Source organism: Artemia franciscana, chromosome 18 (assembly GCF_032884065.1).
Source record: "Artemia franciscana chromosome 18, ASM3288406v1, whole genome shotgun sequence".
Classification (NCBI taxonomy): domain Eukaryota; kingdom Metazoa; phylum Arthropoda; class Branchiopoda; order Anostraca; family Artemiidae; genus Artemia; species Artemia franciscana.
In genome coordinates, this window is record NC_088880.1 from 23,134,244 (window position 1) to 23,190,113 (window position 55,870).

General features: G+C 35.6%; 1 protein-coding gene across 1 annotated transcript; it reads left to right on the plus strand.

Moving 5' to 3' along the window:
* Window positions 1–7,358: 7,358 nt before the first annotated feature.
* On the plus strand, window positions 7,359–52,025 carry LOC136038767 (dnaJ homolog subfamily B member 14-like). Its single transcript, XM_065722141.1, has 9 exons — window positions 7,359–7,605; window positions 25,899–26,000; window positions 28,655–28,745; window positions 32,455–32,600; window positions 39,318–39,464; window positions 42,714–42,847; window positions 45,911–46,026; window positions 48,674–48,840; window positions 51,812–52,025. Exons 1-9 carry the CDS (start codon window positions 7,473–7,475, stop codon window positions 51,928–51,930), a joined length of 1,155 nt encoding a protein of 384 aa, XP_065578213.1. The 5' UTR covers window positions 7,359–7,472; the 3' UTR covers window positions 51,931–52,025.
* The last annotated feature ends 3,845 nt before the right edge of the window (window positions 52,026–55,870 follow it).

The following is a 55,870-nucleotide window of genomic DNA, read 5'->3' on the forward strand; positions in this document are numbered from 1 at the left end:
GTTTTTCATCGCATGGCGCTTTCGGCAACTCCTCACTTTTCATAGAATTTGGCTTGCAGCATGATTCTGGATAATTGGTTTCAAAAAATACTTCACTTATTTTCCAGAAAGGAAGGAAACCATTTTCTGGTTTTGCAGCTGGATAATCCAGCCCACAGCATTCCAAAGACGTGTGTATAGTATCAACAATTGCGTTATAGGGCATTAAAGTAAATGGAAAAGTTAAATTCCGATCATAGTTAATCAGAGCCTCCTTGTATACAAGGTTGAAAACTGATTCTCGTGTCTCTGAGCTGATTATAAGTGTCAAAGACAGAATTCCTGATGCAGTTATGAGACTGCTAACAAACAAGAGGCTACCTGTTTTGTTCAAGAATAAAATGCCAAACATTAAGAATAAAAGAAACACCAGCAAAATTATACTGGGTATGGCCGGACTTATTTTGGCCTGCCAGGAAAAATATATATATGTGATTGCAATAACAATAACTGGAATACAGCTAAAAATACAGCATAAGTACCTCCCAATTTCATTCAAACTTGAATTCATTGTTAAATCTATACAATGTTAGATTGAATCGTTTTAAAGGCCAAATTGGATCCCTAAAGCTTTACATCTGTCGAAAATTAGTGTTCTCAAAAATAATATGATTGTGACAGGATTCTCTTTGCGAGTTTGATAAGCTTTCTTTTGCTCTTAAGAATTTTTCTTGTCAAAAATCAGACAAGCGTTTAGATAAAGATTCACAAATAAATCAGTTCACAATTATAGGGTGTTTTGGAATAGTTTTGATGCCGTCACTGAAATGGCTTTCATTAATTTTAGGCTAAATCATGATTTTTTTTTTTTTTAAAGGGAGGTACCTTGTGATTTTAGGAGAATTTTCATTAAGCCCCTTTATAAGGAAGGTGATAACAGCGAGCGTGGTAATAAGAGATGCATTACATTGCTTCTGGTGGAAGCAAATTGCTTAGTGTGAAGATACCACATTAACTTAGAGATTCTGTAGATAAAACCTTAAGAGGAGGTATGTCGACCAAAGTTTCACTAAAAAAAACTCCTTCCAAGAAAAGTGATAAGAGTGAATAGATATATGCTTAATGGATATATGAGTCAACTTCTTCCTAAAGTTAATATAGTCAGAGCATCCAAATAGGAAGGAATCATCCGAGATGTGCTCCTGGGACTAAAATACGAAACCGCATCGGTTATCATATCTTGACTTTCATTGTGAAAGTTAAAGCCTGTTCTAGATATAATTTCCATAAATCGCACCATTGCTCTTGCTCTGATTATTTATCTTGTCATTGATGAAAAGTTCAAGTATCACTCCAGCACAGAAGTTTAAAGTGGTGGCTTTAACCGGGACTTGATTTTCACTACCCACAGGTTCGATCCCAGTTTCAGAAAAGTTGATTTTTTACTGACATAATATTCCTAATAGAGAAAAGAGATAGATTCTTTTTTTGAGGAGCTCGTCAATCAAATTGCCAGGAAATGAAAATTTTCCAAGAATAAGTTCTGTTCGACAATCAGAAGCATGATTAGATGACTATGCCATAATGTCGTCCAAAAACACAGTTTCTACTGCATGTTATAAGCAATAAGTGCCTTGAAATTGATGAAGTGAATAAGAATATATGGCTAAAACTAAAACTATGGCTCGATCCTGCTAGATAGAATTACAATAAACAAAACGTTGAGATGGCAAGGACATATCCTGTGGATTAATTTCGAAGAGTTTTTCACAAAATAAGTTTTTCAGTGAAAAATAAAGAACTCCCTCAAACAAAAAATGGGAAGAATTAGAATCGAATAATCTACCAAGCGTAAAACTACCAAAAATCACCATCAATACCCCAAAAACGAACAAAAACTACAGTGAATGACCGAGTCAAACTCTTGCTTTCGCCTTATTTGTTTTTCTCTAATACACTCACATATGCTTATATTATTCGAATATTTGGCTTTCTACTTTGCCATCAATCATAATACTAATAAAAGTTCCACAAAATCCTACAGTAAGGATTTTAGCCGGCATATCTTCATGTAAGCCTTTTTGAGCGCTTAAGTCGTTACGTGCCATACTAGTTACGCGCCATTGTAGTTGTGTCCCTGTGTCCCACCTGTGAATATAGATAGATATATATATATATGTTTTTAACTACGTAAAACTTGCGAATATACAACATTCTTGGCTGTCCCATTGTCTGTGTATATAAATAAACTGTCAGGTTTACCGACTCTTGAACATGCAACATATAATTGTCCATGGGAAAAACAATCTGTATTCAGATCTATACCTCATTATTCTAATGATTGCCCTTGAGCTTTGTTGATGGTGATTGCTAATCGACATTTATATATCCCTCTGTGCCCCCCGGCGTCCCCGTTGTTGTTGTGTCCCTGTGTCCCGGTCGTCATTTATATTCCAAGTGTCCCGGTCGTCATTTGTGTCCCGATGTCCTGGTCTGTAATTTCGTCAGTCGACAAACATGACGTCAGTCGACACACAAACATGACGTCACTCGACAGACCCACAGACAACTTATTTTTGTATATATAGATATGAGCATCTGGAACAATATAAATTTTTACAGCCAAATCAATTCGTTTTCAGGAAAGGTAGAATAACAGAATTGGCAGTTTTGTTTATTACTTCGTTAATTAATGAAACGCTTGATAAGAAGCTTAGGGAAGATGGTGTGTTCTTGAATCTCGCATTTGACCCTGTTGATCAACGTATATTATTAAGAAAATGTGAATTTTACCGAGTAAGGGGTGCAACGTTAAGTTGCTTCGTAACTGTCTTCAGAATAGACAGCAGTATGTTCATTTACATGGAATTTGGTCTAGTAAAAATTATCTCAATTGTGGGTTTCCCCAAGGCTCCGTATTGGGTCCTACTCTATTTTTAACTTTATCAATGATCTGCCTGATTTTGTTAGTGCCATACCCAGAATTACAAATTTTGTTGACGATGGTCCTAGTAAAACACAGGTCACTGCTCCCTTATTTGCGGATGACGCAACGCTGATGCGTGTTGCTCCTACGGAACAACTGCTTATGTCAACATCAAATGCAGCAATGACCAAACTATGCATATGGCTAAAAATTAATTACCTTGGCCTGAATATAGGTAAGTCAGATTTTTTTATTTTTCTAGATCTCTGAATTTTTATCCTTGGATCACTGAATTGATATCAGAGCAGGGAACGGTCAAGCGTACATGTTTCACAAAGTACCTTGGAATTAACGTTGATGAAACCCTATCATTCAAGGACCATGTGAAGTAGATCTTTAAAATACTGTAGCTTAATCTAGGTATGAGGCGAAAATTAAAACATATTTTCCCCCAAAATATTTTACGGTTGTTTTATTTTTCTCTAATTCACCCTTATATTTTGTATTGTTCCTTGGTATGGTGCTTTCCCCTCGTTACTTCGTCCAATCCGTGTGATCCAGAATAACGCTATCCAAGTTTTTGTGGTGTGGGGAACCGGGAGTCCATGAAGTCGGTCTACAGTGAAATAAATATAATGCCTGCAGCTGGATAGCGTGATTTTTAAAATTTGATTTTTATCTATAAATATCATAATGAGGGTCTTGTGGTGGCGCAGTGGATTTGACCTTAGCTTGTTAATACGGGACCTAGAGATCGAATCACGCTGCAAGAATGCACTGCAAGGCCAACGCAGGGACCTTAGTAGTCAAGAAGCGTCGTTAATTCTTAAATAAATAATAAATAATATCATAATGAAGGCCATCCAGATTGTTTTGCAGGTATATTTTGTGAGAGGTCAGATGTTCACCAACACGATACTCGAATGTGAAGAAACATTGAGGCTCCTCGACTTGCTTCTAGTAGGTCTTCTTTTTCTCTTTTTTTTTAGAGCTTCCAAGCTTTGAAACAAACTTAGTAAGGATATTAAGGATAATGGTAATTTTAACCAGTTTAAATCTGATTTACTTGTAGAGTTGCTCAGTAGGTATACTTTCGACAGACTAACTATATTTTCAGTGGGCTATTTTTCTGTATTTTTTAAAGTGTTTTTTTGAGGTTTTATATTGTAGTGTTTCGTTATTTATTTTTATGTTGGCTTCGGTAAATGGTCTCATGCTCCATACTCTTTTTCCTTTCTTTTTTATTTTAGCACATCCTCGCAAGCTCCACTTTTTTTGTGCTATTATGTAAAAATGATTATTTTCAATAATATTGTTCTACTACTACTACTAGTACTACTTTGGAACGCTGTGGGATGGATCATCCTAGCGCATTACTCGAAAATGCTTTCCTTCCTTTCTGAAAAATAAATGAAGTATTTAATTAAACCAATTATCCATAATCATGGTACAAACCAAATTTTATAAAAAGCGAGGAGTCGTTGAAAGAGCCATGCACTGCAAAGCACCATTACACAAAAGGAAAACCCTCACCATTGTCAAAACCCCTTGTAAGTAAATTATAATCCATCTTTTGAGCGATGAGGAAAATTACTTTTTCGCTTGGTAATCGGTGAAATATCTTCTTATTTAGTTTTTCCCCCTTTTCCATTGGTGGGACACTGAAATACCATGGAGAAGTGTTTCAATGTAAATTTTGAAGGTACTTTGCATGTATAGTGTCTTCTATAAGTAACAAAGGATACTATTAAAATAAAATTTGCTTATCGACAAAACTATATTTCTATATACAAAGTGAGAAAATACACGTATTTTTTGTTGGTAAAAAAAAATAACACATCTTTTGAAAAGATTCTTGTCTGGGTTATGATATCATATTTGAGTATATTTGCTGCCATATTCTCTGTGGGTCGCTCTTTACTACGCTCTAGCTATGAAATAACCGAAGGGATTTTCTCTGTATGATATAAATTGACCAAAGCAACTAATATTTCCCATTTAGAAGAGATCCAATTTATCACTTTGATCAACAAGAAAAATAAATTTTACATGAGAAGCCTCTGTGTCTTTTTCTTATCATTATTGGGAAGAATATGGAGACGTTTTCACATATCTTATTACCAAAATTGAATTCTGGGCCCTGTTTTGGTATCATTTTTTTGGGATGGAGCATACGGCTATCACTGTAATATTAAATTGATAAATCCAGCCGCTAACAAAGAAATGGATAAGAAATGCAGCGCATTGAAGTATTATGGCTAAAGAATAATAATTCGTCTGAATCAAGAGAATTATATTTTAAAATGCCGTCATTTGGTTCACAAATACATCATTGATATGTATGCAAAGATTGAATCAGAATGTTTGCTCTTTATCCGTCTGAATCAGACCAATCCCCACTGTGAACAATACATTTATTTGCGAGATGCAGTTGTAAATGACGGTAATACCACTAACATTGGAAGAGTAACGATTTTACCTTCGTCATATACTGGTAGTCCGCGTCATATGCATGAGTATGATTAAGATACCATTGCGTATATTCGTCTCTATGGTCGTCCAGATCTATTTATTACATTTACATGTAATCCATCTTGGGACGAGATGCAGCAACTTTTACTTCCTGGACAATCACCGGCTCATAGACATGACATTGCGGCCCGTGTCTTCCGGCAAAAGTTGGAATCACTGAGGAATTTCATAGTAAAACTTAAATTGTTTGGGCCAGCGCGATGCTGGCTTTACTCTGTGGAATGGCAAAATTCATTTGTGGAATTGGAAAAATGGCATTTTTATTTTTGACTTGCTCACATACTTGGTGTCGCATGTCTTTTAACTGCATGTGTCTGCTCTTCTTTTTTATTTTTGATCGCTCAAAGGTCAGAGTAGCGTGTCTTCTAATCGCCCATGTCTTTGCTCTTGATTTTCATTTTTGACGTGCCACTGCATTCCTTCTAACCATGTGTGGCTTTGCTCTTCATTTTGATTTTTGACACGCTCTAGTTGTCACTATCGCATATCTTCTAACCGCCCGTATCTTTGCTCTTCGTTTTCATTTGGCCGCTGGGTTCCGACACTCGGCAAGCGGCCGGGTGTCGGCCACTTCAATATATGGATTCTCGCTGTCGCCTGTCTTCTAAATGCGGACTGTTTGAGCCTTTTTCTTGACTATACGTCCAAATGGGGCTTAAGTTAGAAGTGGTGCCTTTGCAAAGGTATATATTTTTTTAATTGACATTTAATTTTTGCTTGAGCTTGTCTTTAATAATCTGCTTAAGGAGAGGCATTCGGGAATTCGAATTACCTAGTTGAAAACTACTCACATGAAATTTTACTCCACAATGATTTACTCGCTAATCTCAAACTGTAATTTTTAATAGAAATTGCGGTACCTAGCGTAAATCTTTATCGGTCGCTAATCCTACAATGGCACCAAAAAGGGCACACCGGAGGAAATACCAGAGCAACGCAAAACCAGGCTTGTGGCTAAAAGAGAATGGGCCAGATTAGGAATGTCCAATTTACGTCAAAGAAGGCGTGTCAAGGAATCACCAGAACAACGTGAAACCGAGCTTGCAGCTCAAAGAAAAAGTACCAAAAGAAGGCGTGTCGACGTATCACAAGAGCAACTCGTATATAATTGCCTGGCATTCTGGTACTGCCCATCCGATGATTATAGCTTAAGTCGAGATGTTCATATTGGGACTACGTCTGAATTTTGTCCTTATTGCAAGGCCTTGAAATTTAATGGCGAGACAATGGAAACGTGTTACGCCTCAGGAAAAGTTAAACTTCCTCAAATTGCTGCATCACCAGAGCCTTTGCGAACTTTGCTTACTGGATATGCGTCTGAATCGAAGCGTTTTTTTTTTTTTTTTTTTTTTTTTTTTTTTTTTTTTTTTTTTTTTTTATCAAACATCAGGAAATATAACTCATGTTTCCAAATGACTTTGTTTGGTGCCCAAATCGAATATCAAGGTCATTTTATGCTTACTTTCAAAGTGAAAGGGCAGACCTATCATAGAGCAGGCTCCCTTCTACCATTCTCAGGTGAGCATCACAAATTTTTACAACTGTGCTTCATCAGTGATAGTTCCCAATTTTCAAAGTAAAATGTTTGATTAGTCAGACATTATTTGAAAACATGATAATTTAATTGGCTTGAACTATCCATACATAACCATAAAGTAGTTTAAGGACAGTTTCAAGCACCATTCTTCTAAAAAAGGAATATTGGTTACTTGTGTGTGCGTCACTGAATGTACTTCCGCAGAAAAACACTAATAAGGACGCACCCTAAATTTGTAATTGTACATGAATACATGATTCACTAATTGCAAATACAGTTTAATTAGAAAAATTTATCACGAAGTATTTTATTTTTTATAATTTAAATTTTAATTTTAGGCTACTTGCTTGAGTGAAATTATAACATGTTAATCTGTAAAATCAGTAGCTTACGAAATTTACATCACAATGAATCAATAGGGAATTTAGAAATTTATTGTTTAGAAGTCTATAGGTCTAACCTAGTATACAGCCACTTCTTGCACCGAATGTGTGCTAAATGGAGTCAAACAGGGATGATGCTTTCAAGTGTATCAGAATAGCTGAAGAGGCTATCAGAGTTGGTAATTTGGAAAAGGCTGAAAAGTTTCTTGAGAAAGCAGAAAGACTTTATCCTCTTAAAAAAGCAAAAGGTAATAGTCTAGGTTAGGTTTATATTTTTTCTCAAAGCCGAGCAGATTTCCACAGATGTAGTTTACATGTTAAATGTGCAGAGGTCAATTAGCCTGATTTGCTAAAAGATGAACACATCACTCAATGCTCTAGCTACAGAGTATTTGAGCAGCCCCCTAGCACGAAATGTGTCAATAGAAGTAGTACCATTGCATTTTTTATTTTTCCCTCTAATCAAAGATCATAGCCTATTTGTGTTTATGACAATGTACCCCAACCATTTATACCTTTGTGTTGTAAAAATGAAACTAAATGGTTGCTTATAGGCTAAATATGAAACTCTATGAAATTTATAGCATATGATTGATGGGCAGATCTAATCAATCTTGAAGATGTGGCTTCCTATTGTTTTTTGAGTTTCCATTTTAAAACTACAGCAAATAGGCCTATCAAGGACTTGGTCACTTTGCTCAAAAAGAAAACCCATTTATGGTACCCCAACCATTTATACCTTTGTGTTGTAAAAATGAAACCAAATGCTTGCTTATAAATATGAAACTCAATGAAATTTATAGCATATGATTGATGGGCAGATCTAATCAATCTTGAAGATGTGGCTTCCTATTGTTTTTTGAGTTTCCATTTTAAAACTACAGCAAATAGGCCTATCAAGGACTTGGTCACTTTGCTCAAAAAGAAAAATCTTGGATAAAATTCTAGTTAATTGACTTCTTGCTACCTCAGAAAGGGTTTAGGTTAGGAAAATGAAACTTTCAGGGATGGGTCTACAGGCTAAAGTATGTCCCAGGAAGGTATTTTAAATTACCCACCTCCACTCCTTCTCCCTCTAGAGGGCCCTGAAATTTGCCTACATGACCTATTGAAATTTTGACAAAATAACATTTAACTTTAATTTTCAGTTACTAGTTGCTTTTTCTCTGCCTTTAGTTCTGAAAATGCAATTCTTGTTATTTGAATAGAATTTTGAGCCATATCAATGTTTTTTTTTCTTCAAAATTTAGGAAATGTATTTACATATCTTCAGAACTTTATAAAATGGAATTGAGCAAAGTTATGAAGCTGAAAACAATTTTGTTGTACTTCAAATAAGCAGAAGATCTATTTTGCTGTTTCTCTTTAATAACACACATATTTTTAAAGGTCATCAAAGGTCAGGGCCCTCTAGAGGGGGAAGGAGTAGAGGTAGTTGCTTCAAAATACCTTCCCAGGACATACTTTAGCCTGTAGACCCATCCCTGAAAGTTTCATTTTCCTAACCTAAACCCATTCTGAGATAGCAAGAAGTCAATTAACTAGAATTTTACCAAATTGTGTCTGCTTCTGCAGTTAATTAAAAGTTTATGAAGCTTTTGGAATGATCTTGCATTTTTGTGGATTTGTTAGATGAGTAAAGAGTTTCTTTTGGGGTTGATTAACATATTTTTATGTCTGTTGCATGTTGCAGCACCTTTGCTAGAAGGTCAAAACTAGTAGCTTTGGGGTAGATAGGCTCTCACTATTTGGTTTCTTGCCAAATTCAGAGATACACCTGGTGGCCATACTTTGAATATTTTCAGCCTGCTATATGTATCATTTCTATAAGAGGGGCCAGTAAGGTTGGCTTCAAAGTTTAAGGCAGGTCTGACTAGTTGGTACTAGTTATTTTAATAAGTCCTAGGTTGAGTTTGCTTTTGAAATAGTGTTTATGTTCTGTGGAACATCAGGAGGTTGTCTACTTTGATACCCAGGCCTTTACCACTGGTGCAAATTGGGAGTAGAATAGGGGAGGATGTGTAGTTTTCATTCACCATGTATTTGTGCTGTGAATTTTTGTGGCCAAAATTAATGGTGACACATTTGAATATATTAAAAGAAAAGCTGCCTTCTGCCCATACCTGTATATGATGGAGGTCAGATTGTATAGATGATTTGTCAGATACACCAAATAGTGTTGAATAATCAATGTAGAGGGTTAGGTGGTCATTAACTCCAGGTAGCATGTCATCAATATAAATGAAAACATTGTTGGTCTAAGAAAATTTCCCTGAAAAGTTCCACTTAGGATTCTGCAGGGTTGCAAGTGGGTACATTTGCCATCAACTGTGAAAAATCATACCATCTAAAACTCCCTGGTCAGGAGGACCATTAGCTAATCTGCTGATTCTTGCTGCTGTTAACTTTGAACAAACCAGATCATATGGACAGGCTTTCCAAATCAGCAGGAAGGCTTTTGTCAAGTAGTTGTGTAATCTGTTTATAAGTGTTCAAAAGATTTGTTTCTACAGATTTCCCTGTGGGAAAGCCATGATGCTTGTTGGAAATGATAGCATTGTTAACAAGGTGTTGAAGAAGCATGTTGTTAACTATCCTCTCTATAACTTTCACTGCAGCTGTTAGGTGTATAGTTTTCTTCTTTGGCTCTATCCTCCTTTCTAAAGATAGAGGTTATATAAGCTAGTTTTTTTTTTGGTTGGTACTTTCTTGTGACTAAGAGAGTATAGGATATGTATAGCTAGTGCTGTAACAATTTCACTTGTAGCTTCTGTTAGCAGGTAGAGATAAATATTTTCAGGACCAGCAGTCTTATTGGTGTTTAGGCTTTTTATTGTTTTTTGACTCTAGATATTGTAACAGTAATGCTATTCATTTGCTTTGAGACATTGGGCTTTATTTTTAGAGGGAAAGTATTGCAGGGTTTGTTCACAAAGACTGATGTAAGTTGTCTATTTAGGAGATTAGCTATACTTTGGTTGCCTGTGACTTCATTTCCTTCTGCTAAAATTAGGCATTTTATGGATCTCTGGCTGTAATCTCTGCTAGATACACAGTTAAAGAATTTCTTGGGAATCATATTACTTTGTTGTTTTATTCTTGTCTCAAAATTATGGTACAGTTGTTTAGTGAGATTCCTTAATTTGTTTCAAGTTTTGGCATATTTTCTAGTTACCTGGTGTAGCATTCGACTATTTATAGTTTATTATAAACCCAAGCACCTAGAACAAATACAAAATATAAGCACAAGCAAGCAATGTTATAAATATAAGCACAAGCAAGCAATGTATAAGCACAAGCAATATAAGCATAAACAAGTGGGTTAGTCCATAATGCTGCATCTCTCTTCTTTTCATGAAAGGCGGTCTGCCTACAAATCTGGCCTTTTAGGTGGCCTAACCACTCTGCAACTGTGGGTGTGCGGCATCACCTTTGACGTAGTGGTAGGGGATTTAGTCCCTGTGGCTGGGCAGTCGGGAGTGACATTTTCAGGCGTAGGAACGATGGTTGGTGCGACAAGGGGTGGGTCAGAAGGTTCATCTTCTTCTCTTGGTAACAGAACATTTCTTGGCGAGGTTTCGATGTCTGTGCGGATTGGCTGGGGTGATTCGGTTAAGATGGGATGGGATATATCATTGCTTTTGTCCTGTGTGGTGGGCTGGATTCTGACCTCTTCCTTGGCTACGGGAAAGGAATGGCGGGAGATATGGACTCTATTTTGTTGCAGCCTGGAACCGTCTTCTGTCTCCACTACGTATGATCTGGGGTTCTCATGGCATGATATGATTTTCGCTTTGGTCCAGGGGCTGTTTGTTTTCTTCTGGATAAAAACTTGGTCTTCCAGTTGAGGTTCACGTAGCGGTTTCGCAGTCTTATCGTGATAGCGTTTCTGTCTTTCCTGTTCCATCAATCTGTGTTGTAGGAAGGTCTGAAGGAAGGCGACTCTTGGTTTTAGCTGGTTGTATGTTGATGGTAGGACTGACCATAGCTGGCGGCTCAGGAGGAGCTGAGCAGGTGAGGCATGGCCATCAACTGGGCTGTTTCTATATTCTAGAAGTGCAATATGTGGGTCGTTTCCACTTTCTTTCGCTTTGGTTAGTATCCGTTTGCAGGTTTGTACTGATTTCTACACCAGACTGTTTGATCTTGGATAGATGGGGCTGGAGGTTTTCAGACTGATTCCCCACTCTTGCGCAAAATCTCGGAACTCTTGTGAGAAAAGTTGTGAGCCGTTTTCTGAAGTTATCAGCTGAGGGATTCCGAAACGTGCGAAGTTGGCTTTCAGTTTGTCAATGATTGCAGTTGATGTCTGACTTGACATTTTGTCTATTTCAAAGTATCTGCTATAATAGTCGGCAGTGATGAGATAGCAGGTCTTGTTCCAGTCGAAAAGGTCAATGACAATGTGTTGCCATGGGAGTGAGGGCAGCTGGTTGCTAATCAACGGTTCCTTTTGATTATTTGCTGCAAATTTAGCACATGTTTCACATTTTTGGATGAAGGACTCAATGTCAGCATTCATCCCTGGCCAGTACACAATCATCCAGGCGCGCTGTTTGGTTTTGTCGATCCCAAGGTGTGCTGAGTGTAGCTGATGAATTATGTTGGTTCTGAGAGGATGGGGTACGATGATTCGTTGACCTTTCAAAACTAACCCATCGTGGATTGCTAGTTTGTCTTTGATATTCCAGAATCAAACGGCATCTGTTGGGCACGACTGGCGTGTACCGGGCCATCCTTTGAGTATGAGTTCTTTGACTGCCTTGAGTTGAGTGTCTTTTTCTGTCTTGCGGCGTATTTCGTCTAGTTTGGAGTCGCTCACTGGCAAGGATTTCATCACTGTATGCACATAAACTTCAATGTCATTCTGCATTTTGGTATCAACGTCTGGCAGGTGTAGTCGAGAGAGTGCATCTGGGACTGGGATATCTGACCCCGGGCTATAGTGTACTTCGATGTCGTATGGCTGGATCTGAATCATCATTCACTGTAGTCGTGCTGGTGCTGTATGGAGTGGTCTTGATAAGATGGTCTCTAATGGGTGATGATCTGTTGTCACGATGGTTTTTCTTCCATAGATGTAGTGATGGAAGTGTTTGCACCCAAACACGATCGCATACAGTTCCTTCTCTAGTTGAGAATAGTTCTGTTCAGCCGTGCTAAGGGCCCTAGATGCAAATCCTACGATCTTCCCATTTGAGGAGAGCTCAGCTCCAAGTCCATGCTTTGAAGCGTCAACCTTGAGTTCAGCTACTTTGCATTTATGGTCGAAGAAAGCTAGATTTTCTGAAATGCAGCTCTTGATCTCTTTCATACTTGCTTCGTGATCGGTTTCCCATCTGAAATTGGTGGCTTTAGTAAGATCTCTCAGTGGCTTATTTTTCGAGGATAGGTTGGGTATGTATTTCGATAGGAAGTTGAGCATTCCTAATAGTGTCTGTAGCTCTTCTTTAGACTGTGGGCTTGGCATGTCTTGTATAGCCCTAATCTTTTCTGGGTCTGGTTTTATCCCGTCTCTGCTAATGATATGTCCAAAGTACTTGACTTTGTCTTTGGAAAATTCGCATTTTTCACTGTTGAAGCGGATTCCTTTTTTTCTGGCTCTTCTAAGAACGGCGGATAGTCTCTGGTCGTGCTCCTCGCGGTTCTTTCCATATACCAGAATATCATCTACAAGTATTCTGATACCTTCCAATCCTTCAAACGCCTCTTCCATTTTTCTCTGGAACTCGTCTTGCGCAGACACTAGGCCGAATGGGTATCTCTTCCATCTGTATCGGCCGTAGATAGTGCTGAAGGTTGTATAGTAGGAGGATCGCGTGGAAAGTGGGAGTATCCAGTAGCCTGAGCGGGCATCAAGCCTGCTGAATACTGCCGCTCCATCCAGTTCAGCAACGGCATCGTCGAAAGATGGGACCGGATAGTAGGGGCGTTTTATCGCCTTGTTCAGGTCAACAGGATCGATGCATAGTCTCACACCACCATCTTTTTTCTCCACCATGACCATGGCATTAACCCAGTCTGTTGGCTCACTGACCTTTTTGATGATATCGAGACTTTCTAGGCGCTCCAACTCGGTCTTGAGCTTCTGCTTTAAGGCTAGCGGTATTTTCCTAGTTGGATGTACTGTGGGTGTTGCATTGTCTTTTAAGTATATTTCACACTCTGTTTCGAGTTTGCCTATACCCTTGAAAACATCCATATATTCGCTGACTGGTGATTTTTCAATGTTCAGAACAAGCTTGATCAGGTTCATGTCTTTGCTTGCTTTAAACCCAATTATAGGTGTGGTGTTTGACTCAACCACATAAAAGGTGAGTTGCTGTGTAGGCCCATTTTTGTAGTGACAAGGAATATTGCAGACTCCTACATAGGGTATTGTCGATCCACAGTAGCTGGTGAGGCGTTGCGTGGCTTTCAGCAGCTTTGGCTTTGGCGACAGCTTGTCCAGGTACTGTGAAGGCAGGATGTTGACCTGAGCACCCGTATCGATCTTGAAATCAATGTGGATCTGCCCACAAACAGAAATCTCAGCAAAGATTTCATCCTTGCTGGAGTCCTTGTTGATGGCATACAGGAACACCTCTGTTTCTTCCTGGTTGTACAGGTCACTGGTGAATGCTGGAGTGTTTGTGGCCTAATTTCCAACGATATTCACCGCCTTACTTTTGCAGACTTTTGCAAAATGGTTTTGTTTTTTACACTTGGCACATGTTTTCCCTTTTGCAGGACACACATGCTGGGGTGAGTAATTTCCGCCACAAAAGTAGCACTCTGTCTTTTTAAGTGAGAAGCTGGAGCAACTCTTTGCAACAGCATCCACTTCTTGTTTTATTTCCTTTTGTTTGAATGTCTTTAGTTGTGCTTGGGTTGACTTGTGAGCTCGACATATTGTGACAGCTTGGGCCAGAGTAAGGCTGTCACCAACGGCTAATAGTTTTTCACGTAGTTTAGGATTTCTGACTCCACTAACTATTTTGTCTCTTACCATCTCACTTTCACTTAAGTATCCGCATGGTTTAACTAGAATCTTGAGCTCTGTTATGTATTTGTCAGTACTTTCTGTGTTGTTCTGGTCTCTTTTCTGAAAAACATAGCGGGAGAACACTTGATTCTTTTTGGGGGCAGCATAGTCTCTAAACTTCTTGAAGTAGATCTCGATTTTGTCCTTCTCTTCATCCGCAAGCTCAAAAGTGCTGAAGATTTCTCTGCCTTGTGCACCAACCCAGATTAAGAGGTAGGCACATGCTACTTTCTCAGACTTGTCAGCAAGGGGGCCTTGGCACATAAGCTTTGCGTGGTTTTCGAATGTGGTCCATTCTGAGTCGAGGTTGTCTGCATTCCAGTTTATTGACGGGTGGGTGATCTCCATGACGTCTGACACCATGTAGCATTCGACTATTTATAGTTTATTATAAACCCAAGCACCTAGAACAAATACAAAATATAAGCACAAGCAAGCAATGTTATAAATATAAGCACAAGCAATATAAGCATAAACAAGCGGGTTAGTCCATAATGCTGCACCTGGCTTTTCCTTCTTTTTTTTTTCAGTGGTTTTCCTTAAAGTTTTTTGTTGTCTTGTGCTTACCTTGGATCCTCCAGAGCCAAAGGTGGCATACAGTGCATCTGCAAAACCTTGCCAGACATCTCAGAGCTGAGCTGCAGTCATGACATCCTCCCACTGTGGTTGAAGACATCCCCACATTTACTCAGGTTTCAGTTGTACTGTTGTTGTAAGGTGTGTCTTGGTTGACCTCTTTTTTGTCTCCCCTTGGGGCACCACTCATATACTGTATTTGGGAGTTAATCTTCTGGCATACAGAGGATGTGGCCAAGTTATGTCCATCTCTTACATTTCAGAAGGTCAGTAACTAATGGCTGACTGGTTCATCAGCGAACTTCTATGTTGGTGACCTTTTCCTGCCATGATATTTTCAGGATTCTCCTAAGGCACATGTTTTCGAAGGTTAGGACATGTTTCTCCAGTTTTTGTCCTAACCTTCAAAAACATGTGCCTTAGGAGAATCCTGAACATATCACGGCAGGAAAAGGTCACCAACATAAAAGTTCACTGATGAACCAGTCAGCCATTGTACTGATGAAGATTAGTCTCTTGTAGACAAATAATTCCAATTCTCTTATCATTTGCACATTGGATAAGATCAGCAAGTTTATTTGAATTTAAAGAGACGCAATTCCATTGTAGGATCTGTAGCTTAGTTAACATAGGAAGGGTTGAATAGGTGACCTGCATGATATTTTGAGAGAATGGATGATAATTCTGTTCCTATTTCATTGAAAATAGAATTGGAAAAGTAGTATTCTGCAATTTCTTTTGTTATACTGGCTTTTTTATCTTTAGCCATATTTGATTGTAATATTAGGTCCACTGATGCAACATATTTAATTAAATTAGTAATATGAGGTCCAACTCTATCTTGCATAGTTATGGCTTGAGTAGAAATATTAGGAAAAGCTGCCACTCTTTCAGACCAAGATTTAGGCTTAGTTTTAGGATTGTTGAGGGATGGACTAGCTTCATCCACCTTGGGATGCTCCTTAGCCAATGGAGGGTAAGAAGTCTCAGTAGGAGGTATGAGTGCCTGATTTGGGTGGTTCTTGTGGACCTGTAGCCAGGGTTTTTGAGGAAGGGCTAAATTCCCTTCTTTGGCCTCATTAACTCTTGGACCTGATGGTACTTTTGACCGCTTGGCCAGCTCCATTGCAGCTATTGGGAAAGGAACATTTTCTTGAAGAGCAATCTTTAAAACTTTAGCTCGTTGAACATATTTAGGACATGAATTGTGATCTGTTGATTGATGTCTACCATCACAGTTTGTACATTTAGGCACTTCAGTGCATCTACTTTCTGTAGACAAGGAGTGATTACCAAGGCAATTAGGGCACCCTGGCACAGAAGAAGAACAATACTTAGATGAGTGACCAAGCTTAAAACATTTTGAGCATTGAAGAGGTTTTTCTTGGTATATTTTATGAGCTTTTTGCTGACCAAAAAGGAATACTGAGTCAAATTGGGAACTAGCAGGTAAGATAAAGAGGACACTCTTACTACTTCTTGTTCCCTTAGAATCTAGTTTGCCCATACGATGAACATCCAGAACCTCCAGCATTTCCCCCTTATTGTTCATAAGGCCATCTTTCAAGTCGTCATTTGACAGTTCCAATGGTATGTTGTACAGTACTATTTTCTGAGAATTTTTCAGGGTTGGTTTCCACCATTCAGGTGTAACAGGGATATTGCCAATTTTATTTAGGCTAAGGGCTTTGTAGGCTTCATTTCTGTCTAGAAACATAACCATTAGTGAACCATCTCTGTTCACATTCACAGTGAAGCTGCATCTAAAAGTTTTGAAAAGATTCATTCTAATGTTAGTAATATTTTTGATAGAGAAGGATTGATCTTTTACTGTTGGAGCAAAAAGGATAATGGATTTGTCCTTTATCTCCACAGCTGGATTTGGGTTTGAGAGTCCCATTATTTCAGGAGGACTCATAGAAGGTTTTTTTCGTTTCTGTTTTCTGCCTACTGTCTGAAAATCCTCATTTAGCAGGTTTTCAGTTTCAGAGATTGGTGGCTCAGAGACAGTAATCATGGTTTCATTCAGGCTATCATCATTGGATATTGGAGATACAACAATAGGAATATCGGCTTCTGATAACCAATTAGATGCTTGGCCCCCTTCCCTGAGGGGGCTAGAAGTGTTAGGAAACATTGGGTTCAGGAAAGGGAAATTCCAGAAACTCTAACCACGCAATAGATTTATATGAAAAGGCAAAATAATACTTCGCAAAACAAAAGGAGTAGCAAGAGCTTTAATTCCTTTCACTCAGAAAATAAATGAAATCAATAATATAAATTTTTCATCAATTTATTTCTTCTTTTCTTCCAAATTTATGGAAGAATGTGCAGTTCCAGTGCCAAATGTTGTGCTGTTCCAGTGAAGTTGCCATCTAGGAACTTTTCCACAGTGACAAGAACATCAAAGTCTCTCTCAATCATATGATTCAACAAAGATTTGGCTACATCCATGGATTGAATGTAACAACCATTGTCTGGTTCTGTTAGATCTGTCTGCATTACAAAAAGGAAGAAGTTTGCCTATGAAGTTGAGAATCACCATTCATATCATAGAACAGACATGAAAAAAAAAATCAAAGATAACTCTTATTTCTTTTAGTTATATCTCATCAAAGAATCTCCAAAGCATCCCTTTCCAATGCTGATGTTCCTTTATCTGATTGATGTCAAAAGTTTTTCTGAGGGAAGTAAATAGTATATTTGAAACTTAAAATGAACAGAAATTATTACTTCACAACCTATCTAACATATATCAATAAAACCAATGCAAATAAATCAACTGGCCATATTTACCTATGTTTGTAGGATTACAGAAAACTAGCACTTTACTGAAAACACAAAAGCCAAGTATGTAGTCCTAGTAATAATACATAATCACCATTTATAATTAACTAGACCAATTCCTTATATAATTCTTTAGTGTATTAACAAACGCATTAAAAAATTTGTGGACCCTCTCTTGCTAGCTCTTCAAGCTCTTGATATTTCCTTAGCGTCCTCTTTTTGCTCATTTTTCCAAGGTCAACATATCTAAATTGTCTGGAAACACTGTACAGCTCTGTGTCTAGAAGCCTGTTGGCAGCTTCAACAGCTCAAACTTGACAAGTTTTCACAGACTTCAACAAATAAGATGTAACTTTTTGACCAAGACTCTTGCATGCACTGTTCACTTCCTCCCACATGTTATCAACTTTGGCACGTTCTGCCTTTGTCATGTAATCTGCTATTTGGAACCCAAGTGTCCAATATACTGAACTTGAATATTTTCTTGATTAGCCATCAACAATGATAGATTTTAGTCATTTATGTTTTGCTCATAATCTCTTCAAAGCAGGTCATGTATTCTTTTTTTTGTGGCTTTTTTCAGTTTGTCCTGTGAACCAAGCAGTCAATGATGTCATACAGTTTTGTCTGTTCCTTTGTGGAATGAGGAAAGCCAAATCTAGACTATGTAACCCATCTTCCTCCTTTCCCTTTTGTAGTTTCTTTGACTAGTTTGTAAAGTATTGGGCTTGTCAATATATTTGGCTGTTTGCAAGTGCAAATCCCATCACTGCATTGAATCACTTTAGCTGCCATTGATTTCCCAATAACAGGAGCATCTTCAATCTGCAAGATGCAGTGTATATGAGGTGCATCTCACACCTGATACTCAATGCACCAGAAATGGTCCTTAACTTTACCAAATATAGGAGTTGATTTTGAACAAATAAGATCATTAAATATGGTTGTCCATTTTTTGTGAAAGTGTATAGAAACCAAAACTGGATCTAGAGATGTTAATTCTCCTGGTATCATCTTCTCCACCAGAAGCTGACTTTGTTACCATTCATATGTGTGCTCTGGTTCTGTTCCTTTTAGCAGTCTTTTCAAATGAGTTTTTGACATTTTCCAGTGTTCCAGTGAATTCTGGATTTCTTTGCATTATTTTTCCATTATAAGCTTAGGTATGCTATCTGAATGGCTATTTCATTCCTTGGTGATACAAGTTTCTTTGAGGCAAAACTTGTATTTTAGGAGATTTCCAAATCTCAACATAATTTAATCTTTACTTCAAAGATACTTGACCCAAGAGAAATGGAGAGGAGCTGTAACCACTGTATATCCTATGTTCCATCCTACCTTTTTTATTATTTTTATGGCGCTTGTTATTTACCAAGTGACATTCTGCTGGTCTGTCAGGCACTTCCAGATAAGCCAGGACAAAGAAATTTGGCAGGCATATCAGGGACCAAACTAGATTAAATTAGAAATAGTCTTTTCCCCGATTCGACCATCTGGGGAAGGGGGGAAGCGGATGGTTAATTAGGAAAAATTAGAAAAAATGAGGTATTTTTAACTTGTGAACAGGTGATCAGATCTTAATGAAATTTCATATCTAGAAGGATCTTGTGCTTCAGAGCTCTTATTTTAAACTTTGACCAGATCCGGTGACATTGGGGGGAGTTGGAGGGGAAAACTGGAAAACATGAAAATTGAGGTATCTTTATCTTGAGAATGGGTGATTAGATCTTAACAAAACTTGATATACATGTCATATTGGTAGGCATGTCAGGGACCTGCACAGATTGACGTGATAACAGTCGTTTCCCCAATTCAACCATCTGGGTGCTGGAGGGAGAGGAAAAATTGAAAAAAGAGGTATTTTTAACTTACAAATGGGTGATCGGATTTTAATGAAATTTGATATTTAGAAGGATGTTGTGTATCAGAGCTCTTATTTTAAATTCCGACCGTATCTGGTGATATTGGGGGAGCTGGAGGGGGAAACAGGAAATTTTGGAAAACGTTTTGAGTAGAGAGATTGGGATGAAACTTGGTGGGGAGAATAAGCACAAGTCCAAGATAACCGGACTGAATCTGCTCTCTTTGAGGAGTTGCAGGGGGGGGGGGTTGTTAATTTGGAAAAATTAGAAATATTAAGGTATTTTTAACTTACAATCAGGTGATCAGATCTTAATGAAATCTGATATTTAGAAGGAATTCATGTCTCAGAGCTCTTATTTTAAATCCCAATCAGATCTGGTTACATTGGGGGGAGTTGGAGGGAAAACCGGAAATCTTGGAGAATGCTTAGAGGGGAGAGATCGGGATGAAACTTGGTGGGTAGAATAACCAATTGTCTTAGATACGTGATTCTGCTCTCTTTGGGGGAGTTAGGGGGGTCCAGTGCTTTGGCGAGTTTGGTACTTCCTGATGTGCTAGAACAATAAAAATTGGTAGAAATGTCAGGGACCTGCACAATTTGACTTGATAAAGTATTTTCCCTGATTCGACCATCTGAGGGCCTGAAGGGAGACGAAAAACTAGAAAAAAATGAGGTATTTTTAACATACAAATGGCTGATTGGATCTTAATGAATTTTGATATTTAGAGGGACCTCGAGTCTCAGAGCCCTTATTTTAAATCCTGATCAGTATTAAGCCTCTGATTTTCCTTTTAAATCAATCTATTGATTCTTAGAATTTTGCTAGAGCTCATGCCATATGAGTTCTTGGCTTCCAACCTCATCACAAGTGCTATATTAGCTCTTGTTTTTGTATAAATAGTTTTTCTATTTTAATTTCCCTACTCAGCATATCAGAAACTTAGTACTAAGTATTTAATGTATTTAGAAATTTAGAAAAATGATATTGACGGAAAACGATTGAATAAGTCTGATGGTGCAGTATATGGTAAGCTAGACATTTTATACCAGAAAGAAATATAACCTCTTCTTCTGTTAGCTCCCAGTCACTTTCGTCAGGGGTGAAGGAAGAGTGTCCGTGACCTTATACTGGTTTTACGCTGCAGTGTCTTTTGATCTGACACCATTTTCAAGGGGTTTCAGGTTTTCTTTGTGAAATCACCATAAATTTCTTTTTGCCATAAAGTTTTACTTTTAAGTAAACCGAAAACTGTTCCTGAATCAGTGTTGCATGGTAATTTTTTTGACTGGGTAGTTTTTTTCTAAATGCGTTTTCAACTTTTGGTTACTATGGGCTGTGGTCTGCTATTTACTAGGTTGCAGTTACTGCTGCAACCATGATTGGTGTTCTCTCTGTGAGACCAAATTCTTTCCACCAGATGCCCAACTTGAACACAAATATTTGGAAGAGCTTGATCAGTTTTTGTGAGCATTCCTTGAATCTGATAATACAGTATGTGTAATGTCTGTGGCTCATATTATTATGCACCTTAAGTGAAATCTGTGCATATTTAGAAGATTGCATATTACTGCTAAGATGATTTTTATATAAGGTTTGGTTTGGTCAAGATTATGTGGGAAAGATTTTTCTCTTATTCAAGAAAAAAATGGAAAACCTAAAATCAATGCTCATCTTTCAGACCTACATGTAAGCCTTGTTTATGTAAGCCTTGTGAATAACGATCACTATAATAACGAACAATAGGTTCAATATGTTCATATTATATGTATTAATAACGAACGATTTATTTCGTTCATACTGTTCATAAAATAGCTTGAAGAAAAGTATTGCACACCTCCACATCATTTTGGCTTTCAACATAGCATTGGAGTGCAGATGCTCTTATGGTTGTTTCTAATGCTCTGCTTGATGCTTCTTTTACAGGTAGTTCGCTTACCTTGATAAGTCGTGATGTTTGCCATGCCTTTGACTCCCTGATCCATCCCTTATGCTTTTGAGGGCTGCTAAAAGTGGAGTAAGTCTGGCTATCATCATATCTCAAAGGGACTTGTAATAAGTTTAACTTAAAATCTATCTTAAGAAAGATGAAATTGCAAGACCAATGATATATCAATTTGGACCTGCAGTTCAATGATCATCAATGCTCTGTATAAGTTTTCCCGTCATTTGCTGTTTGTTGGAAGACTTTCAATAATCCCTTCTACAGCAGTGGCGTAATTTCATCAGAATCCTGAGGGGTGGGGAGGTAAAGTTGGAGCCAATTTCCTGAATCAAGTGAAAATGACAGTTAGAAATGAAAAATGAAGCAGATAGTACTGCAGGTACTATGCTTGAATTATGCAGGCTTGTCTTAGTTTTGACAAGATTTTTTTGAAGAAACTAAATTTCAGCTGGTGAGGGAGGGGGAGGCAAACTGAGGTCTGGAGGGGGCAATTTCTCCCACCCCTGCCCCATTGTAAATTACACCCCTGTTCTACTGATTGGCAGGAGATATTTTATCCTTCGGATCAGTTCGCTATTATCTGCAAAACCAAGGTCAAGTAGCTTTGGTTGCTGGTAGGGGTAAAAACAAGTGGGTTGGTCAACTGCTTGGAAAGCAGAGAGATCAGGAGTGTAATCAATAAAACGACTAACTGTGGTTGAATTACAAATAACAGAATTATTCAGGGACCCCTCCATCCACAAGAATTAAGGTTAAATTAAAATCTTCTGTGATAGAAAATCACCTATGAAGTTTCTTGTAGATTTGTGAAGCATATTTGAGAGTGTATGCTTGGTATCTACACAAGAGGGAGGTGAGGGGCTTCAGAATACACATCTAATCCTGGTAGTGTGTTGGTATGCAATTCCAAACCAAATGGTCTCTACAAATGGCAATCAAGATTCTATATTAATTTCCCAGAGAGTATGTGCAGCTTTTATGTAAGCCAGAACTCATACTTGCATATTTTTTTTTTTACAGGAGATTAGATAGGATTTGGTGGTTAAGCATTTGAATGTGTGTATCTTATAATCTGCTACTGGTATTCTTAGGGTATACTTTAGTTTGTAGAGCCAGGTCATAATCTTTGCTGTAGATTTGACTTCTGAGATTATTCATTTTGTTAGTAAGTTCATATACATTGGCTAGTTGAACACAAAAATATGGACTTACTTGTAAGCAGTTGTTGGTACCTGGTCTTTTTCTTAGTCAGTAAAATCTGTGTTTTGACAATAAAAAAATCACATTGATGCAGGATCTGGTGACAGACATTATAAACAAGGAAGATGCAGCATTACATGGATATATGTAATGACTTTTATCATCATTATACAATAAGATTTGATTAATCAAAAAAAAAAAAAAAAAAAAAAAAAAAAAAAAAAAAAAAAAAAAAAAAAAAAAAAAAAAAAGCATACTAGATGCCTGCTAGTGCATTACAATATTTTGTTTCAATATTATCTGATGTCTGTTTACTCAATAAATCCATAGTCAAGGCAGTCAGAAAACATAACGCAACCTTTTTTTCTATATATCTATGCCAAATCAAAAAGGTGTCCCTCATAATGTGGTATATCCAATATAGATCAAAAATCAGATTTTACAGGAACATTAAAAAAAATACAAAATATAGAAACAAACACAATTCATACATCTGATGCCACAAAAAGCACAACTATTAACACAATGTACAACATATGACAGCTTCACATATGCATGTTTGTTGGGGTGAATTCACCTCTGCTAATCCCAGAAAATGCAGAATTAGTGACATCAGACATAAGCAAACATTCAGTCTTTTCAAAAATGAAAAAAAAGAATGTAATAATATGCAGAGAACAGAATGTGAAATGTAACTTATCTTCAGATATTTTTGAATAAACTGTTTACTGGGGAGTGTGTGTGATTATTGTTTTCTAATAAAAATCCCTAAAAAGGGTATTTTTCAAAATCTGAATGGGGGCACCCTTGTCTGAAAAAGTTAGTGCAAAGTAATTATTGAAAACAACTTCAAACAATCTAAAAGACTTATCTCAGTCATAAACTTTTATATGGTTTGACTTCCCCCCTCCCTCATAAAGGAGCAGTATATAGCTCAGTTGTGTATTGCTGTTCTCTTTTGCATTAATGCTAACCTTTCCTCCTTATTTTTTTTTATTGCATACTGTAATTCAGTAATTAAACATCAATAACAAGAAGAACAATAGGAAATTCTTTTTGCAAGACAGTGGAATTCTATATTTGAATGAATATTTTAACCTTATGTCCAAGGGTCGTCCTCAGCAAAACATAAATATATAAAAGAAAAGAGACTTACAATAACATACAACCATTAAAACTAAAATGAAAATTTACGCAATTAAACAACAATTTTTTTAATGAAAGTTTTGTAGCCTTTATAAACTGGGCTATGCGTTTCTTCTTGTTAATAGAAGAAAGCCTTAAGCCTTTTATCTTTCACAATCATCAATTGCACATGCATGGACCTATTATAATCAAACCCAAGAAGCCTTATTGCTTGTAAATCTTTTAATTCTGCTATTTTTAATAATATTTCTAGTTCACACGAGACAAATTAAAGGTTTACTTTTGTTTCACCAAGTCATTGAGAAATGAGTCAAATTACAAATTGCTATGAAGCATAAAAAATTAAAAAAATAGAAAACAAACTTGAAAATAAATAAAGTTAAGTAATAGTTAGCTATTAACGAGAGACTAAAGTTATCATTGAATTTTGATTCAAATTGTATGCTTTTATTTCTATTTGATCATAGGTAGCAATCTAGCCATATCCCTGTAATGGGTTATTTTTATTCCCTCTCCTGAAGCCCCCTTGTCATTTTTTTTTTATAGAGGTGGTTATAGAAACTTTGCAAGGAGCTCATTCAACTACCATTGGTATCAGTGAAAGCAGGAGTAGATGTTTCATTTGCTGATATGGTTTTCAAAATTTGTTCTCTAGAATCTCTTTACTCTGAATTATTGTATTTGAGGGACATATTATTTTTTGATGGTTATCCAAGTAAATTTAAAAATAAAATAATGCAGAATACACAAAGTAAACACAATAAAAAACAAAACAAAGAACCACAATGTTCTGATTCTAAAATTTCAAATAGTTGAATTTTTGTCTTATAATATAGAATAATTATATATAATAACTTTTATTATATATATTATTGATATTAGATTTAAATTGATTAGGCCTTTGAGTTGTTTTTTAAATTTGGGGAAGGATAAAACTTGCATCAATTTAGACATCTAGTTTTATAGTTATGATTGTTGTCTTTTCTTTTCTTTCTTCTGGTCATAGATCCATCGTTGTGTTTTTACTTGAGATTTTCTCTCTTTGTCTTGTCATGGTTGGGCAGTTTGGCTTTAGATCTTTTATTCCAAATGTAATGAATTAAGAATTTTGATATTGCACTATTTAGTTCAAATAAGAGAACAAACTGTATTGTTCTTCAAGAAACATTGAATAATAGTTAAACAATTTTGTTTTTGCTTGATGACATTTTTTAGGAAGGAGCAGAAGTGTTTTGCCCCAGGCCTGACCAAGGCTCTTGACAGCCCTTCATATGTGTACAGGTGTAATATTAAACAGGAAATACCAAACCTGTATTTTTTGTTACTCTTTGATTTTGTCAATTTTTTTGAGTAAATTGAATCAATTAATGTTTTTGGATCATCTTTCAAAAGTTTTCAGATTGAAAAAGTTCTACCGTTTGTAATTGGAAGCCAAATAGTTAGTTGTTATATTAAAAAAGTATTATATGTACAGACATGTGTGTAACCAAGTCTGGGTCTGGAGAGGGGGGTTCAAAATAAGAAAATTTAGGTCTTTTTACTGAGGGGGCCTTTGGACCTATCTGAGGGAATCATTCCCTAACCTCTATTGTGTGTATATGTATGATGAAAGATATCTCATTTCAAGCACTCATAGCAAAAAGTTTAAAGAGTGAAAAGCAAAAAGAGTGAAAACTGGCACTAATGTCAGCAAAAAAGAACTATCAATGCCATTTAGTACTTGTTGACACTTAGCATCTATTCCGTGTAATAAAAAGAATAATTAGTTTAAGTAGAATAACTAGTAAAATTAGGGTAGTAATAAGTGTTTGAACTCAGTTCTTGACAGAAAAAATGATCACTGAGCTTGAGAAATCCCATTTTGCCGGACGCTAGATGGTGTTGATAGTCTTTTGTCGACGCTAGCGCTAGTTTACACTTGTACAAGTAACCCATACTCTTCAGCTCATAGTACAAGTAAAGCATCAAGCACTTTTTTTTTAATTTTATGGTGTATTTTAGACCTCCTTGAAAGAATAAAAAATATGGACAAAGAAAATATGACTGAGCCTAATACTGGAAATGGTTATGAAGGTGATGCAACATCTAGTGCTAGACAGAGAGGTAAGTCCTTTTTGCTGTTTTTTATAAATATTTTATATTGAAAGCTATTATAATAAAGAGGTGAAAGAACCGGCTCTTTGTGTTCATAGACCTCGTGTTTTATGAAGAAGAAGAAAATTCTAACTTGATCTTTAAAGAATGTGTAGAATTCAAGAAAATGATTTTGGTAATGAATTGGTAAGATTGGCTTCTAATCTTTTATGCCCATTTTCTGAGATAACTCTTTAATGTTTTTTATATGAATAGTAATATCCATAGCAGGATGTACCATTAGGACTCCGACTTTGCCCTAGGGCCCAGAGTCATTAAAACCTGGCCCTGAAAAATGTCAGGAACTCCAACTAGGGTAAATTTTCTATGATTAGATATTGACGTTAAAAGTAAACATCACCATCTAGTAGTGTCTAGGGTTAATTTAAAGCAGAAATTTTGGAAGGGTAACTTCCAGGAAGCTATGACATTAGACTCCAGGATGAAAATTTGAATAATAAACTGGAGAGTTTTAAATTTGAGGAAAATAATTTGTGAAGTTGCTGATGGTGTCTTAGGGAAGCATTAAAATATGAGCTAAGGAGGTGTGAAGTGGAGGCCATAGATAAATTTGCCCAGGATCAGGAAGATGCAGTTAGACGGTATTGTACAAAAATATCGTATTGGCATGTTTATAAATTAATAGAGACTAGTCAATCTGGACTTGTCCCAGTTAAAGACAGGAACAGGACCACAATTTAGTGATAAGGAAAGAGCTAAAGAAAGATGGTCCAGACATTTTGAGAATGTGCTAAACCAGGATAGAATTAGAAGAAAAGATAAAGAGGAAAATGGAAAAGTTTGTGACCCCTTGGATGGGAAAGAAGATTTTTTTTAAGGGTGATTTAGTGACAATTCTAAAAGAATTAAAAATAATAAGGCCCCGGGTGTTGATGCCGTAGTTAATGAGTTTATTAAAAATGTTGGTTATGAGGAAAGAAATAAGTTGTTAAGATTATGACTATAATTTTGAAAAAGGGCTCATACCTAGTGATTTTAGGAAACCCTAATTAAACAGCTTGGAGATGCTGTAGACGAAATTTGAAGAAAAGAACAGTGGGGTTTTAGAAAGGGTAGTGAGTGTGTCGACCAAGTTTTCACACTTACATTGATAATTAAGAAGTGCCTGAGTCACCAAACCCCTTTAGTCCACGGTTTTATAGATTATGAATAAGCGTTTGATTCAGCTGATAGAAGAACTTTAGCGAGCTTTAGCAAAGGTCTTATTCTTATATGATATACCAGACAAATACATTAAAGTGGTTAGTGGTATGTACGAGAATAATACTGCTGCGGTTAAGGTAGGAAATGAGGTTAGCAGCTGGTTATCAATTAAATCAGGAGTTAAGCAGGGTTGTGTTCTATTCCCTGTTATATGGATAATTTGTATGCTCTTAGTGCTGAGGAGCACAGGAAAGGCAATGGAAGACCACGGAATCAAATGGGGAAGAAAAACTCTCCTGGCCTTAGATTATCCTGATGATTTAAGCATCCTAGATGAAAGTGTGAGCAAAATGAATGATTTTTTTAGAGGTTTTGTAAGTTCAGGGTTCTAAAATAAGTTTGAAAATTAATTTTCAGAAAACTAAGCTGCTAAGGCTAGGAATAAGTGAAGATGAAAAGGTGACGTTTGGTAACGAAAAGATTGTTCAAGTGGACAGCTTTATTTAACTTTGTTAGTATTATTAGTAAAGATGGTGGGTGCAGTGAAAATGCTACAAGTAGAATAGCCAAGGTCCGAAGTGTTTTCTTACAGTGGAAAAAAAAAAAAAAGAATAGGAGGATAAATCTGCAAACCAAGATTATAAAATTGAAAACTACAGTCATGACAGTGGTCAAATATTGTTCTGAAGCATGGACACTTCGAAAAACAGAGGAAGATTTGCTAGATGTTCTCCAGACAAATCAGCTATGGGTCGTTTGGGTACCGACTGACTGACCGTATTTCAAACAGTTGACTGTATAAAAAGCATGGTTCAATCCCGCTTTCTAGGGCTATAATGAGAGAAAGGTTGAGATGGCTGGGGCACGTTCTACGGATGACAGATTGCCAATGATTGTCCTTTTGATCAACCGTCTAGGACTAAAAGGAAAATTGCTTCAAAGAAAATAGAAAATTTACTGTTGATTTATGAGGTAGAAAAAAAAATGCTGTTGTATAACATTTCCTGGAGTGTTTGTAATTGGTATTCTTCTCTTTTCTTTTTTTTTCTTTTTTTTCTAGTTCGTTTGGGTAAGGCTAAATGGTGATTTCCTTAATATTTCTGTATTGTTACTTTGTTACCTGTTGTTATTTATTTATTATTATTTGTATGTTTATTTATTATTTGTTCTTCATTTGTTCATATTATCTTTTTTGTTATCTCTTTATTTCTTTACTATAGTTCTTTATTTTTTAATTGCCAAAGCATTACAGATGCAGTTCTCTTCAATTTCCAGTTTTATTGGGTTGTTTTTTGTAATTACGTATAAGAAGAAAGAATCGCAGCTAATACTGGCTGATCCAGGTGATTGCGATACTGCCAATGTTAGCTGAACCGGCAGCAATGCAACATAATTTCTGGAAATCCATGCCAGTGATTTTAATTTTATGTTGGCCGTCACATCTCTGTTTTTCTTTCAAGGTCGGCCACGTTCAAAGTCAAGAACAAGAGCTCAAAGCAACAGCAGCAATGAGGCAGAATATTCTAAGGAAGAGGTTGATGCTGTCAGAAAGTAAGTTAAAATAGTTGAGTTTTTAGAATCCTTTATCTGCAGATTAGCCGCCTGACTGTCAGTCTCTCATGTTGTCTGGAGTACTCTGCCTGGGTCAGCCTAAGGGCGTCACTTGTTTCTTGCCTTGGGAAAAATTGTAAAAATCATTTTGACTTTCGGATTTTTTTTTTTTGGCCACTCTGTGGTAGATGTTTCTGGGCCAAAATGGAGATGTTTATGTTTTTATTGCATATGACACTTTGTTCTAGCTTGTTTTTAGGTGATAGTTAGCGACGGGGGGGAGGGGGTGCTGTTCATAATTTTCTTTTTTAGTGTGTGTTTACTTTTCCCCCCTGAAATCCTGGTCATAGAGCCTTGTGAGGGGTGTATGACTATATATTACATTTGTCGTTCAGTTTAATTTTGAATAGATCTATACATCTACCATATTTTTCTACTCTGAATGTGTCGTTGAATATTAAAAAGAAAATTACTGGTTAAGAAACTGTCTGATTAATTAACTAAAGGAATTAAAAATTGAATAAACTAATATCTACTTAACCTTTGCCTTGTTCCAAACCTGATAAAAAAAAATCTTCTTTTTAGAAGACTTTCACTAACACTTTCATGTCAGCATGAAAACATGGAGCAAAAAAAGAAAAAGAAATTCAAGAGGGTGTATACCAGAAGTGCCTAGATTTTTTCTGTTTTTTTTTTTTTAATCTTTGCAATATTTTACGTAATGGATAGTCACCTTTTTTCTACGATTCATAGAATAAAAAACAAATTACATTAGGGGAAAAACCATTTTTTAGAAGATCAACTGATTCTCCACCCCATCAATTACATTAACAATACTTCTACAAAAACAAAGAAGCAAACAAGAGAAAGCAAGTTTGAACCATGATGATCACTAACAACTTTCACTTATTCTGTATCACACGTCGATAAAATTTTGATATGCTATGATTTGAATAAATAAATTGTTCTAATTATTATATAAAGTCAATTAGATGTTCTTAACTATAAGCTGATATTTAATGTTATTGCAGATTTAAATTATTGACTACCTTATTACGTGCAAATCTTGGGCTTCCTAATCCATGATGTGTCTCTAGATTATGGTAAGCTCCGGAGTTCAAAATCCACACCGACTCTGTAATTTTTATTTTTTTAATGTAGAAGTGAATTGGAAGTAATGTAAAATGATCTTATCCTTCTTAATTGGCAATAAATTCGAAATCTCTTCAAATTCCAATATTAAGCTTAGTGCGTTTTGTTTGGATTTACTTCTGGAAATTGGTGAGAATATGAAGACCTCAAAAACATTTACCTTCAAAAGAAGCAGAAAATGCCTTATGGAAAAATATGTTAAAGTGCCCTCACCTATCTTTGGGCATAAAGGCATACTTCTTAATCGTTCCATTCCCCCGAAAAAAATCTTATCAAACCTTCCAAAGTAGTTGCACAATGGATGCTATTGTCAACGCTGGTCTAATTCAGGAGAGAGCCCGAAAACATAAGAACAATTGAAAATTTCACCCAGGTTGTTTTTTGGGATGGGATTCTCTGTCCCTTACCGCCTCTATATATGAAACCCTTATGCCTCCATATGTTTATTTTCTAATTCTCTTAAAAAAAAAATATATATATAATTGTATTATTGTCTAATTTTCAGCCTATCCTAAATGATAGAAAATCTGTGCCATTATTTTCTATCTAACTTTCTAACTAAAAAGTAATAATTCTCGAAGCTTGTTTTTAGTCCTTAATTTGTTTTGAACAGTCGGATAGTTCGGGCATTCATTAGAGTATATAAAATAAAGGCCATTTGAGGCCAGAACCGAAGTAGGTACTTTACATTCAAGTCTTCACTATAGCTTTAAGTCACCAGTAAAGAGCCACGTATACGGTAAGTGACATTCCTAAGCTTCCCCCCCCCCCGCCCAAGGATAAGGTGGAAAATCTTGCTAAAATGTATCAAAATTTTTGACAGCATGTCATCCAAACATATATATTCTTTGAACGATCAGCCCAACTTATCTCACATTTATAGCTTGGATATTTAGCATACACACGTACTTGAATAGATATATATATATATATATATATATATATATATATATATATATATATATATATATATATATATATATATATACATATATATATATCACCGATGCAACCGCACAAACACATAAAAAAAAAGAGACAGAAGGAGAAAAGGAAGACTGTTTTCCTAAATTAGTGATTACTATAGACCAGCACTTGAATGAGGCCTTAACCCTACTCATCCATACAATCACATAGGTCAAACAGCATAGCCATACACAATCAACCATAAAGAATAATCCATGGACAGGCAGTCATGTCGTCAATAAGTATAAGTCGTCATTTACCAAACAAAAAAAAAAAAAAAAAAAGACAAATAATTCAGAGGCAACAACCCAACACAAGGGCTCATCAGGAGAATACACTTGCCTATAGGGTTTCGCCACTTTAAATTCTCGACCCAGCCAAATGTTGTGGCTACCACAGAATATCCATGACATCTCCGTGTCAGGTATCACCCCCAAAACACATGCCTATAAAAAAAAAAAAAAACAGAAAATGTAAAACAACCAAGTAACACCAAAACAAGCTTATCCTGTTAATATATCCCTCTTTTTAGCAACAATAGGTAAACTAAATATGATAAATTTTACCAAATCACAAATATTAACACATTGCAAAAAAAAATTGAATGAACTAAACAATTATAGAATTCATCTTTACCATGTGGCTATTTAAAAAAAAAAAAATCCGCTCTATTAGAAACACAATTCAAAATAAATGGCGCTGCATCATCATTTGTCGAACCTCCGAAATTAGTTGAAAATTTCTTTAAGTATTTCCAGATAATTCTTTTGATATTTATTTAAAAGAATCAATTATATTGATTAAAATCAATATAATTACTACAAATCCTTGCATAACGAAGTAACGGTGAGAAAAACGCCGAATACGTGATATTTGAGTGTATGTTACTTTCAGGGAATGGGAAACTAATCGCTTCAAAATCAAAATCATCCGTTTTATTATACATTTTAAAACTTAATTTATTATTATCACAAATATTAATATTTAAATCTAAGAAATGATCTTCATGACCAGCGCCATGACTAGGTTCAAGAGTAAGCTCTGATGGATATATATTTTTAGAAATATTAATGAGATCCTTACAATTTAAGACCAAAATATCATCTAAATATCTTTTATTATTTGACAAAACATGTTTTAAATTATTTGGATTATTCTTATCCATCATATATTTATATTCTAGTTGACTTAAAAACAAGTCAGCTATAAATGGGCTGGCATTCCCCCCCCCCCCCATGGGAATTCCCACGATTTGCTTTTACAAATCACCGTCAAATCTTATATAAGTATTGTATAAAACAAATTCTAATAACTCAAAAATCATATCCAAGCTGTAACATCTCAAGTTAACTGTGGTATTAAAGCAATTTGTCCATATAGCTTTTTGTTCAGTTTGATCGCGAATGATACTCTCTTTGCTCATTAATGTCATAATCTAGCTCGCGCAATCGTCACTCCCAGTCAAGTATACTGAACAGCGAATTGTCACGCTCCATGAGACAAATTATAATCCAACAGGAAATGGAACCAGGTGGATCTTAATTTACCAAAGCAGTGTTTTTTTCCCTCTCTCAAATTTCTTTTATTTCAGGATTAAAGCATGTAAAAACTACTATGAAGTATTGGGTGTTCAAAAGGATGCTGGTGAATTAGATTTAAAAAAGGCATACAGAAAACTAGCCCTTCAATTTCATCCTGACAAAAATAAGACACCGGGAGCTGCCGAAGCGTTTAAGGGTTAGTCTTGTTAATTAGTCAATTTCCTGTTGGGTATTAATTAATTTTGTAGAGTTAATTAAAACCACCAACTCCCCAAAAATTGATTTCACTGCTTACTTGAGCCTAGCCAGACACCATTGGTCTAAGCATTTTTACTTTCGACCAATCAGAGTTAATTTTGCTTGTCATAAGGAGTAATGATTCGCCAAAGGGATTTTGCCAATATAAGCACGCATGTGTGTGGCGCTCTAGAAGCACAACATTTTGCTCATAGGACGAACTTTAGGCTGTGCAGGAAGGATTCAGACCGTCTGCTTAATTGTTCAAAACTAGCTAAATGTAGGCCTCTCTCACACCTGCTTAGAGAGTGGGTTCTCTCCTGTTAAGTGTCTTAGATGCGAGGGACTATATCCCTGAAAAACCGAATGAAATGCACTTTTTACGTTTTAAGATTAAAAGGGTATTCAAAGAATCCTGCAACCTTGTTGTTTAATGAAGAAACCGCATATCACTTGAGAAAGTTACCTCATGTTAATTAGAAATTTATTTCGAAGTTCTTACAAAGTGTATATTAGTTAGTTGGAATGTTTATTGGAATACATTTTTTCCCAAGCCTTACAGCTTAAGAAAGCCTCCATACAAGTCTAAGCGGTAGGACAGGGGGGAAGGAGGGGTAGAATGCGGGTGTTAAGTAAAAAAAAATATGAATGAGGTGAACACTTCCAAATTGTGTTTTTAAATTCAGAATTACGATCTTGAGTGACCTCCTCTTTCTAGTAGATATGTCTGCTCATAGGTCTGTACTCAAGGGGGGAGGACCTGTCAAATTATATTTTCGTGGTAGAATATGTACTAATGTGATTTTTTTTTTAAGATAGAGCTTCTCATGGGGAGGGGGGATTCTTTTAGATTTTATGAGGTGTTTTTTTTCCTTTTTGTATGCTGGTATCAGGACTGCTACCAAGTCCTTAAATTCAAACGAAGATCCATTCTAAAATAGAATTTATTTCCCTAAGTCCCTTTTTTGCTCTTGCTAAGAGGTTGATCTCCTGAAGGCTGTGAGTAGACGGGTGTTTTCTTCGTAGTCTCCTTTCGACTTGTAGATTTGTAGTTTTGCTTGTATGTTGTTGTAGAATATAATATATTGCCTGGCAATATAAACAGCCTAGCTGAGCTTGTAGCAGTTTCTTTAACCTAGTACAGAGTGAACCTTAATCCCAATAACTGAATCTTCAAAAATGCATTTTCAAGATAACTATGTTCTGAGAAAATTTTTCTAATTACCACTGCTTCAGAAATTGCAACCTTTATCTGAGTTCGACTGACCAATAATTTGTTATTACGACAGCAAACTTCTTTTTTACTGGGGTGTCTGAAGCCCCTCAAACATGATATCAAAATATATTCAAGAGGCATTGTTTGTCAATGAAACTGGCCAACATGGCTTACGTTCTGTCTGTACTAGAATACGCGTTTCCCATTTGGGGCCCAAGCATCTTGTTAAACTCAACCAAGTCAAGATATTGAGGCCATGCAAATATATGTTTTTAAAATTATGATGGGAGAAAGCTATACTTCTTATATATAAAAAAAAAACAGTTGAATTACTGGGGCTTGACTCACTCCACAAACGCCACCAAGATTTGGTAATCAATTTTAGACAAAAATTTTAATAACCTCAAAACACAGATGTATTCTCCCCACCCCCGAACACACACGAGAAGACAGAACAATTTGGAAATAGTTACTGCCGCACAACACGATATCAGCATTCTTTTTTTTCCCTTTTTCAGGGGTCTGTTTAACCGCCTAAAGTAATTGTAATTCGTGTTGGTGCAATTTTTAGTACCTTGTAAACAGCTCAGTTTTAGTGCTTCTTAGTGGTATATCGAGTATGTCAAGAAATGTGTCTGTGTTCAGGACGTGATCTATGTTCAGAATTCGTTCTTCATGTTCTGAATCAACACTGTTTGGCAACAAGATTCCGTCTGAAGGGGGCTCTTACCAAAGAGACTTAGCAGTTATTAAAAGCTTTAACTTTTTTGCACCCAGTAAGATTTCGAAATGATTTTCCATCACAGTGTTTTATATGTTGTCAGAAAGTTATTTGTTACCAACAGAAAAAGACTTTCTAGTAGACCAATTGAAGCTAGTCTAGTTATCTGGATTTAAATCAAAGTTGGGAAGGATTAATGATAGCCGGAACAAGGTCAGATAAGACTGCAAACTCGTTTGTTGTCGTAAAACAGTTTTAATTATTTTATATGGTCTACAAGCGTAGTTTCCAATATTTATCCTTCCAGGAGAATATTCTGCAAAAATACACCGTTTAAGAATGAGTAAACTTTGAATGGAAACGTGTGTTTAAGGGATGAGTTGGAGAGATTCAAAGGGCGTGCGTTTGGTGTTCCTGGTGCTGAAGATTCGAAAAAACTGGCTGCAAAGTCCGCAAGAAAAACTAACTCCTACCTAGAAGAACAAAAGGCCTTGAAGGAAATAAGTGGGAAGGAGTGACAGGGTTTGGAAGAAGAAGAGCTGCTGAAAGAGGAGCAGGTTGGGGAAACTTGTTTGCAAAGATAAGCAGTAGATTTCCAAAATCTGCAGATCTCTAAAAATCTCGTAAGCGAAATAAAGAGCTTTTGGTTCTAAGGAGCTGGCTGCCAACGAGTTGTTGAAGAAATTCAAAAGTCAGCTAAAAAATGGCAAAGAGAATATGGTCAAGATGTAGGCGGCACAGGCCATGACAGAAGGTTGGAGATACTCTCGAAACCGCCCTAAAGACGATAGAGTAAAAAAAAAAAATAAATAACGGTGGCTGATCACATCACTGTTCTTGCAAAAGGCGTAGAAAGAGAAAAAGAAGTAGGCTGTTGTCGGGGATTCCTCAATTAGCTGTAACTAACAACAATGCGTTAAAGTGGTCACTTGAGGTCACTTTCAGCCGCGTTGTTGCTAAGGAAATTGTGGCCTTCTCCAGTTGGGAGAAATTTGAAGTTTCCATAATGGAGAGCTGTTGTTTCCACTACGTTTGATTTGTGCTTGGTTACACCTACCTTACGCCTACCTCAGATAAGGGTGCCAAACATGGGCTATTCACCTCAACTCTGGGTACCCAGAAGACTGTTAAGAGTTCAAATGTTTTCAATTTTTACTGTCGTTTAATTGCATTTTATGTATTTAAATTTTTTATACGATGATGAAAAAGTCTAAGCATAAAAACAAAAGTTAAAATAAAAACTAAGCAAATTACTTCCAGTCTTTATTTTGCTATGGAATTCATCAGAGCAAATTTCTGCTCCGTCTATTTTTTCCCCTTAACACAACTCGGATTTTCTGTTTTTATTCTTTTCTGTTCTATTTATTCTGTTTTATTATACTCAGGTCCTGACATGAAGATCACAAGCTTAGATTTGAGGGTAAAATACGAAATAGTGTTATCTTGGACCAATTTTTACAAAATATTGTGTTTGAACAGTTATTGTTCCTTGAGAGCGAGGTGAGGGTCTTTAGGGACAAATGTTGGTAGAAGGAATAGAGTTTCATTTATTGTAGTTTTTATATTTAAAGCTAATGTGTCTAGTTCAAGGTTCAGTGAGTTTGGTGCATTCCCTGTAAATATACACAGCATATTTTATTAATAATTAAATAATCTTGCAACTTGTAATTAACATTAAATCAAAAACGGTTAAAAAAGAAAGTTCAGTAAAGTTATAAATACACTTAATAAAAATCTGAAAACGGTTAAAAAAGAAAGTTCAGTAAAGTTATAAATACACTTAATAAAAATACTTAATAAGCTTAACAAATTCTTAACACAAGATATTTAATATATTGAAAAATACTTGACAAATTATATCGTTGTCAATTTGTGCCATTCAGGGTAAGTGTGAAATTTAGTGTAATTATTATTTCAGTCTTTCAGATGCCACATGTCGTATTTTGCTCTTTTTCTTGGGTTTTTGTTTATAAGTAATCGATTAAATGATAGCTTGTCGTTTTAATAAGGGTGTTCCCTAGAAATAAAGATTAGTGCAAAAAAAACCTTAAAAAATTGGTTATCAAATTTTTGATAATTCCTTTAGAAACCAGTTTGACTTAACTTAATAACAAAAGGTATCCCTGCTTTATTCTCGTTCTTAAATACAGCAAACAAACATACGAAACTTGGATATATATTTTTTTTTTTTTAATGATTGGTGTATTAATTCTTTATTGAAGGTAAGATCACAATAAGTAAAGTTGGCTGGCGTAAGTAAGTAACAAAAGGTCAAATAACAATTGTACTTAAAGGCAATTTGAATTCAATATTTCTATTGTGCTTTTCAAACAGTTCGTGGTAACGAACTGTAGTAAGGAGCGACCCGGCTCAATAGTAACCAAAACTCTAAAAAATAGAATTTTGATACCAATACATCCATCAAAAGAATCGCATTTTAATGCTGATTTTAAATATATAAGTTTCGTCAAGTTTAGTCTTACCAATCAAAAGTTACGAGCCTGAGAAAATTTGCGTTATTTTAGAAAATAGGAGGAAACGCCCCCTAGAAGTCATAGAATCTTGACGAAAATCACACCATCAGATTCAGCGTATCAGAGAACCCTACTGTAGAAGTTTCAAGCTCCTATCTACAAAAATGTGGAATTTTGTATTTTTTGCCAGAAGGCAGATCACGGATGCGTGTTTATTTGTTTTTTTTTTTTTTTTTTTTTTTTTTCCAGGGGTGATCGTATCGACCCAGTTGTCCTAGAATGTTGCAAGAGGGCTCATTCTAACGGAAATGAAAAGTTCTAGTGCCCTTTTTAAGTGACCGAAAAAATTGGAGGGCACCTAGGCCCCCTCCCACGCTAATTATTTTACCAAAGTCAACAGATCAAAATTCTGAGATAGCCATTTTATTCAGCGTAGTCGAAAAACCTTATAACTATGTCTTTGGGGACGATTTACTCCCCCACAGTCAACGTGGGAGGGGCAACAAGTTACAAACTTTGACCAGTGCTTACATATAGTAATGGTTATCGGGAAGTGTACAGGCGTTTTCAGGAGGATTTTTTGGTTGGGGGAGGGGTTGAGAAGAGGGGGATATGCTGGGGGAACTTTCCATCGATAGTTTGTCATGGGGGAAGAAAATCTCCATGAAGGGAGCGCAGGATTTACTAGCATTATTAAAAAAAAAAATGAAAAAATAAATATGAAAAAGTTCTTTCAGCTGGATGTAAGGAGCAGCATTAAAACTAAAAACAAACAGAAATTATTACCCATTTGAGGGGCTCACCTCCTCCTAATACCTCGCTCTTTACGCTAAAGTATTTTTAGTAATTTCAACTATTTATTATACGGCTTTTGTGATTCTGGGGTCATTCTTAATGAATTGGGACAAAATTTAAGCTTTAGTGTAAAGAGCGAGGATCTGACAAGGGGGGAACAATGAGAATACAAAAGTTCTTTACGTAAGCTAATTTATAAGTTACGTAAGTCTTTTACTAATAAAAATATTCGTAAAAAATTAAAAATTCTAGTTGCCTTTTTAATTAACCAAAAAATCGGAGGGCAACTAGGCTTCCTCCCCCGCTCTTTTTTTCTCAAAATCATTCGATCAAAATTATGAGAAAGCCATTTAGCCAAAAAAAAAATGCAAATTTTGTTTTAATTATTCCTCTGCGGAGAGCCAAAATCAAAACATGCATTGATTCAAAAACGTCCAGAAATTAAATAAAAAAAACAAGTTTTTTTAACTGAAAGTAAGGAGCGACATTAAAACTTAAAACGACCAGAAATTACTTCGTATATAAAAGAGGCTGCTTCCTCATCAACGCCCCGCTCTTTACGCTAAAGTTTTTTACTGTTTTAAAAAGAAGAATTGAGAGAAAGAGTCAAACTTTAGCGTAAAGAGCGAGGCGTTGATGAGGAAGCAGCCTCTTTTATATACGAAGTAATTTCTGGTCGTTTTAAGTTTTAATGTCGCTCCTTACTTTCAGTTAAAAAAACTTGTTTTTTTTATTTAATAATAAAAGAAATAAAAAAGCTTTTAATATCACTTATGTTTCAGGGTCTGTTTAGTCTATTTGCAAACCTAATTCAAAGCTACAGATGAGTAATATTGATTTATTGTCACTATTATATTGAGAAATAAGTTTAGTTTGTATTTTTCAGCGATTGGCAACGACTTTGCCATTCTGAGTGACAAAGAGAAAAGAAGAAAAAAAAAATAACTAGCGATTCGTGAAAACTATGTTTACTGTAAGTAAACATAGCTGGCGTAAGTAAGTAACAAAAGGTCAAATAACAATTGTACTTAAAGGCAATTTGAATTCAATGTTTCTATTGTGCTTTTAATAAAAGAAATAAAAAAGCTTTTAATATCACTTATGTTTCAGGGCCTGTTTAGTCTATTTGCAAACCTAATTCAAAGCTACAAATGAGCAATATTGATTTATTGTTACTATTAGATTAAGAATTAAGTTTGGTTTGTATTTTTCAGCGATTGGCAACGACTTTGCCGTTCTGAGTGACAAAGAGAAAAGAAGAAAAAAAATAACTAGCGATTCGTGAAAACTATGTTTACTATGAAACTCGGTTCACTATGTAAAAAAAACCGCTGATTTTTTTCAATTTTTCTTATTCACAGCAGCCTCAGTTGTTTCTTCCTTCTTTGGGAGAATCATTCCTTGAGAAAATTCTGAAAAGGGAAACATTCAAAATAATGCTATTAGACAAGTTTAGTTTGTATTTTTCAGCGATTGGCAACGCCTTTGCCATTTTGAGTGACAAAGAGAAAAGAAGAAAGTACGATTTATATGGAGGTGAGGAGGACCAGATGGATACACATGGGCATTTTAGACACTCATCACCTCGTGGACCTTACTACTCTACTAACTTTGAAGGTCTCCTTACACTTTATTTATTCTTGGTTTTAGTAATAGCAGTAGTAGTGAAAGTTATATCAGATTAACGACGCTTCTTGACTGCTAAGGTCTTTGTGTCGGCCCTGCAGTTTGTTATTACAGCTAGGTTCTCTGGGTCGGGTAATACCAAGCTGAAATCAAACCCACTGCGCCACCAAAGGACATCTTTGACTTTACCCTGGATGTATACATTTCATCATTGTTACAGAGCAAGTTGAACGAACCAAAAATTTTGTAACAAACACTGGAATGGGTTGGGGAGGGATCTTTTGAAGTAGCCTAAGAAACTGCATGTATTTTTACATCTTGTAAAAATTACACAACTGAGAATCAGTATAGCAAGGGGTTTCCTGTGGGGGGGGGGGTGTAGTAAGTTTAATTTTTTCTTTTGAAACTTGGCTTTATGCTCGATTTCGAAGATTCTTATAGGGAAGTGGGGTCCCCTGAAAAAGGGGCAATGTCCACATGGAAAAGTTAAAAAGAAGATATATTATTGATTTGGTATTAACTTATCAATAATCCAGGCGAGAAAATGTTCAAGCTTGCATTTGGGCTCGGTCCTACGTTAGAGAATGAATAATTTGCTTAAGTTTATTCTAAAAGTTCTGAAACAAATCTAGCCATGACCTTGACAAACAAACCATGATTCTGCTTCAGATGTTTCAGTTCTGCTTTGCCTGGATATGTTTTCAATCACTCCTTAAATTTAATTCAGTTTAATGGTGCTTTACTTATTTCTAGGGATAGAAATTTTACAAAGGAAAATCAGAGGCTTAATGCCGGTTCTGATTTAAAACAAGAGCTCTTAGACACGAGGTCCTTCTAAATATCAAAATTCATTCAGATCTGATCACCCACTCTTAAGTTAAAAATACCAATTTTTTTCAAATTTTTCCTCTCCCTTCAGCCCCCCAGATGGTCGAAACGGGGAAAACGGCTTTATCAAGTCAATTTGTATAGGTCCCTGACACGCCTACCAATTTTCATCGTCCTAGGACGTCCAGAAGCACCGAACTTGCAAAGCACTGGACCCCCCTAACTCCCCAAAGGGCGGATCCAGTCTAATTACGTCAATCACGTGTCTACAACATTTGCTTATTCTACCCACCAAGTTTCATCCCGATCTCTCCACTCTAAGCGTTTTCCAAGATTTTCGGTTTTCCCCTCCAACTCCCCCAATATCATCAAATCTGGTCGGGATTTAAAACACGAGCTCAGAGACATCAGCTCCTTCTAAATGTCAAATTTCATTAAGATCCGGTCACCCGTTCTTAAGTTAAAAATACCTCAACTTTTATAATTTTTCCGAATTAAGACTCCCCCAAATAGAGTGGATTCATTCTGGTTATGTCAATCACGTATCTAGGACTTGTGCTTATTCTTCCCACCAAGTTTCATCCCGATCTGTCCACTCTAAGCGTTTCCCAAGATTTCCCATTTCCCTCCTCGAACTCCCCCAGTATCACCGGATACGGTCGAGATTTAAAATAAGAACTCTGAGACACGAGGTCCTTCTGGATATCAAATTTCATTAAGATCCGATCACTCGTTCGTAAGTTAAAAATACCTCTTTTTTTTTCTAAATTTTCCGAATTAACCGTCCCCCCACTCCTACCCAGATGGTCGAATCGGGGAAACGACTGTTTCTGATTTAATCCTGTCTTATCCCTGATACGCCTGCCAAATTTCATCGTCCTATCTTATCTGGAAGTGCCTAAACTAGCGAAACCGGGACAGACACACAGACAGGCCGACAGAATTTGCGATCGCTATATGTCACTTGGTAAATACCAAGTGCCATAAAAATCAGTTTATACAATAAATAGAGATACTGTTAATCTTAATATTCAATTTTTAGTGATACTACAAAGAAGCTGAGCCTATGACCTGCATTAAAATGTCGGCTAATCTTTTTTTTTCCGTTGAATTTGTAACTAAACTATTAAATCAGAAAGGTGAAAAGGTGCAAAAAAAGAAAGATGCTATTTCGAAATTTTGAACAGATGCCTTCGGAAGCTATTTTGGGGCCGGGTACCAAAAGAGCGAATGGGAGGGGGGCTAGTTTGCCTTTAATCACTTAATTGAATGAATTGCCTTTAATCACTCTCAGTTTTTAATTGAATGAAGCCTCTCCGAAGTTTTTTAGGACCACCCCTTCCATATGAAGCTGTCCTGTAATAATACAGAAAATAAAATAATACGCTGAAGGTTTGTGGTTCTTTACCATTGGCAACGCTAGAGCGTTGTCTCTGACAGGGGAAATTTTGGAGGCGCTTTTGACACCTCATTTTGGAATTCTTCTATTGTATACTAAAAATGGGTCCATTATTCAACTACTCGCTGGATTTGTACATTCTTTGCTATCACTTAAATTCTGAGAAAAAAATAGTTTTGTTAAACAGCTTTTATTGATTCTTTTTATGCATATCCTGACTTACCTTTTTTAATTTTGCTTTGAAAAATGCATCTTAATATTGCTCTTTTCTTAACAAAATTTCGATGTTTAAGGATCTCGAATAAATAAGTTTAATTTGCAAAAACTGTAGGTATTTGAACAAAGCCCATCTTTTTTTCTTTTTTTTTCCTTTTTTTTTCTTTTTTCTCAAATGGAAAATATTGACTAAACCTTTTGTAAATATAAAACTTTCAAGTTTCGTCATAAACTATTATGTAAATTCTTTGGGCTTTCGAAAAACGATAATCGCAAATTGTGTTCGAATGTGATTGATTTTGTTAACCAGTTTTTGGTACTAGTTTTCGAAGTCTGACGGATGCTGTTGATAAGAAAGAACAATGCACCTATCCTATAGGGATACTGTTGAATACCAAGTAGAAAAGGGAATCAACTGAGCTAGGACGAGAAAAAAAAACTATTGTGCATGCTTACTTATTTTTCCCCATTTAGATTTAACATTTCGTAATTCATACAAGAATTATTCCAAGATCTTAGCTGTGGTTTTCTATAAACCTTGCAAGTTGTGTGAGTAGCTGCGTTTCTTCTTTTCATTTATACGCCATTATTTTTTTTTATTCTTATTTCATATTCATTATCTATTCATTTCATATTCATTATTTCATATATTCATATTCATATCTTTTTTTATGTTCATTATTTCATTATTCTTTTCTTTCTTAACGCTAAATTTTGTAGCAATTACAACTTAGTATAAACTGGTCCAGTTTTGCTGCAAGTTTTATTTATGATATATATTATTTTTATTCTTGTAGCGGACATTAGCGCAGAGGACTTATTTCACATGTTTTTTGGCAATGGATTTCCTGGACAAACGGTATACACTCGACGAGGAAATCGTTGGGAATCTTCGAACGGCAGGTATCAAGACACGAGGCAATCTCACCAGGTATTTGTTGTGAAACCAAATTTCAATTATTATTTTTGCAATTAGGCTATACATTGTTCCTAACGATGCTCCATGAACTGGTTCCAAAAGCTATAAGTTCAATAACAAATGTATTGGGGAGTTTTTAGAATAGGAACTGGTGCTTATGTCGAAAAAATTACTGACGCCATCAAGTGTAGTCCGATTTTCCTTTTTAGCCTATCCTAGAACTGTCGTATAGACGTCTTTCATGCTCTTGAAATTTCATGGTAGGGTAAGGAATGCAGAATTATGTAAACAGTGGGCCTACCGGCCTGAAACGAGTTAGCCTACACAACCTAGCCAAAAATTTTCCTATCCTGGTTAACCTAGGCCTATTGTATGGAGATTGAATTTTGAATTAAAATTATTATTGAAAGAAAATGAATACTGATTATTTATCAGAGAAATGATTCTTGCAGAGAGATTTCAGCTATTATGAACTTTTTTTAGTTTGTGTGGCTAAACTATTTGGGACATGACTGGGCGCCATTGCTCTAACTTTCAGGGCTTGGATAAGATATCCGATTAAATGACAGGAAATCAGAAGCCGACAATTTCCTGGAAATCGTAGAAAAAGCACTCAACTTCTTGGGTTTTACGCCAGAGATAGAGATATTCAGTTTTAATGAAACTTTACATAATCAGAAAGTGTGAATTTGCTGTTTTCTTTTTTAATTAGTAAATGGATCAGAATTGTCTTTTTAATTTTCGTGAAATGGCAATCCACGAAATGTCCTTGTACACTTGCTAGGAAAACGCCAAAAAGACAGCTTAAAGAAATTATCATTTGAGCAGTTTAACCGCTTTGGAAGCTCCTTGTGGTGAAACCCGCTTTGATTGACAAGTTTACCAACAAAAGAGACGCGATATTCCCTGCTTTTTTTTAGTCAAATCTCGTAGTCAAACTACAAATAATCGAAAGCTGTAGATGATGACTAGTCCCTTCGGTAAATTAGTTATGAGCTCTTTGTCTTTATAACGGTCAGCCGACGCTGAGACTCAGAATTATTTTAATGTACCGAGTCGCCTTAATCCCAGTTCAATGCAGATTAATTATATTAATTATTCAATTTTCTTTGAATTTCTGTACTTTTTTAACAGGGTTGTCAGATGCTACACTGTCAGTGCCGCTGGCTGTTTTAACCCCTATCTTCTTATGTTAAATGCCTAAAATCCAACTCTTATAAATTGCTCATTGTCCGCACCTTAGGACGGAGCCATACAGCGATTTTTCCATGCCATACACGGAGAAGTTTACCATTGTCCGTGTTGGAAGAATAAACAATTAAAAATAATCCATCAAAACCCAAGGGACTTGTTACTATTTTTTAAAGCGGTAAAACGAGTGACGTCTGCAAGAGACTATTCCAGATGTCACATACTCCTAAAGGGTTGAAATCAGATCAGTTGAATCAGGTAATGAAAAGGAAAACATGCACAATAAATGAATAAGGGATTTAGACATTAAGTTGTGGGTTTAGTTACTATCTATTTTTTGCATAAAATTTATCGCTTTATCACATATAAGGAAATGTAGCCTAAAACAAAATAAAGATTGTTTTTAATAAAACATTTATATAATCCGGAAATGTGAGACATGGGGCTGGTTCAAATAATAGATAAGGATCTAGGAAAAATCTGCTGAAGGTCTCTTAGAATACCAGGACGTCTACACACTTTCATTTGAGTTTTATCCCATTCCAACATGGTCTAAAATCAGGCTGGGCAAAGTTTTTCCCTAAAGGGCGGCTGCATAACAGCGCTCAAAATCGTTGAGAGTCGTATAACTATAGTCAAAATATAGCTAAAATAGAATTTCGTTATAACATTGAAACAAAACGTTTTTATAACGATGAAGAAAGTGGGATATTGTTTGCATGAAACTCCATAAAATCTCGTTAAATAAAGAAAATAATGAGGCATTATATTTCTGCCAATAAAAATAAGAAAATCCGTAATAAAAGACGGCCATAGAATCACGTCACAACAAGCACACTGCTTTACCTCCAAAATTATTTAGCTGTTGGTCCTTCTTTAAATGTGCTATTCATTCCCAATTTCTTTTTTTTTAGTGGTATTTATTGTTGATTCGTCGTCTACCTAACTTATAATGGTCACAAAACTGTCAACTAATCTCGAGCTATACGTCATTACTTTCGGTTAAATGGAAGTGCAGCTACTTAAAAGTACTTGGAAAAATTTTCTCAGAAATATACCGCGAAATATAATCCAATTAAAAATATTTATGTAAGATCTATGGGAATATACTAAATATGTACTGAATATACGACGGTGAACTGATGCTCTGTTTTGTAATGCAGGGCCCGGAAATCGATCTTCGCTGCATGAAGGCTGGGTGAGAGGCTTGCTACTTGTCCCTGTAAAAAGACCCAGTGACTGAACCGTCGGTTCAATGGCCTGTGCGCCAATAATGGCTTTGGAGTGTTTTTTCTTAGTTGGGGAAGTATATTTATATCGGAATTCCTTAAATCGTTCAAAAGCAGGGCGGCTAGACATGACATGATATAATTTCATTGAATTCGTTAGGCGTATTATTTATATCATTCAAGATAAATAATTCGGTTAGATTAATCAGTTTCTGCTCTCGGATTTTTTTTAAGTTGTTTGGAAAGCTGTTAAAATTGTGCGTGTTTTACACGGATGATGGTTCGGCTGTGGGTAATTATGGAGCTATATCTTTATTATATTTTCATGGATTTTTTGAAATTTTTGGAAAGGTGGTAAAATTGTGCGTATTTTTTAAATGGATGATGGTTCTATTGTGGGTGAATTTGGACCTATATCCTTATTAAACTTGTTTTTTTAGAGAGGGAGAGAAACAGTACAAATTTTTTTTATGAAAACCAATTGGGCTTGCTAAAAGTTCGTCAACAAAACAAGTAGTTATTTTCGCTACCACAAATATCAATTAGTAGTTGTTATTATTGTCCTAAATATTGCTCAAGAATTGTCTTAGCAATGCCATTGTGCTGATATACTGCTCTAAGTCTAATATTCTTACAAATTATTTTCTATTTTCAGGTTCCTTCCAATTGGGGTCTAATCCTTCAACTTTTGCCGTTCCTCATTCTAGTCTTTTTGTCCATCCTTGGCAACTTCCTAGCAGCTGACCCAGTTTTTAGTTACCAAAAAACCTCGTAAGCTCACCTTACATAATCATTTTGCTTCTCCATTTCCATCTAGGAATAGTTTTTTTTATGCTTTTATGGTTTAACTTTTGGAAGTAACAAGGACAGTAAAAATCAAATCTAATTTTTGAGGTTATGTGGAAATTTTCATAACCTACCACATTCGACTTACCATAGTTGACCATGGTAAGTCGACGTTCGGCTGACCATAACTCATAGTTACGAAACTTTCCATATTCATCTTAAAAATTAAGAGGAATCGGTAACGTAGTTCAATGAAAAAGACAAGAATTACATCAGGAGTTATGAAGTTTTTAGTTGCAGAAGGCAGTGTCGTTAATTGGAGGACGTGTGCCCCTAGATTTTTGTCCCCTCCCCTTCTCCTAGATCTTGAAAAATTTCCTTTTTATGGTATTTTTCATTGAAAATACCTTTTTCTTTTGTATTTTCATTGAGAACGACGATAACTCCCCCCCCCCCCTAGGTGTTGAAAATTACATCCCCCCTAGATATCGAAAATTACATTCCCCTCCCCCTAAATCTGACGTCATTGATTCTTCTGAAGTTGTGATTGTCTTTGGTTATGAGTAGATTTGTTAACTTTAAATTTTTACGGACCGAAAGCGTTTGCAAATTTAAGTAATTACTTTTGCTTATTTATCTTTATGGTTTAAAGTGACAACACTGTCGAAAATAAGTTACCGCCCTAAAAACCTAACAATTTTATAAAGAAAAATGTATTTTTAGAAAATCATAGTTTTCAAGCATGGTTAGACCTAAGAAGGGAAATCATAAGAAAATATTGAAGAAATTGAAAAAAAAAATTCATTTTGAGGCAAGTAATAGGTCCTAATGTCCCGTGTGCGTGTGCCTATACTGAAGCTTTGTTGTGTCTCAAATGTGTCATAAGAAATGGTAACATCTATTTTCGAAATTTGCGCGTTAAAATACTACACATTTAAAGTACCAATGACTATGAAGATGAAATTCGAGGGTTTGAAGAGGTGAAGAGTGAACTTACACGGTATTTGTTATTTGCAAATATAGAGAAAATATATCAATAACAGCTAATGGTTTTAATCAAGACAGTTGAAAATAAATTTAGAACATCCGAATATTTTTGTTTCGGAAGCCTGCATCAAAGGAAAAAAGAAAAATTATGCCGAGCAGCTAAAACGTACAAGAAAAAGAGAAACGGAAAAAAAATGATAAACCCGGTATATATAAAGAAAAAAACGGATCATGACTGGACAAACTTGAAGAGGTTAATCTACTTCCCCCAGAGTATTATATATATAAAAAAGTGTATTTAGTTTTTAAACATAATTTTATTAAAAGATAATACAACTAATACAGTGCAACACAAATAATACAACAATTATATGAAGTAATTCAAAGAAACCACAAAATTTTAATGGGTGGGTTCAAGCCCCCTCCCTCGAGTACAAATTTGCTTTCTGGAACAATGTGAGAGTTAATTGTTTATTTTTTTTTTCGTTGCTAAAAGCTCTCCGGATACTAAGCCAAAATTTGTTACTATTTTTGTTAATTTTTATCGGGCTTGGTTAAAGATTTTACATGTTAGTTATATGTTTTCATTTTTGTTTGTTATTGAAAAGGTAGTGTGGTTTAAGGAATTATTTATTTACCGGGTTGGTTACTTCTTTGAATATACACAGTAGTTTCTGAAGTACTGAGGACCATAAAAATTAAATTTTATTCTTTAACTGAAATTTGAAAAATGAAGTTGTTAAGTGGAAACTTAAAAAACTATACACGCCTTTAAATTTACTAACACCCTGGAACTCAATTTTTAATGAAAAAGACATCTCTATGTAGTTGGATAGCTTTCCGTAGTGTTGAAATTTTGATGTCCTTTGTACTTAAAACGTTAATAGAATGAAAAAATGATAAATAGCTAATTTGTCGCTACATAGCTTTTAATTCATAGCTAAATAAAAGTTTACATGTAAAAAAAGTTTATATGTAAATATAAAGTTTATATATAAAAGTTTAATATAAGTTAAAAGTTTCTTTTACCGCTATGTTATGATTACCATCCAGTTTGATCATTCTCCTATACAATTATTGCATCCGGTCCGGTCAGTTTACCAGTCAAAGAATTTTTTCTGGGGGGGGGGTCAATATGGAGGACGCCTCCTTGATATCTTCTTTTTTATTTCCCCCATGGAAGGTAGGTGAGGTCAAATGTGGCTGGCAGTGGTGTCAATTGGGGGGCAGGGGTATTGTCCCTCCAAAGATCCCTCCCCCATGTAGCCGAATATGAATACTCGATTGCTGTAGGGGCTCCTGTAACCCTGTTTGCATTACTATAAAGATCCGCAAATACTTTGCATGGGTAGGCTGTGGCATTGATGGGATACCGTTGCAACTTAAGAGGATTAGATGGTACTTCAGTGGTTGTTTTCTACACATGTTACAAATATTTTAAGTTGTAAGTGGAGTAAGAAGATACAAGGTAAAAATATACATTTTGAGCAGGAAGGGATAATTTTGTTGAAATAAGTATGGATAAGCTAAAAACCGCAAAGAATTAAAGCTCGAAAACACTTTTTTTTTTTTAAGACCCTCGAGACAAATGTTGTTGTTGTTTTTTCTATGTGATCTGCTTTGTTAATAGCTTTCTTTTTTCTAGTAAATTCCCAATGGAGAGACAGACTTTCAACTTGGGTGTCACTTATTATGTCAAAGAAGATTTTGAAACACACTACCAAGGCGAGTCACTTAGAAGAATTGAGAGGAATATTGAACAGGATTATATTGATGCATTAAGGCAGTCATGTTATAGAGAAAAACAGTACAGTTAGTACCTTTTTACGTTCTTCTTTTTTCTGTTTTGAACAGGATTATATAGATGTATTAAGGAAGTCATGTTATAGAGAGAAACAGTAAAGTAAGCACATTTTTACGTTTTTTGTTCCTTTTTGTTTCCTTTTCCCCTCTATTCATTTTTATTTTTTTTCTGTTTTCTGTTTTTAAACTGAACGGGGATTAAGGGGAGTTTATGCTTCCTCTTCTATAAGACCTTCATGATGGGGTTCTATAGGACCTTAATAAGCATCATTTTCATCATCAAGTGTACCCGCCTGTGTTGGCTAGCTAATGAGTTACTCTACTTTTTTGCGTTTGTTTTGTTGATTTCAGTTGAATGAAAAGCTCCAATGTTTTGGATAAACAGATTGTAAAAACTTAGTAGTTTTATGTGAATGCAATTTGAAAACGCTCACTTTGTGAAACTTGTTTTGTCATTTTGAATTTTTAGAAGAAGTTCCTTATGTTTCTCAATATCAAATACTGTATGTACTACCCAATGTATTATTTTGTATAACTAATGCTAAATAAAAGCAAAACTATTCAAAAGTTGATACCTATCTCATGACATGTATATTTAGGTTACATACACTAACTTGTGTAACAAAAATTGCTTTCGAATGGTCTAATTGACATTGTTTTAAGACGTCTCTAACTGCCTGTATTTTGCAGTTCTGCTTTGCCGATTCACATATTCGCTGAAGTGGTTTTACCGAATCACATACAGCATGGTCCGTTTTGCCGAAAGTTGCTGATTTGCAGAACGAAAATGGTTATTGACTAGCAATGACTACATGGTTAGAAAAATAACGGTCTAGTTATAGCCGATTCGAAGATACAAATGTCAAAATTTTCAAACCCGTTTTTCTCGGGTTTTTAGAAAAACGGATTCAGCAAAACCACTTTCAGGCGATGTTTGCCAGTTTATGAAGTTGGTCATTTGCCTTTTGCTCATTGGCAAAAGGCATCTACTTAAAAAACTCAATATGACCTTCGGTTTCAGGTCATTTCTTTTTCAAGAGTATGTGGTACCGCGATAATGGTAGCTTTCTTTAGTTATGTAAAGGTGTCGAGTTTAAATAAATTCTCATAATTACTTTCATTTTTGCATTGGGAGTTAAATTTGTGGTGAAAAACTTACAATCTGGGGAGCAAATGCAGAAGTGACCCATTCAATAAGGATAAGCGGTAATAGAGAACCTCAATGCGCACACAAAGTAGCAGTTGACTTTAAGGTCTCTGAGGTTGTTGATCACAAATGTGAGGTTTATGGTGCAATATAGAAGTAGAAAACTACAGCACATTAAGCACATCTTTTACAAATGGTCGACACGTTACGCATTTTTGACGCGCGGTCGTTTAAGGATCATATAGAAAGCAAAATTAGCGTGGCACTCTGGCCCAAGCATTTTCCAACCCCCTCCATCTCCCCAAGTTCATGAATACAATACTGCATCTCTTTGATTCGTAATTGATAATAGCTGAAATGATCAGACTACTGTCTCAAATCGCAAAATATTAAGTACATATATTACGTGTATTGTTTTATTCTCTACCAAAGCTGGTAATTACGGGGTGTTGAAGTCACTAATATGGGGCTAAAATTGTAATGTAGAATATTTAGGGGTCAGAGACTTGCCTGCTAGGGCCCGAATTATTCAAATTAGCATTTGAACAATAAAAAAAAGTAAGTTTTTCAACTGAATGTAAGGAGCAATAATAAAACTTTAAAACGATCAGAAATTATTCAGTATGTGAGTGGGGTTGCCCCTCTTTAATCCCTCAATCATTGCGATTAAGTTTTTTTGTGCTTTACAAAAAAAAAAAATTATACAAGTCAACGAGTTTTGTGTTTCAGCTGTCGTTCTTAAAGCATTGAGACAAAAAAGTCAAACTTTAGAGTAAAAATGATTCCGTATTTGTAAGACCTCCCGAGATTTGAATTTGGAGGCGGGGGAAATACATGAAAAAAATAACGTGATGGAAACATAATTTACGTTGACCTATAAACAATTTATTTTTTTAAGTGTTGTAAAACATAGATAACCTTAAAATCCAGGACAAATACACCGTTTTTCAAGCTAAAAATGACGAATTTTGTCATTGTTCGAAACTTTCGTGTCTAGAAATTTTGTTGTATAGTCCTTACGCTCAATGTTTCTCCTGCTCAGTGAATTTATAGATGTCTTTTTGGGTAGGGGGCAGCTAGGTTGGTCATCTTATCTAACTATGTATGATAAAAGCTGGTCTCGCATAAAAAATTATATTCTTTGTATATCCTTGCTTAGCTTGTCATCTGTACATGTAGATAACATTAGAAAAAAAAATAATACGTCGGTCCTAGGGCACCCCCGAAATTTTACTGGTAAAGTTTTTTTTTCAGAATTTAGGTGCATGTTTGAAAAAAAAGATTTATTTGCCACGAAAGTTTTACATCGCAACCCTAATGTTACAGGGCTCTGTTTTGGGGGAAGAGGTACAGGTTGGGGCCTCTTCAGCATCATCACATTTCCCTCTGTTGGATGCCCGTACACCTGTCTATGCCTATTAAACTTACTTGTGAAATATGATGTGCCAACGGCTGGATGGCATTTTATTACTTGCGATTATTTACGTTTTTCTATATTAGATGTATTGTATTTTACATTTGCTCTTGTGTTTTGTTTCTTCTTATTCCATTATTCTGGAATATGATGTGCCAAAGGCTGGATGGTATTGTATTACTTATGATTATTGAAGTTTTTTGTATTAGATGTATTGTATTTTACATTTGCTTTTGTGTTATTTATTGTTATTCCATCGTTCTTAATATTCTTGTTCCACTTCTGAAATATGATGTGCCAACGGCTGGATGGCATTTTATTACTGGAGATTATTCTGTTTTCTGTATTAGTTTTTCTGTAAAGTTTTTCTGCATTAGATGTATTGTATTTTATATTTGCTTATGTGTTTTTTATTTTAGAAGAAAATCTACTTTGGAAAGCAAGAGCTTACGGGGATGCTCGAATGTTTGACAAGGCTCGTAGCTATCCAACCCAAAGCTGCGATCGTTTGCGGAAAATGGAGACCTTTGCCGCCTGACTTTAATTTTTGGATTAGTTTTGTTTTTAGTTTACTTATCGCTGTTTTGTGATACCCCAGTTAAAGTCATAATCAATAAAGCCCTTGTATTTTTTCTCTCGTTTTTATAAATAAGAATTGATGTATCACTGATCTGTCACTGTCAATTTGCTTGATGTTATCGTTCTGGCTGAAGTTGTCCGATGAGAGTTTTATCACAGTATCTTCAAAATGGGAAGTTTCGTAAGTGTTTCTTTCATGGTTTTATTGACATATTTTTGTACTAAACTTAAAACTATCGCTGTCATATGACTGACATGACTGACTGCTGCCATATTGACCAAATGTATCTTCAAATGGGAATCAAGTATCTTCAAAATGGGAAGTTTTTGTAAATGTTTCTTTCATGATTTTATTGACATATTTTTGTACCAAACTTAAAACAATCACTGTCATATGACTGACATGACTGACTGCTGCCATATTGACCACTTTACACGCAATATCAAATGATTTTAGCTAATTTTTCATCCAAGCAGAATCCCTCGCATCCTGCGTTTTCCCTCATCACAGATCATTTAGTAACCCACAGTTCTACACTGAAAACAAATCTACCCAAACCATATTGTTGTATCTTCATGGTGCTTTCTCATGATTTTAAGAACAAGCTTTCTTATAAACATACATTTTAGAAAATTTTTATCAATACTTTTGAAATAAAAAACACCCAAAACCGCATTTTGAGGTTAAGATTTTGTAATGGTATTTTAAGTAAGATCGGGTAAGCAATGTTTGAATCAATGTCGGGTTGACCGATTGCTGCTTATTTGAACAGTCTTTCAACTGACGTTTTCGTTTTTTATGGAAGCAATTTGTACGATTTTCAGTCTCAGTTATAAGGAAGAATTAACGACAAAAACCACGCTGTCTTTTTAGCATAGAAACAACAACAGGTAGAAGAATGGGAATTAAGCTGAGACAGTTAAATATTTAACCGTCAATGAATATTTCGGCTCTACATCCGAGGGCCGTCCTCAGCAAGCATGTATAAAACTAAGATAAAACTTTCAATAAAATGCGATCTTCAAAACTACAACTAAAATAGTCCTAGAATCAATGCTACAACGAAGTTTAACCAGGACTGAAGAGAAAACAACCCGTAACTAAGCAATTCATTCAAGTAAATATCATTCTAAAGCATGTTTAATGCTATTCTTGCTTTCTTGGCATTTAACCTAAAAGGTCTTTTTTGTTACAGGTTCATTAGTAATATGCTATTGATATTGTAATGTAATTGATTTAATCTTCTTTAAATAAATTTGCGTATAAAGCTTTAAGTGAGTATTCCACCAAGTCCCTATTTGAAAAATATTAAGTAACTTATGTTAGCATAAGTTTTCATCATCGTATTTTATTGTAAGTCCTATTTTATTTATATATAAACTTTGCGGAGGACGGTTATTTATTTAGGTATACAAAATTTCACTGTCTTACACTAACTCCTCATGGTTTTACCTGTTATTGTTTGTAGGATGAAATGAAAATGGATCAAATTGTAAAACGTAATTTTTTTCAAGTTCTGTAATCATTTATCTGTCAGGAACTGAGATCAGAAACTTATTGCTACCGCAATTTTACCGATTAGTTTTGTTAAATTAATTAGTCTTATTATTACACTGAAAAAATGCCAAGTGCCACCAAACGCCAGATGGTAGGTGGATATCAGATGGCAGGCGAATTAAATTGTAAAATCATACAGAGGAAGACGTAAGCTAACTAATTTTGTCTTTTTTCCACAATGTTTCGTATGCTGAGAGCGGTTTTGTCGAAGCTGTTTTTCCAAATTCCAAGAAATACGAGTTTAAAAATTTTGGCATTTGTATCTCAGAATCGGCTGTAGCTAGAGCGCTGAAGTCTTACACTAATGTCAAATTGACCATTCGAAAGAGAAATCGTTTTTCCATAACATAACGTTTGTAACTCAATTTCAACAAAGACTTATTTTTGGCAAAGCCGCCCTCAGCAGACGATTTCAAAATAATGTCTCAGGAATGGAGATTTTACTCTGTTGTACTCTTCCATGTTTAGCAGCTTAAAATTGCATGTTTTATGGGTTGAACGAACAAACTGTTCCTTTAAAATCCTATCGAGCTTCACAAGCTATGTTAGAAGTGTTTGGATTCTGAAATGTATTTATTTTATTTTTTGTGGGAGGTTTTCACTGTCTAAAAGCAGGTTGAATTTCGTCGCTGTCACAATTGAAGGTCATAAATGTCTATTTTAAGATAATTGACCAATATTGATTGATAAGGTGTCCTAAAAGGGACGGTTAAAATGGCCATGTATGTTCAATATACGTTGAATTTCATGATATACATCGCCATCTAATACGCCCTATAAAAATAACTTAGTAAGGGGCTTTCAGCAATGATCTCACAAGTATCCTATCCAATCTTAAAAAAAAATCCCCATCCTATCTTCAAAAAAAAATCGATCTTCGTGTAGTTTCAATAATCTCGAAAAGGCTTGTCAATATCGCTGCTATCCCGTTCATAGGTCGTATCTGATATTCTTACTTTTCTAAGCGCTTGTTAAGCTATTCTCAGAGGGGGGATTAGCAGACCAAAGTAAATCAATAACATCAAAGTGTGATCGAATTTGCATTGCCTGCTAGTCCTCACTTTGATAACAGACCAGCCAACGGCGTTTGGCAATTACCTTAAAAGTTTGAAAATTTCAGATACAGTCTTTCGAAGAAAATTTAATTGCCTTCTTAATCCTCAGAATGTGGTGTCCTCCTCACAAAGTGAAAAAAAAAACAAGAATGTAACTATTCTTGTATGTATATTCATATATATAGACAGATGAGTATGGTAATTTTTGCCTTTTTACTTTTCAAAAAAAACAGCTCTCATTCCATTGCTTTTATGTTAGGGCAGTCTTTAATGAAGTGTTGGGGGCAAAGGTCAAACATAGCATAAAGAACTTGGGTTCAGGATGGGGAAGTGCAGCCTCCTCGTTTTCAGTATATTTTTGTTGTTTTAATGTCGCTGTCTATTTTCAACTGTAAATAAACTTTTATTTTCATATGATTCACATTCATTCTATATACCCCAATCATGGTTATCCTAACCATGAGGGGGATAACCGCCCCCTTGGATCCCAATTTAGACATCCAAGATCAACTTTTAGATAACAATGTCTGGAGGAAAGAGAAAATAAAACAAAAAAAGAGGAGAAAAACGAAAAGGAGAATAAAATAGATTAAAGAGTCAAAGATAGAGACAAACCAGTGAAATTTTCAAGATTGTGGTTATATGACACTTTTTTTTAAATTTTGCCTCTTTTCTGTGTTTAAAATATTCTTAGTGTTTTTTCTAGAGCAAAGGCAACAGAGATGGTGTTGAAGTTTTCATAAAGTTTCCATTCCTATAAAGTGGTCTATAACAAATAATCCACAGCAATTTAACTAAAAAAATGTATTACTTGGAAAAGTGATATAAATGAATTGCCAATGCGCTTTGTTATAGTTTTAACCATAACTTACTTACCTGCCCTCAAAGAAACGACACTCGGAAATTATTTGATACAACACTATTTGGTGACTAGCATTCTCAGTTCTGAGTGCTCTAGTAGCTCAAGGTTATTACTCTAGATTAGACCACAAATATCAGTAAAATTATATTGATAAGCATAACGTGATTTGGATTTCCCATGGGAAGAAAACTTTTACTAATAATTCACTGCAGTACCTGACCGCCTGAGACCAACACAGCTGCGCACAATCCTAATCTATTCAAAGCCTCCCTCTTGCACTCTCCCGAGAAGCTCTCATTTGCATTAAAGCTTTTCTTTTGACATTTTTCCATCCCATTCAGACGACCTGCTTCTCGTTTGGCCCTGACGATTGGCCGACAAGGAGGATCTTTTGCAATCTATCATCCTTCACTTGCAGACCGTT

What these genes read in the sequence shown, in the direction of transcription:
- LOC136038767 (XM_065722141.1), top strand. Translation starts at nt 7,473, where the DNA reads ATGGAGTCAAACAGGGATGATGCTTTCAAGTGTATCAGAATAGCTGAA. An exon ending in ATCTAGTGCTAGACAGAGAG is followed by an intron (nt 26,001 to 28,654) that starts GTAAGTCCTTTT and finishes TTTTCTTTCAAG; the next exon opens with GTCGGCCACGTTCAAAGTCA. An exon ending in GAGGTTGATGCTGTCAGAAA is followed by an intron (nt 28,746 to 32,454) that starts GTAAGTTAAAAT and finishes CTTTTATTTCAG; the next exon opens with GATTAAAGCATGTAAAAACT.